This window comes from Bos taurus, chromosome X (assembly GCF_002263795.3).
Source record: "Bos taurus isolate L1 Dominette 01449 registration number 42190680 breed Hereford chromosome X, ARS-UCD2.0, whole genome shotgun sequence".
Classification (NCBI taxonomy): domain Eukaryota; kingdom Metazoa; phylum Chordata; class Mammalia; order Artiodactyla; family Bovidae; genus Bos; species Bos taurus.
The window spans coordinates 64701193-64773281 of NC_037357.1; the positions used below are offsets into that span (position 1 = coordinate 64701193).

General features: G+C 40.8%; 1 long non-coding RNA gene across 1 annotated transcript; it reads left to right on the plus strand.

The window, feature by feature from the left end:
• The first annotated feature begins 20561 nt into the window (after positions 1–20561).
• On the plus strand, positions 20562–42033 carry LOC132344298 (uncharacterized). The gene is made up of 2 exons (XR_009493510.1): positions 20562–29139; positions 39479–42033. It is a non-coding gene; the product is annotated as an uncharacterized lncRNA (long non-coding RNA).
• Positions 42034–72089: the final 30056 nt, after the last annotated feature.

The window sequence follows — 72089 nt, forward strand, 5'->3', positions numbered from 1 at the left end:
GACACGTGGCAGTACATGAAGAACCACTGGTTCATACAAAATATAGAGATTTCCATATTTCTTATAGGAAAATCTCCATTCTGATCTGCAAATGTGAACTATACCAAAGTCCAACTTCCATGAAGGAGCATTAGCACTTAGATTTTGATATATGGACTATAGGGAATTCCATATTTCAAGGTGGAAAATCATTGTATTGATATAGGTATGAGAAATGCAAAGGATTCCATATTTCATGAAGAAACAGTGGTGCCGATATTTTCACTTGTGAAATAGGAGCAACACCAATACCATATTGGATCTCCATATCTTAAGAAAAGCAATGCCTAGATGTTCATGTGTGAAATGTAGAGTATCCCATATTTAATGTAAGAAAATCACTACCCATGTTTTCATATAGGAAGTAGAAAGAATTCCATATTTCATGTGAAAAGCTCCTCATAGATTTTATAAATTGAAATACAAAAAATTCTACATTTCATGTAGTAAAACCAGCAATGAGATTTTCATATGTAACATATAGAGAATTCTATTTTTAATAGAGTAAAAATGTCCCAATGATTTTCATATCTGAAATATACATACTTCCATATTTTATGTAGTAAAATTGGTACATATAATTTGATAGATATCTTAAATATTCAGAATTTCAGATTGCATGCGGGGAAATTGGCACCCAGGTTTTCCTATGTGATACACATAATGTTCAATACTTCCTCTAGGAAAATTTGAGCAGAGATGTTCATATGTGATACATAGAAAATGGATGGCCCTATTTCAAATATGATACATAGAGAATTCCATATTTCATATGGGAATATTGGCACTCATATATTCATATATGAAGCATAAAGATTTCCTTATTTTTGTACAAATATCTGGGCCGAGATTTTCTTATATTAAATGTGAAAAATTTGACCTGACATGTATGAAAATCTGTTCACAGATTTCTATTTGTGAAGTGTAGAGATGTCCTAATTCATGAAGGAAAATCGTTTCCCTGACTCCTATAACATGAAATATAGAAAATTACATACTTATGTTAGAAAATCTCAATTAAGATTTTCATATATGAAATATACAGAATCCCATATGTCAATATAGCAGAAAAGTCTTTGTTCCAATTATCATCTGTAAAATATATGTGATTCCATAATTCATTTAAGAAAATCTGCACACTGATTGACACATGTGAAACATACAGAATTCTGTATTCCACGTTTAAAAATTTATGCCGACAAAAGCCATGCCAATATTTTCATATGGTTTCTAGAGATAATTTAATATTTAATGTAGGAAAATGAATGTCCATATATTCAAAGGTTTATCATGGAGAATTCCATATATTGTGTAGGAAAATGTGATCACAGATATTCATAAGTATAACATAAAGAAGTCAATATTTCCATTAGGAAATCTTTTTCCAGATTTTCATAGAGTGTATTACAGTACAACCTGTGGCTAGATTTTTTTTTATTTAATTTAATTTTATTTTTTAACTTTACAATATTGTATTGGTTTTGTCACATATAAAAATGAATCTGCCACAGGTATACATGTGTTTCCCATCCTGAACCCTCCTCCCTCCTCCCTCCCCATACCATCTCTCTGGGTCGTCCCAGTGCAACAGCCCCAGGCATATAGTACCATGCATTGAACCTGGACTGGTGACTCATATCATATATGATATTATACAAGTTTCAATGTCATTCTCCCAAATCATCCCACCCTCTTCCTCTCCCACAGAGTCCAAAAGACTGTTCTATACATCAGTGTCTCTTTTGCTGTCTCACATACAGGGTTATTGTTACCATATTTCTAAATTCCATACATATGCATTAGTATACTCTATTGGTGTTTTTCTTTCTGGCTTACTTCACTCTGTATAATAGGCTCCAGTTTCATCCAACTGATTAGAACTGATTCAAATGTATTCTTTTTAATGGCAGAGTAATACTCCATTGTGTATATGTACCACAGCTTTCTTATCCATTCATCTGCTGATGGACATTTAGGTTGCTTCCATGTCCTGGCTATTATAAACAGTGCTGTGATGAACATTGGGGTACACGTGTCTTTCAATTCTGGTTTTCTCAGTGTGTATGCCCAGCAGTGGGATTGCTGGATCATAAGGCAGTTCTATTTCTAGTTTTTAAAGGAATCTCCACACTGCTCTCCATAGTGGTTGTACTAGTTTGCATTCCCACCAACAGTGTAAGAGGGTTCCCTTTTCTTCACACCCTCTTCAGCGTTTATTGCTTGTACACTTTTGGATTGCAGCCATTCTGACTGGTGTGAAATGGTACCTCATTGTGGTTTTTATTTGCATTTCTCTGATAATGAATGATGTTGAGCATCTTTTCATGTGTTTGTTAGCCTTCTGTATGTCTTCTTTGGAGAAATGTTTATTTAGTTCTTTGGCCCATTTTTTGATTGGGTCGTTTATTTTTCTGGAGTTGAGCTGTAGGAGTTGCTTGTATATTTTTGAGATTAGTTGTTTGTCAGATGTTTCATTTGCTATTATTTTCTCCCATTCGGAAGACTGTCTTTTCACCTTGCTTATAGTTTCCTTTGTTGTGCAGAAACTTTTAATTTTAATTAGGTCCCATTTGTTTATTTTTGCTTTTATTTCCAATATTCTGGGAGGTGGGTCATACAGGATCCTGCTGTGATGTATGTCAGAGAGTGTTTTGCCTATGTTCTCCTCTAGGAGTTTTATAGTTTCTGGTCTTATGTTTAGATCTTTAATCCATTTTGAGTTTATTTTTGTGTATGGTGTTAGAAAGTGCTCTAGTTTCATTCTTTTACAAGTGATTGACCAGTTTTCCCAGCACCACTTGTTAAAGAGATTGTCTTTAATCCATTGTATATTCTTGCCTCCTTTGTCAAGAAAAGGTGTCCATATGTGTGTGGATTTATCTCTGGGCTTTCTATTTTGTTCCATTGATCTATATTTCTGTCTTTGTGCCAGTACCATACTGTCTTGATGACTGTGGCTTTGTAGTAGAGCCTGAAGTCAGGCAGGTTGATTCCTCCAGTTCCATTTTTCTTTCTCAAGATTGCTTTGGCTATTCGAGGTTTTTTGTATTTCCATATAACCTGTGAAATTATTTGTTCTAGCTCTGTGAAGAATACCGTTGGTAGCTTGATAAGCATTGCATTGAATCTATAGATTGCTTTGGGTAATATACTCATTTTCACTATATTCATTCCTCCAATCCATGAACATGGTCTATTTCTCCATCTATTAGTGTCCTCTTTGATTTCTTTCACCAGTGTTTTATAGTTTTCTATATATAGGCCTTTAGTTTCTTTAGGTAGATATATTCCTAAGTATTTTATTCTTTTCGTTGCAATGGTGAATGGGATTGCTTCCTTAATTTCTCTTTCTATTTTCTCATTATTAGTGTATAGGAATGCAAGGGATTTCTGTGTGTTGATTTTATATCCTGCAACTTTACTATATTCATTGATTAGTTCTAGTAATTTTCTGGTGGAGTCTTTAGGGTTTTCTATGTAGAGGATCATGTCATCTGCAAACAGTGAGAGTTTTATTTCTTCTTTTCCAATTTGGATTCCTTTTATTTCTTTTTTGTGCTCTGATTGCTGTGGCCAAAACTTCAACTATGTTGAATAGTAATGGTAAAATGGGCACCCTTTTCTTCTTCCTGACTTTAGGGGAAATTCTTTCAATTTTTCACCATTGAGGATAATGTTTGCTGTGGTTTTGTCATACATAGCTTTTATTATGTTGAGGTATGTTCCTTCTATTCCTGCTTTTTGGAGAGTTCTTATCATAAATGGATGTTTAATTTTGTCAAAGGCTGTCTCTGCATCTATTGAGATAATCATATGGTTTTTATTTTTCAATTTGTTAATGTGGTGTATTACATTGATTGATTTGCTGATATTGAAGAATCCTTGCATCCCTGGGATAAAGCTCACTTGGTCATGGTGTATGATCTTTTTAATGTGTTCTTGGATTCTGATTGCTAGAATTTTGTTAAGGATTTTTGTATCTATGTTCATCAGTGATATTGGCCTGTAGTTTTCTTTTTTTGTGGCATCTTTGTCAGGTTTTGGTATTAGGATGATGGTGGCCTCATAGAATGAGTTTGGAAGTTTACCATCCTCTGCAAGTCTCTGGAAGAATTTGAGTAGGATAGGTGTTAGCTCTTCTCTAAATTTTTGGTAGAATTCAGCTGTGAAGCCGTCTGGACCCGGGCTTTTGTTTGTTGGAAGATTTCTGATTACAGTTTCAATTACCGTGCTTGTGATGGGTCTGTTAAGATTTTCTATTTCTTCCTGGTCCAGTTTGGGAAAGTTGTACTTTCCTAAGAATTTGTCCATTTCTTCCACGTTGTCCATTTTATTGTCATATAGTTGCTGATATTAGTCTCTTTTGATCCTTTATATTTCTGTGTTGTCTGTTGTGATTTCTCCATTTTCATTTCTAATTTTGTTGATTTGATTTTTCTCCCTTTGTTTCTTAATGAGTCTGGCTAATGGTTTGTCAATTTTATTTATCCTTTCAAAGAACCAACTTTTGGCTTTGTTGATTTTTGCTATGGTCTCTTTTGTTTCTTTTGCATTTATTTCTGCCCTAATTTTTAAGATTTCTTTCTTTCTACTAACCCCGGGGTTCTTCATTTCTTCCTTTTCTAGTTTCTTTAACTGTAGAGTTAGGTTATTTATTTGACTTTTTCCTTGTTTCTTGAGGTATGCCTGTATTGCTATGAACTTTCCCCTTAGGACTGCTTTTACAGTGCCCCACAGGTTTTGGGTTGTTGTGTTTTCATTTTCATTCGTTTCTATGCAAATTTTAATTTCTTTTTTGATTTCTTCTGTGATTTGTTGGTTATTCAGCAGTGTGCTCTTCAGTCTCTGTAGGTTGGAATTTTTAATAGTTTTTCTCCTGTCATTGAAATCTAATCTTACTGCATTGTGGTCAGAAAAGATGCTTGGAATGATTTTAATTTTTTTTTTAATTTGCCAAGGGTAGATTTATGGCCCTGGATGTGATCTATCATGGAGAATGTTCCATGTGCGCTTCAGAAAAAGTTGAAATTCATTATTTTGGGGTGAAATGTCCTAAAGATATCACTTAGGTCTAACTGGTCTATTGTATTGTTTAAAGTTTGTGTTTCCTTGTTCATTTTCTGTTTAGTTGATCTATCCATAGGTGTGAGTGGGGTATTAAGGTCTCCCACGATTATTGTGTTATTGTTAATTTCTCCTTTCATACTTGTTAGCATTTGTCTTACATATTGCAGTGCTCCTATGTTGGGTGTATATATATTTATAATTCTTATAATCTTCTTCTTGGATTGATCCTTTGATAATTATGAAGTGTCCTTCTTTGTCTCTTTTCACAGACTTTGTTTTAAAGTCTATTTTATCTGATATGAGTATTGCTACTCCTGCTTTCTTTTGGTCTCTATTTGTGTGGAATATCTTTTTCCAGCCCTTCACTTTCAGTCTGTATGTTTCCCTTGTTTTGAGGTGGGTCTCTTGTAGACAACATATATAGGGGTCTTGTTTTTGTATCCATTCAGCCAGTCTTTGTCTTTTGGTTGGGGCTTTCAATCCATTCACGTTTAAGGTAATTATTGATAAGTATGATCCCGTTACCATTTACTTTATTGTTTTGGGTTCGAATTTATACACCCTTTTTGTGTTTCCTGTCTAGAGAATATCCTTTAGTATTTGTTGGAGAGCTGGTTTGGTGGTGCTGAATTCTCTCAGCATTTGCTTGTCTGTAAAGCTTTTGATTTCTCCTTCATATTTGAATGAGATCCTTGCTGAGTACAATAATCTGGGCTGTAGGTTATTTTCTTTCATCACTTTAAGTATGTCTTGCCATTCCCTCCTGGCTTGAAGAGTTTCTATTGAAAGATCAGCTGTTATCCTTATGGGAATCCCCTATTTGTTGCTTTTCCCTTGCTGCTTTTAATATTTGTTCTTTGTGTTTGTTCTTTGTTAATTTGATTAATATATGTCTTAGGTGTTTCGCCTTGGGTTTATCCTGTTTGGGACTCTCTGGGTTTCTTGGACTTGAGTGATTATTTCCTTCCCTATTTTAGGGAATTTTCAACTATTATCTCCTTAAGTATTTTCTCACAGTCTTTCTTTTTGTCTTCTTCTTCAGGGACTCCTATGATTCGAAGGTTGTAGCATTTAATATTGTCCTGGACGTCTCTGAGATTGTCCTCATTTCTTTTAATTCGTTTTTCTTTTTTCCTCTCTGATTCATTTATTTATACCCTTCTATCTTCTAATTCACTAATCCTATCTTCTGCCTCTCTTATTCTACTATTTGTTGCCTCCAGAGTGTTTTTGATCTCAGTTATTGCATTATTCATTACATATTGACTCTTTTTTATTTCTTCTAGGTCCTTGTTAAACCTTTCTTGCATCTTCTCAATCCTTGTCTCCTGGCTATTTATCTGTGATTCCATTTTGATTTAAAAATTTTGGATCAATTTCACTATCATTATTCAGAATTCTTTATCAGGTAGATTCCCTATCTCTTCCTCTTTTGTTTGGTTTGGTGGGCATTTATCCTCTTCCTTTACCTGCTGGGTATTCCTCTGTCTCTTCATCTTGTTTATATTGCTGAGTTTGGGGTGTCCTTTCTGTATTCTGGCAGTTTCTGGAGTTCTCTTTATTGTGACATTTCCTCGCTGTGTGTGGGTTTGTACAGGTGGCTTGTCAAGGTTTCTTGATTGAGGAAGCTTGTGTCAGTGTTCTGGTGGGTGGAGCTGGATTTCTTCTCTCTGCAGTGCAATGAAATGTCCAGTAATGAGTTATGAGATGTCGATGGTTTTGTAGTAACTTTGGGCAGCCTGTATATTGGAGCTCAGGGCTGTGTTCCTGTGTTGCTGGAGAATTTGCTTGGTATGTCTTGCCCTGGAACTTGTTGGCCTTTGTGTGGTGTTTGGTTTCAGTGTAGGTATGGAGGAATTTGATGAGCTCCTGTCAATTAATGTTCCCTGAAGTCAGGGTTTGGACTTAAGCCTCCTGCTTCCAGTTATCGGTCTTATTTTTACAGTAGTCTCAAAATTTCTCCTTCTATACAGCACCATTGATAAAACATCTAGGTTAAAGGTGAAAAGTTTCTCCACCATGAGGGTCACCCAGAGAGGTTCACAGAGTTACATGGAGAGGAGAAGAGGGAGGATGGAGTTAGAGGTGACCTGAATGAGATGAGGTGGAATCAATAGAGGAGAGAGCAGGCTAGCCAGTAATCACTTTCTTATGTGCACTCCACAACTGGACTGCTCATAGATGTTCACGGTGTTATACAGAGAAGAGAAGAGGGAGGAAGGAGACAGACATGGCCAGGAGGATAAAAGTGGGGAATGAAAAGGAGAGAGATAGATCCAGCCAGTAATCAGTTCCCTAAGTGTTCTCCACCGTCTGGAACACACAGAAATTCACAGAGTTGGGTAGAGTAGAGAGGGGTTAGGGAGGAGACACAGGCGACCTGGTGGAGAAAAAGGAGAGTCCAAAGGGGGAGAGTGCAGTCAAGCCAGTAATCTTGCTCCCAAGTAAAAAATGGGTACTGAAGTTTGGGTTCTTAAAGGTACAAATTGGTAACAAATGCCTAAAAGCAAAAATTAAAAAATCGTGTAGAGTTTGGAATTTCAAAAATACAATGTTAAAGAAAAGAAGAAGGAAAATAAAGAGAAAAAAAAAGTTACAAGAATTATAAAGAAACTATAGGTACAAAATTGATAGCAAATACCAAAAAGGAAAAGATAAAAATCTAGAGTAGAGTTTAGAATTTCAAAAATACAATATTAAAAAAAAAGGAAGAAAAAGAAAGCAAAGAAAAAAAACAAAAACAAAATCACAAAAATGATAAAGAAAATATAGGTACAAAATTAATAACAAACAAGAAAAAGCAAAAGTTAAAAATCTAGAGTAGAGTTTGGAATTACAAAAATACAATGTTAAAGCAAAGAAGAAGAAAAAGAAAGAGAAGGAAAAAAAACAAAGTCACAAATATTATAAAGAAACTATAGGTACAAAATTGATAACAAATACCAAAAAGCATAAATTAAAAATCTAGAGTGAAGTTTGGAATTTCAGAAATACAATGTTAAAGAAAAGAAGAAGAGAAAGAAAGAAAAAAAATCACGAAAATTATATATATATAAAAAAAAGGTACAAAATTGATAACAAATACCAAAAAGCTAAAATTAATAATCTAGAGTAGAGTTTGGAATTTCAAAAATACAATGTTAAAGAAAAGAAGAAGAAAAAAAAGAAAAAAAAAAGAGGAAAAGAAAAAAAAACAAGGCCACAAAAATTATAAAATATATATATATGAAGTTTGCTTTTAAAAAAAATTAGGGAAGATGGCAGAGGAATAGGACGGGGAGAACACTTTCTCCCCCACAAATTCATCAAAAGAACATTTAAACACTGAGTAAATTCCACAAAACAACTTCTGAATGCCAGCAGAGGACATCAGGCTCCCAGAAAAGCAACGCACTGTCTTCGAAAGGAGGTAGGAAAAAATAGAAAAGACAAAAAAAGAGAGAAAGGGGGAGGGATGGAGCTCCATCCCGGTAAGGGAGTCTTAAAAAGAGAGAAGTTTCCAAACACCAGGAAACATTCTCACTGCCAAGTCTGTGCCAAGCCTTGGAAGCACAGAGGGCAAGATAACAGGGAGGAAATAAATAAGCAATTAAAACCCACAGATTACGAGCCCTACGCTAACTCCCCCAATGGAGAAGCAGCGCAGATGCCTGCATCCGCCATTAGCAAGTGGGGGCTGGGCAGGGAGGCGCGGCAGGGGCTGCATCGCTTAGATTAAGGATCTGGCCTGAATATCCCAAGCACGACCTGAGCGAAATAATTTGGGCTAGCAAACCAGACTGGGATATCTACCACGCGAAAAGCCAGCCCTAATCTAAGACACCGCCAGGCCCACGCACAGAACGAAGGACTGTACAGAGATAGCCGGCTGCAGACCGTCCCCCTCCAGTGACAGGCAGCCAGAGCTGGAAGGGGGCACAATCGCAGCCCCAGAGAGACATTATCTACAAAACTGTAAGCAGGCTTCTTTGCTAACTAAAACTTCTTGGGGTTCTGGACAGTCAAAATCCGCCTGAGAAGGTGTGCTGGTTGTACACACAGATAACTGAGTGACGGGGAGGCGATAAGTCGCAGCAACCACGCTCGCCAAACACATCATCACCTGAGCAGCTCGGACCTGGGAAGGGCACAAAACGCAGGCCCAAATGAGTCTGTGCTTCTGAGTGCCTGAACCTGAGCAGCTTAGACCTGGGAGGTGCAAGCAGCCCAGGGCTGGCCTCAGATGGTTCCCGGCAGAGCAACCTAGAGCCTGAGGAGTGTGGGCAGGGAGGCTACATGCACCATGAGCGGGGGTAGGCCAAGTGCAGCTGAGGCAGTGCGAGCACACGCCAGTGTTATTTGTTTGCAGCGTCCCTCCCTCCCCACAACATGACTGAACAAGTGAGCCTTAAAAAAAAAAAAAGGTGTCCACCATCACCCCCTTTGTATCAGGGCAGAAATCAGACACTGAAGAGACCAGCAAACAGAAAAAGCTATAAAAGAGGGAACCACCTTGGAAGCAACAGGCAATAGATTAAAACCCCGTGGTTAGTACCGACTACATAGGAAGGGGCCTATAGATTTTGAGAAATATAAGCCAGAACAAGGAACTAGCCGAAAATGAACTGAACCCACAATACCCACAAACAACATCAGAGAAAGTCCTATAAATATTTTTACTATTTTTACGATCATTCTTTCTTTTTTTTTTTAAATAAAAAAAAAAATTTGTCCTCTATTACTCCTTTAATTTTTACTTTTATAAGCTACTATTACTTTGCAAAAACAAAAGACCCCTTTTTTAAAAAAAAAATCAAACATCATACATGTATTTTTTATAACTTTTGTAACCTCGTTTTTATTTTTTTTTCCTTTTCTTTAACATTGTATTTTTAAAATTGCAAACTCTGCTCTAGATTTTTAATTTTAGCTTTTTGGTATTTGTTATCAATTTTGTACCTATACTTTCTTTAAAATAATTTTTGTGACTTTTTTTTTTCTCTCTTTCTTTCTCTTCATCTTTTCTTTAACATTGTATTCCTGAAATTCCAAACTCTACTCTAGATTTTTAATTTATGCTTTTTGGTATTTGCTATCAATTTTGTACCTATATCTTCTTTATAATTTTTTTGACTTTGTTTGTTTTTGTTTTTCTCTTTCTTTTTCTTCTTCTTTTCTTTAACATTGTATTTTTGAAATTCCAAACTCTACTCTAGATTTTTAACTTTTGCTTTTTGGTATTTGTTATCAATTTTGTACCTATATTTTATTTATAATTTTTGTGACTTTGTTTTTGTTTTGTTTTGTTTTCATTTTCCTTTTCTCTCTTTCTTTTCCTTCTTCTTTTCTTTAACATTGTATTTTTGAAATTCCAAACTCTACTGTAGATTTTTAATTTTTGCTTTTAGGTATTTGTTACCAATTTTTTACCTTTAAGAACCCAATCTTCAGTACCCATATTTTACTAGGGAGCAAGATTACTGGCTTGACTGCACTCTCCCCCTTTGGACTCTCCTTTTTCTCCACCAGGTCGCCTGTGTCTCCTCCCTAACCCCTCTCTACTCTACCCAACTCTGTGAATTTCTGTGTGTTCCAGACGGTGGAGAACACTTAGGGAACTGATTACTGGCTGGATCTGTCTCTCTCCTTTTCATTCCCCACTTTTATCCTCCTGGCCATGTCTGTCTCCTTCCTCCCTCTTCTCTTCTCTGTATAACTCTGTGAACATCTTTGAGCGGTCCAGTTGTGGAGTGCACATAAGAAAGTGATCACTGGTTAGCCTGCTCTCTCCTCTATTGATTCCACCTCATCTCATTCAGGTCACCTCTAACTCCATCCTCCCTCTTCTCCTCTCCATGTAACTCTGTGAACCTCTCTGGGTGACCCTCATGGTGGAGAAACTTTTCACCTTTAACCTAGATGTTTTATCAATGGTGCTGTATAGAAGGAGAAATTTTGAGACTACTGTAAAAATAAGACCGATAACTGGAAGCAGGAGGCTTAAGTCCAAACCCTGACTTCAGGGAACATTAATTGACAGGAGCTCATCAAATGCCTCCATACCTACACTGAAACCAAGCACCACACAAAGGCCAACAAGTTCCAGGGCAAGACATACCAAGCAAATTCTCCAGCAACACAGGAACACAGCCCTGAGCTCCAATATACAGGCTGCCCAAAGTCACCCCAAAACCATAGACATCTCATACTTCATTACCGGACACTTCATTGCACTGCAGAGAGAAGAAATCCAGCTCCACCCACCAGAACACCGACACAAGCTTCCCTAACCTAGAAACCTTGACAAGCCACCTGTACAAACCCACACACACTGAGGAAATGCCACAATAAAGAGAACTCCAGAAACTGCCAGAATACAGAAAGGACACCCCAAACTCAGCAATATAAACAAGATGAAGAGACAGAGGAATACCCAGCAGGTAAAGGAAGAGGATAAATGCCCACCAAACCAAACAAAAGAGGAAGAGATAGGGAATCTACCTGATAAAGAATTCTGAATAATGATAGTGAAATTGATCCAAAATTTTGAAATCAAAATGGAATCACAGATAAATAGCCAGGAGACAAGGATTGAGAAGATGCAATAAAGGTTTAACAAGGACCTAGAAAAAATAAAGAGTCAATATGTAATGAATAATGCAACAACTGACATCAAAAACACACTGGAGGCAACAAATAGTAGAATAAGAGAGGCAGAAGATAAGATTAGTGAATTAGATGATAGAATGGTAGAAATAAATGAATCAGAGAGGAAAAAAGAAAAACGAATTAAAAGAAATGAGGACAATCTCAGAGACGTCCAGGACAATATTAAACGCTACAACATTCGAATCATAGGGGTCCCAGAAGAAGAAGACAAAAAGAAAGACCGTGAGAAAATACTTGAGGAGATAATAGTTGAAAACTTCCCTGAAATGGGGAAGGAAATAATCACCCAAGTCCAAGAAACCCAGAGAGTCCCAAACAGGATAAACCCAAGGCGAAACACACCAAGACACATATTAATCAAATTAACAAAGATCAAACACAAAGAACAAATATTAAAAGCAGCAAGGGAAAAGCAACAAATAACACACAAGGGGATTCCCATAAGGATAACAGCTGATCTTTCAATAGAAACTCTTCAAGCCAGGAGGGAATGGCAAGACATACTTAAAGTGATGAAAGAAAATAACCTACAGCCCAGATTATTGTACTCAGCAAGGATCTCATTCAAATATGAAGGAGAAATCAAAAGCTTTACAGACAAGCAAATGCTGAGAGAATTCAGCACCACCAAACCAGCTCTCCAACAAATACTAAAGGATATTCTCTAGACAGGAAACACAAAAAGGGTGTATAAATTCGAACCCAAAACAATAAAGTAAATGGTAACGGGATCATACTTATCAATAATTACCTTAAACGTGAATGGATTGAAAGCCCCAACCAAAAGACAAAGACTGGCTGAATGGATCCAAAAACAAGACCCCTATATATGTTGTCTACAAGAGACCCAACTCAAAACAGGGGACACATACAGACTGAAAGTGAAGGGCTGGAAAAAGTTTTTCCATGCAAATAGGGACCAAAAGAAAGCAGGAGTAGCAATACTCATATCAGATAAAATAGACTTTAAAACAAAGGCTATGAAAAGAGACAAAGAAGGTAAATACATGAAGATCAAAGGATCAATCCAAGAAGAATATATAACAATTATAAATATACATGCACCCAACATAGGAGCACCGCAATATGTAAGACAAATACTAACAAATATGAAAGGAGAAATTAACAATAACACAATAATAGTAGGAGACTTTAATACTCCACTCACACCTATGGATAGATCAACTAAACAGAAAATTAACAAGGAAACACAAACTTTAAATGATGCAATAGACCAATTAGACCTAATTGATATCTATAGGACATTTCATCCCAAAACAATGAATTTCACCTTTTTCTCAAGCGTGCACAGAACCTTCTCCAGGATAGATCACATCCTGGGCCATAAATCTAGCCTTGGTAAATTCAAAAAAACTGAAATCATTCCAAGCATCTTTTCTGACCACAATGCAGTAAGATTAGATCTCAGTGACAGGAGAAAAACTATTAAAAATTCCAACCTACAGAGACTGAAGAACACACTGCTGAATAACCAACAAATCACAGAAGAAATAAAAAAAGAAATTAAAATTTGCATAGAAATGAATGAAAATGAAAACACAACAACCCAAAACATGTGGGACATTGTAAAAGCAGTCCTAAGGGGAAAATTCATACAGGCGTACCTCAAGAAACAAGAAAAAGGTCAAATAAGTAATCTAACTCTACACCTAAAGCAACTAGAAAAGGAAGAAATGAAGAACCCCAGGGTTAGGAGAAGGAAAGAAATCTTAAAAATTAGGGCAGAAATAAATGCAAAAGAAACAAAAGATATCATAGGAAAAATCAACAAAGCCAAAAGCAGGTTCTTTGAAAGGATAAATAAAAATGACAAACCATTAGCCAGACTCATTAAGAAACAAAGGGAGAAAAATCAAATCAATAAAATTAGAAGTGAAAATGGAGAGATCACAACAAACAACACAGAAATACAAAGGATCATAAGAAACTACTATTAGCAATCATATGCCAATAAAATAGACAACGTGGAAGAAATGGACAAAGTCTTAGAAAAGTACAACTTTCCCAAACTGGACCAGGAAGAAATAGAAAATCTTAACAGACCCATCACAAGCACAGAAATTGAAACTGTAATCAGAAACGTTCCAGCAAACAAAAGCCCAAGTCCAGACGGCTTCACAGCTGAATTCTACCAAAATTTTAGAGAAGAGCTAACACCTATCCTGCTCAAACTCTTCCAGAAAATTGCAGAGGGAGATAAACTTCCAAACTCATTCTATGAGGCCACCATCACCCTAATACCAAAACCTGAAAAAGATGCTACAAAAAAAGAAAACTACAGGCCATATCACTGATTAACATAGATACAAAAATCCTTAACAAAATTCTAGCAATCAGAATCCAAGAACACATTAAAAAGATCATACACCATGACCAAGTGGGCTTTATCCCAGGGATGCAAGGATTCTTCAATATCAGCAAATCAATCAATGTAATACACCACACTAACAAATTGAAAAATAAAAACCATATGATTATCTCAATAGATGCAGAGAAAGCCTTTGACAAAATTAAACATCCATTTATGATAAGAACTCTCCAAAAAGCAGGAATAGAAGGAACATACCTCAACATAATAAAAGCTATATATGACAAACCCACAACAAACATTATCCTCAATGGTGAAAAATTGAAAGAATTTCCCCTAAAGTCAGGAAGAAGAAAAGGGTGCCCATTTTACCATTACTATTCAACATAGTTCTGGAAGTTTTGGCCATAGCAATCAGAGCACAAAAAGAAATAAAAGGAATCCAAATTGGAAAAGAAGAAATAAAACTCTCACTGTTTGCAGATGACATGATCCTCTACATAGAAAACCCTAAAGACTCCACCAGAAAATTACTAGAACTAATCAATGAATATAGTAAAGTTGCAGGATATAAAATCAACACACAGTAATCCCTTGCATTCCTATACACTAATAATGAGAAAATAGAAAGAGAAATTAAGGAAACAATCCCATTCACCATTGCAACGAAAAGAATAAAATACTTAGGAATATATCTACCTAAAGAAACTAAAGGCCTATATATAGAAAACTATAAAACACTGGTGAAAGAAATCAAAGAGGACACTAATAGATGGAGAAATAGACCATGTTCATGGATTGGAGGAATGAATATAGTGAAAATGACTATACTACCCAAAGCAATCTATAGATTCAATGCAATCCCTATCAAGCTACCAATGGTATTCTTCACAGAGCTAGAACAAATAATTTCACAATTTGTATGGAAATACAAAAAACCTCGAATAGCCAAAGCAATCTTGAGAAAGAAAAATGGAACTGGAGGAATCAACCTGCCTGACTTCAGGCTCTACTACAAAGCCACAGTCATCAAGACAGTATGGTAGTGGCACAAAGACAGAAATATAGATCAATGGAACAAAATAGAAAGCCCAGAGATAAATTCATGCACATATGGACACCTTATCTTTGACAAAGGAGGCAAGAATATACAATGGATTAAAGACAATCTCTTTAACAAGTGGTGCTGGGAAAACTGGTCAATCACTTGTAAAAGAATGAAACTAGAGCACTTTCTAACACCATACACAAAAATAAACTCAAAATGGATTAAAGATCTAAACATAAGACCAGAAACTATAAAACTCCTAGAGGAGAACATAGGCAAAACACTCTCTGACATATATCAGAGCAGGATCTTCTATGACCCACCTCCCAGAATATTGGAAATAAAAGCAAAAATAAACAAATGGGACCTAATTAAACTTAAAAGCTCCTGCACAACAAAGGAAACTATAAGCAAGGTGAAAAGACAGTCTTCAGAATGGGAGAAAATAATAGCAAATGATGCAACAGACAAACAACTAATCTCAAAAATATACAAGCAACACCTACAGCTCAATTCCAGAAAAATAAACGACCCAATTAAAAAATGGGCCAAAGAACTAAAGAGACATTTCTCCAAAGAAGACATACAGATGGCTAACAAGCACATGAAAAGATGCTCAACATCATTCATTATCAGAGAAATGCAAATCAAAACCACTATGAGGTACCATTTCACGCCAATCAGAATGGCTGCAATCCAAAAGTCTACAAGCAATAAGTGCTGGAGAGGGTGTGGAGAAAAGGGAACCCTCTTACACTGTTGGTGGGAATGCAAACTAGTACAGCCACTATGGAGAACAGTGTAGAGATTCCTTAAAAACCTGGAAATAGAACTGCCTTATGATCCAGCAATCCCACTGCTGGGCATACACAGTGAGGAAACCAGAACTGAAAGAGACACGTGTACCCCAATGTTCATTGCAGCACTCTTTATAATTGCCAGGACATGGAAGCAACCTAAATGTCCATCAGCAGATGAATGGATAAGAAAGCAGTGGTACATACACACAATGGAGTATTACTCAGCCATTAAAAGTAATACATTTGAATCAGTTCTAATGAGTTGGATGAAACTGGAGCCTATTATACAGAGTGAAGCAAGCCAGAAAGAAAAACACCAATACAGTATACTAATGCATATGTATGGAATTTAGAAATATGGTAACAATAACCCTGTATGTGAGACAGCAAAAGAGACACTGATGTATAGAACAGTCTTTTGGACTCTGTGGGAGAGGGAGAGGGTGGGATGATTTGGGAGAATGGTATTGAAATATGTATAATATCATATATGAAACGAGTCGCCAGTCCAGGTTCAATGCACAATACTGGATGCTTGGGGCTGGTGCACTGGGACAACCCAGAGGGATGGTATGGGGAGGGAGGAAGGAGGAGGGTTCAGGATGGGGAACATATGTATACCTGTGGCAGATTCATTTTGATAAATGGCAAAACCAATACAATATTGTAAAGTTAAATAAAATTTAAAAAAATAAAATTAGGGTCTTTTTTTTTTTGCAAAGTAATAGGTTATAAAAGTGAAACATTGATGATAATAAAACACAATGGAAATATAGAAATAAGATAACTTTTTAGAGTAGACTGGTGAAATTAGAACAATGAGATACAAACTACAGGCTTATTGGAATGGTCAAGTACAAAAATCTGAAAAACCATTTACCAGCAAAGATGAGGGACAACAGGAACTCTCACTCGTTGTTAGTGGGAATGCAATTTGGAAGCAATATCTTACAGGGCTAAATGTTGTCATACCACATGATTTAACAATTATGCTTCTAGATAGTTCAGCAAATGATTTGATAGCTACTGCCCACACAAAAACATGCACATGAGTTTTATTACAGCTTAATTCATACTATCACTCTCTCCCTCACACACACACACACACACACACACTCACACACACACACATACACACAAATTGGAAGCAACCAAAGTGTCCTTTAATAGACGACTGGATAAACTACAGTACATCAACATAACAGAATATTATTCAAGAATAAAATGAAATGAGCTATTAAATCACAAAAATAAATGTATGAAACCTGAATGAATGTTATTAAGTAAAATAAGCTTGTCTGCAAAAGATTATACACTGCATGCTGCCAATCATATGACAGTCTGGAAAAGGTAAAACTATAGAGCAAATAAAACATATCTCAGGCTTTTTTCTTTTGCTTCAGAATAGTTTTACTAGTTTGGATAAGGTATGTCAACGCTCAACAATTCCTTTCCTACTTTGACTCACAAATCCACTCAGTGGGATTCTTCATTGGCCCTGGGCTCATAGGTCTGCAGGAACCTCCACATTGAGGGGGTTGAGGTTTCCACTGGTTGACGTGGTGAGTTTCAGATTCCGCACACTGGACACAAATTTCACAAGGTACATCTCGAGCAGGGTTAATGTATGGAACATGCAGTCTTCTTCAGAGGAAGACTTTTCCTTTTTCCTTCTGAGAGAGATGAATGAACGGCCCTAACAGGCAGCAGGAGTCTGCACTTACTCTTGCCACTCTCTTTCACCAACTTTACTGTCACGTACAGTAAAGAAAAGTCAGAACAACGAGAGCTCAAGCCAGTCATGGGCATGCTCTTGTAGATTCTGCCAAATTAAAAAGTGCCCTCCACAGAGCATCTTCCCCTGGATTTCTTCCACTTTCTCTTTCAGAGAAGTAAACATTAATGTGTAGACACAGGTAACACTCATGGAAATGCACAGGAATGATTTGAGGGACCACATGGTGAGCTGAGAGGAAATGGATCCTGGTGTGCTGGTCTGCCCTGGCACCTGGAGACTGAGGACCAGCCTGGGCTGGGCCCTTGGTGATGTCAGAGAGGGCCCTGCCCCAGCCAGAACCCATGAGGCCATTGTGATGATTTCAGGGTGGAGGATAAGGAGGCTTGCAGGGGTCAACTGGTACTAGGGCTTAAAGGAAGATGGCAACATTTCCAGCGGGTAGTTGCAAAGGAGTTGGGGGATGACAGAATGGCACCTCCTTGCCAGTGTATTCTTTCTGAACTTGGTGTTCTACCGGGAGGATAGGTCCATCTTTCATTTTTCTTTTTCCATTTGTTAAATCCAGACAATGGGTGAGCAGAGCAGACCCATGGGCATGTGCCCCTGTGGAGCAGAGGGCCAAGTGTGAAAGGATAGTAAAGGAGAGGCCACAAACTAGGAGCCACTGATGCGTTTTGTGTGTCCTTCACTGTTCCTAAAAATGACTATGCTCAGTTGTTAAGTCGTGAGTGACTCATTGAGACCACATGGACTGTAGTCCTTCAGGCTCCTCTGTCCCTGGGATTTCCCAGGCAAGAATACTGGAGTGGGTTGCCATTTTCTTCTCCAGGCATAGAGGATGTTCGAGGGCAGTGAAACTTTTCTGTATGATGTTATGGTAAATAGATGACACTGCATATTTGTCAAAACCCTTAGAGTCTTACAGCACATAAAGTGAATCAATGTATGCATATTAAATTTTTTTTGACATCAAGAATGGAATGCAAAATTTGACTAAACCATCTAGTTATATTATTGCAAATATTTACAACTACCTCAATCAGATTCCTTGATTTAAGTAACTTTGGAAATGAATGGAGTTTGCAAGGCTGAAAGCAAAAGATAAAAGCACTGTAATCTAGTTGATAGTGTTCTTTCTCATAGGGGTACAGGTTAACAATCTTGATACAGTTACACATGTATACGTAAATTAAACTGCTAAATAGATGGCAAATGTGTATAAATACATGCATTTCTTTGTTCTGTGAGCTGAAAGAGTCTAAGAGAAATGATACTCCCCAAATCTAAGGAAACAATGATGTAGAAATAAGCACAGATTTTGGTTCCCGATACTTTTTCCAAGGAAAGGAACCAGGCTTCTAGGAGAAATTGCTGATTATAGGGCTCAGAGAAGAAACATAGAAGAGCAGTCTGGGGGATCTTATCATATCAAAACAGAAGTGGAAAAAAAAAAAAAAAGCCCCACAGTTAGGGGGTTATGTCAAAGAAGACAGGAATGAGCTTCCAGTGGCAAAAACTAGAACAGAATGAGCAATGCAATACATTAAGTAAGTCATCCTTTGGGATTATACCCCACAGTATAAAGCAACTATTCAAAAAGCAATTTGGTGAGGTCTATCAAGACAGACATCCATGATAGGGGGTCATAATACCATAGTGGGCCAGATGAGATGGTAGGGGTGAAGAGGAATCCATGCAGACAAAGTATCCTAGTATGGGGCGTCAGAACTCAAATCGGGTGAAATGATAAGATCCACAAGAACAGGGAAGGGAGGTGTGTAGTATGATATGTGAGAACTTGAACAGGGATAAAACGATATCCATCCCAGGAAGTATCATGGGCAGTCAGTGCCTAAGTGGGATTAAGAGGCCTTCACAGAGCAGAGAAACCTCCCACAAGAGTCAGTTTAGTCCAGAGGATATCAAATAGGAAGCTGGCCAGGCATGCAGAGTAAAAGCCTAAGTCCAGAGAAGTGGAAATTCACATGGAGGAGGCAGATTTGTGTAGAAAGTCAGAGGCCAAGCAAGAGGAGGAGGGCATCCATGCATGGAAGTGGGCAGCCCTGTGTTAGAGGCAGTTAGAGGCTGAGTGGAACAAGGGGAGTATCTGAACATGGGGGTATCCTATTGCAGGGTATCAAAGCCCAAGGAGGAGGGCATCCATGCATGGAAGTGGGCAGCCCTGTGTTAGAGGCAGTTAGAGGCTGAGTGGAACAAGGGGAGTATCTGAACATGGGGGTATCCTATTGCAGGGTATCAAAGCCCAAGCAGGGTAAGGGGGGTATGTTTATAAAATGGTTGCCTGGAGTGTGTGTCAGAGTCTGAATATGTTGAGAAAGGTACATGGGTTGGGGACAATCCAGAATTTTATGATATCAGAGCCAGAATTATGCAGGGAGAATATTCACACAAAGGCATGCACACACACATGTACACTTCCCAGACTCTGTCCAATGAGAGGAACTGGGAAATAATGAGTACATACAAGTCTCATATATTGGATTCTAAATTCCTTTTTCCACTAAAACTTTTTGGTATTTCTGGGAGAAATTGTTAATTTCATGGCAAATTCAGGGAAAGTACAAGATGAGCCTGGAATACCGTGTACCAAAAGCATCAAATTGTTCAAAGAATGATGGGAAGATGTCAAAAGGACAGAGAGCCTGGCTTAAGGAGATTCCCACTGTCCAAGGCTGGAACAATATGGACATCACTATAAATAATGATAGTGACAAGTCATGACTCCCATAGTAAAATAGGAGGCTATTAATCAAATAGATTTAATTAAATTAATGAATCTAAATTTTGGTGAGGAATTATATATATATATATATATATATATATATATATATATATATATATATACTTTAAAACACAAAAGAATGTTTTAATTACAACATAGGGGAGAGTAATTTGACAGTGGAGGAACTTGACAGCAACCACTTTAATCAAGTGATTCAAGTGAATGTCATCAATATTGGGACACACTGAAATCATGAACCACTTGATAAAATGAGATGATATGAACACAGTATCACTTCCATCATTTTCCTGTCAAAGATGCAAAACATGATATTCTTCATGGGCAAACACTGGATGGAGCAAAATTGAGAATTCTACAAAATAACTGGCTTCTATTTTGGCATTCGAGTAATACTGCCTCACAGAATGAGCTGGGAAATGTTCCTTTCAACTTCTATGGATACATCTAGAATGCATGTGTGGAGAATTGGCATGCCTTTTGCTTTATGTATTTGGTAGAATTCAGCAGTGAGTCTATCTGGGTCTAGGTATAATAGGGGGACTTTCATGAGGTGGGTTGGGCAAGAAGTTTAAAAATGAATAATTCTATCTCTTTGCTATTCAGATTTTCAGTTTCTTCTTAAGTCAATTTCAGTCAATTGTGTATTTCTAGAAATTTGTCCATTTCATCTAAAATTTCTAATTAGTGCCATGGTATTCCCTTACAATTATGTTTATTCCTCTAAAGTTGGTAGTAATTTTTCCTTTTCTATTGTTAATTTTAGTGATTTGAGTCTTCTTCTTCCCTTGAACAATATCACGAAAATTGTGTTAACTTACTGACCTTTCTAAACAATGAAATTTTCATTTGTTGAGTACCTCTGTGGTTTTTCTATTCTCTATTTCTTTTATTATGCTGCAATATTTATTGTTTAATATGGCTGCCTATTTGAGTTTGGTTTGCTACATCCCCTACCTTATGTATAATGTGTTTTTGCTTTCACTCTTCTCAAAGTGAAAAAGCAAGAGAGTTCCAGTAGAATATCTACTTCTCATTTATTGATTCTGCCAAAGTCTCTGATTGTGTGGACCACAACAAACTGGAACATTCTTAACGAGATGGGAATACCAGACCACCTGACCTGTCTCTTGAGAAATCTGTATGCAGGTCAGGAAGAAACAGTTAGAACTGGACATGGAACAACAGACTGTTTCTAAATAGGGAAAGGAGTGAGTCAAGGCTGTTATTGTGACCCTGTTTATTTAACTTATATGCAGAGTACATCAAGAGAAATCCTAGGCTGGATGAAGCACAAGCTCGAATCAAGATTTCCAGGAGAAATGTCGATAACCTCAGATATGCAGATGACACCACCCTTATGGCAGAATGTGCAGAAGAACTAAAGAGCCTCTTGATGAAAGTGAAAGAGGAGAGTGAAAAAGTTGACTTCAAACTCAACATTCAGGAAACTAAGTTCATGGAATCTCGTCCCATCACTTCATGGCAAATAGATGGGGAAACAGTGGAAACAGTGACAGACTTTATTTTCCTGGACTCCAAAATCACTGCAGACGGTGACTGCAGCCATGAAATGAAAAGACACTTGTTTCTTGGAAGAAAAGTTATGACCAACATAGACAGCATATTAAAAAGCAGAGACATTAGTTTGCCAACAAAGGTCCATCTAGTTAAGGCTATGGTTTTACCAGTTGTCATGTATGGAAGTGAATGTTGGACTATAGAGAAAGCTGAGCACCACAAGGAGAACTAACCAGTTCATCCTAAAGGAAATCAGTCCCAAATATTCATTGGAAGGACTAATTGTGAAGCTGAAACTTCAATGCTTTGGCCACCTGATATGAAGTACTGATTCATTTAAAAAGACCCTGATGCTGGGAAAGATTGAAGGCAAGAGGAAAAGGGGATGACAGAAGATGAGATGGTTGTATGGCATCACCAACTCAATGGACGTGAGTTTGAGTAAACCCCTGGGGTTGGCAATGGACAGGGAGGCCTGTCATGATGCACTCCATAGGTTCGCAAAGTGTCGGGCATGACTGAGCAACTAACACTTACTTACATTACTCTGTTTTTTTTGTTTTTTTGTTTTTTTTTTCACTATTTCCTTTTTGATACAATAAAATCCACCCAACTACTCTTCTATATTTCCTCTCTGAGCCCTACAATCAGTAATTTCTCCAAGAAGCCTGGCTCCTTTTATTGGAAAAGAGTATTGGGAACCAAGATATGTACTTATTTCTACATCATTGTTTCTTTTGGATTTTGAGAGTTTCATTTCTCTTAGACCCTTTCAGCTAACAAGACAAATAAATATATGTATGTATACTCATGTGCCATCTATTTAACTGTTCAATTCAATTATGCATGTGTAAGATTACTCCTTGGAAGGAAGGTTATGACAAACCTAGATAGCATATTCAAAAGCAGAGACATTACTTTGCCAACAAAGGTCCGTCTAGTCAAGGCTGTGGTTTTTCCTGTGGTCATGTATGGATGTGAGAGTTGGACTGTGAAGAAGGCTGAGCACCAAAGAATTGATGCCTTTGAACTGTGGTGTTGGAGAAGACTCTTAAGAGTCCCTTGGACTGCAAGGAGATCCATCCAGTCCATTCTGAAGGAGATCAGCCCTGGGATTTTTTTGGAAGCAATAATGCTAAATCTGAAACTCCAGTACTTTGGCCACCTCATGTGAAGAGTTGACTCATTGGAAAAGACCCTGATGATGAGAGGGATTGGGGGCAGGAGGAGAAGGGGACGACAGAGGATTAGATGGCTGGATGGCATCCCTGACTCGCTGGATGTGAGTCTGAGTGAACTCCGGGAGTTGGTGATGGACAGGGAGGCCTGGCGTGCTGCAGTTCATGGGGTTGCAAAGAGTCAGACACAACTGAGCGACTGAACTGAAGATTATCACGATGGTTAACATGTAACCCAAGAGAAAAAATACTATCAACTAGATTACAGTGCTTTTATCTTTGTTTCAATCTTGCAAACTACATTCATTTCCAAAATTACTTACGTCAGGGGATCTTAGTAAGGTGGCTTCATAGATTTGTAATATAATTAGATTGGTTAAATTCTGCATTCCATTCTTGATGTCAAAATGTGTTCTTTTTTAAATATGCATACACTGACACTTTTTGTGTTGTAAGGGTCTATTGGTTTTAACAAATATATAGTGCCATGTATTTACCATAACATTATACTGGATAGTTCCACTGCTCTTAAACATTCTCTATGCATGGAGAGGAAATAGCAACCTACTCCAGTATTCTTGCCTGGGAAATCCCAGGGACAGTGGAGCCTGGTGGGCTACAGTGCTTGGGGTCTTATAGAGCCTGACACAAGTTAGTGACTGAGCACAGTCATTTTTAGGAACCATATTGGCCACAGAAAACACATCAGTGGCTCCTAGTTTGTGGCCTCTTGTTTAATAACTTTCTTTCACACTAGGCTCTCTGTTCCATAGAGGCACATGCCCATGCGTCTGCTCTGCTCAACATGTCTGGATTTAACAAATTGAAAAATAAAAAAGATGTACCCACCCTCCCAGTAGAGGACCAGGTTCAGAAAGAATACAGTGGCAAGGAGATGGCATTCTGTCACCCCCATCCCCAACTCTTTTGCAACTGCTGCTGCTGCTACTGCTAAGTTGCTTCAGTCGTGTCCGACTCTGTGCAACCCCATAGATGGCAGCCCACCAGGCCCCGCCATCCCTGGGATTCTGCAGGCAAGAACACTGGAGTGGGTTGCCATTTCCTCCTCCAATGCATGAAAGTGAAAAGTGAAAGTGAAGTCCCTCAGTCGTGTCCGACTCTTAGCGACCCCATGGACTGCAGCCTACCAGGCTCCTCTGTCCATGGGATTTTCCAGGCAAGAGTACTGAAGTGGGGTGCCATTGCCTTCTCTTTTGCAACTATCCACTGGAAATATCGCCATCTTTTTTAAGCCCTACTACCAGTTGACCCTGGCAAGCCTCCTTATCCTCCACCCTGAATTCATCGCAATGGCCACATGGGTTCTGGCTGGGGCAGGGCCCTCTATGATATTAGCTAGGACCCAGCCCTGGCTGGTCCTCAGTCTCTAGGTGCCGGGGCAGTCCAGCACACCAGGAGCCATTTCCTCTCAGCTCACTATGTGGTCCCTCAAATCGTTCCTGTGCTTTTCCATGGCTGTTACCTGTGTCTATGCCTTAATGTTTACTTCTCTGAGAGACAAAGCTGAAGAAATCCAGTGGAAGATGCTCTCTGGAGGGCACATTTTAATTTAGCAGAATCTACAAGAGTATGCATGAGACTGGCTTGAGATCACGTTGCTCTGGCTTTTCTTCATTGTGCTGATGTACGTGACAGTGAAGTTGGCAGGAGAGAGTGGAGAGAGTAAAATTTAGACTCCTGCTGCCCGTCAGGGCTGTTCATTCGGCTGTCTCATTAAAAAAAAAAAAAAAAGGAAAAGTCTTCCTTTGAAGAAGACTACATATTCCATACCTTAACCTTGCTCGAGATGTACCTTGTGAAATTTGTGTCCAGTGTACGAAATCTGAAACTCATCATGTCAACCGGTGGTAACCACAAACCCCTCAATGTCGAGGTTCCTGCAGACTTAGGAGCTCTGGGGCAATGAAGAATCCAACTGAGTAGATTTATGAGTCAAAGTAGGAGAGGAATTGTTGAGTGTTGACATACCTTATGCAAACTAATAAAATAACATTCATTTAGGTTTCATCCATTTATTTTTGCAATTTGATAGCTCATTTCATTTTATTCTTGAATAATATTCTGTTATGTTGATCTTTGCTTATCCAGTCATCTATTAAAGGACACTTTGGTGTGTGTGTCTGTCAGAGAAAGAGAGTGATAGTATGAATTAAGCTGTTATAGAGTTCATGTGCATGTTTTTGTGTGGGCAGTAGCTATCAAATCTTTTTCTGAACTATCTAGGAGCATAATTTTTAAATCATGTGGTATGACAACATTTAGCCCTGTAAGATATTGCTTCCAAATTGCATTCCCACTAACAATGAGTGAGAGTTCCTGTTGTCCCTCATCTTTGCTGGTAAATGGTTTTTCAGATTTTTTACTTGACCATTCCAATAAGCCTGTAGTTTGTATCTCATGTTCTAATTTCACCAGTCTACTCTAAAACGTTATCTTATTTCTATATTTCCATTGTGTTTTATTACCATCAATTCTTCAGGCGTTTCATCTTTAATCTGAGGTTTAAGAAGACTTCTGCTCAGCAAAACTTCTGCCTCTGTTTAAGCCATCAGTGATTACTTTCCTTAATTAGTCCTCTAATAATTTTTTCATGAAAGACTCATAAGTTGAAATCATGTATATTAGAAACAAAAGTAGTTTTAACTGAACAACACTGAGCATATTTTCTTTTCCTGAGTATTTCTTTGTCCACTATTGTTCAGTGCTTCCACACAAAACTTTAAGTTCAGCATGAACTTCTCACCTTTTTCTTTGGTTTGCTTTGATTCTCTTCTATCCTTGCTAGATGTTTACCAAATCTGTTTTCATACCAGTTGCAGTTTTGCATTTATCATGAAGTTTCATTACAAGCATATGTGTATTTTATATGAATCTTCATTTTATTATGTGTGTCCTGCATATTGTTTTGAAAAACTATATGCTCACTATTCCAGTTTTCAACAGTCTGTGCCTCTTCTCCATTGAGATTCAAATGAATCCATTTATATAATGTTTGAAACAGAGAGCAATCATAAAATATGTTGGTATGGTTATTGAAGAAAATATATTTCAAAAAGAACAGTATCTAAACTGTTTGCTACTTGAGAGCAAAGTTTATTTTCTCTCAGTGTATTTTGTAATTATGAAAGTCCAAATGTTCTTGTATATATTCTATAAACAGAGAAGATAAATTAGCAAACACCTCAATAGAACATAGATTTACAGAAAATCTAATGTTCCATTTTAACTAGCTCAATGTAGATCTTGTTATAGTTCAGTTATCCACAGTCTTGTTTTTGTATCAGCAGAGAATGTGTTGGTTCTCTTTGGGGGGGGGAGATATTTTAATCAACATTTTTATATGCTTTGGATTTTCAAGAGAAGCAAAATCTTAAGATACTTGTTTTCAAGTGTCTAGTGAATACTCTGCCTGATGAACACTTTTCTATTTAATAAGTTATCATTAGTAAAATGTACATTCTTTTTACTTCCACCACCGATTTAAAGTTGGATTGGCATCACCGACTCAATGGACATAAATTTCAGCAGGCTCTGTGAGATCGAGGACAGGAAAGCCTGGCATTCATGGGTCACAAAAAATACATTGATCACAAAAAAGTAGACACGACTGAGTGACTGAAATGATCCTATTAAGTACAGTCATTACAAAGTTTTCAAAATAATATGTAGTCCTCAAATAAGACCAGATGACAACATTTGTCACAGTAGTTTTTTCCTAAATTCACCTGGTAATTTGTTGTAGCCATCAGTGTTTGGTAATTTGTTTTCTATGGAAGAATGATAAATTGCACATAATTTAATGACTGAATGTGGTTTTGGAATGAGGCATTCTCTTAGACAGTTACCCTCTACAGAAATGAGTCTTTAGGGGCTAGTGTTAATGAATATCCATGTACCCAATATAGTTAGGCCAAGCAATATCAGAACATTGGAGTGTAAAGCAGAGAGTTTTATTGCAGGGCCATGATCCTGAACTCCCCAAGAGTTTTAAGCAAAACACACTTCTGGAAGAGGTGACGGAGTGGTGTGATTAACTGTTGCAAATGTCTCCCTGTCAGATCCTCTGCTGCTGAAATAAGGTCACGGTGAGGTAACAGTGTTCATGTAAGCCTCTGGTGAAACAACTATTACTACCTTTGCTGAAAGAAAAGCTTCCAAGCGTGGCTTTCGTACTCCAAGGTCCTGTTTAGGAGGAGGGGGACCCTGGGCAGGCTGGTTATCCTGACTGGGAGCATTCATCCAGCACCCAGTCTTGACCCTCCCACCAGTGGCCAGTCCTAGCTGAAGAGGCAGCTCTCAGTCTCTGGGCCCTCCTCTTTAAAGGTCTCCATACCTTGCCCAACCATCTTCAATGAAGGAGCCAGGTGTCCACCATGCAGCTGGCCCTCAGTCTTCTCAGTCTACCCAGTGGGTGGGGGCTGGGTCCTATAGAATGACTCAGGCAGAAGCCACAACCATTCGGTCATGGAAGTGGGGATGGGAGAGCTCGGCTATTGCTCTGAACCTGGGGCCAGGCCAGTGAATGGCTCTAGCAAGCAGCTCTGGGCCACTGCAAGACACAGCCTTTGGCCTGTCCCCAGGGGTTCTGACTTGCTCCCCAACCCAAGGCCAGAGGACCTGGAGGGCCCTGGGCAAAGCCTGCAATATATCTTTAACTAAACTCTTCTAAGAGGCTGACTCTGGTGGAGCTGGATTTTGAACTTCACTAATGGACCTGAGCTCAATGTGCAGCTCCTTATTCCTCCTGCCCTCTTACAGTATCTTCTCTTCTGCGATTATTCAATGTATGACTAAAGTTGGTACCTTGGACCATCATGGTCCATTTCCACTAGCCCTCAACAACCACATTCAACTCTCTGTTTCTATTACTCAGGTATTTTAACTAACAGTATCATGTGATGATAATGTTTTTGTCTTCCTCTAACTGAATATTTTACTTAGTGTAATGTCCCTAAAGACATATACATTGCAAATGTGGGAACCATTTATTTATTCACTGCTGGAGGTATAATGGCAACCCACTCCAGTACTCTTGCCTGGAAGATCTCATGGACAGAGAAACCTTGTAAGCTACAGTCCATGGGGTTGCAAGGTGTCAGATATGACTGAGCGACTTCACTTCACTTTTGACTTTGGAGGTATAGTTGCATTGTAATATTTTTAAATCAATTTTTATTTGAGTGTAGTTATTTTATACTGTTGTAGTAGTTTGTGCTGTACATCAGTGTGAATCAATTATATGCTTACATAGATTCCTTCAAGTTGGATTGTCTTTCCATTTGTGTCACCACAGGGCTTTTTAAAATTTTGTTAGTAATTTAAATTGATTTCTTTATTTTAACTGGAGTATGATTACTATACAACATAGTGATGGTTTCTGCCATACATCAAACTTAGTGAGCCATAGGTACACATGTGTCCAACACATCCTTAAGCCCACCCTTCATCCCTCCTCACCCTTTTCCTCTGGATTCTTCCAGATCACTAGCTTTGGATGCCCTGCTTCATGCATATGTGCACCTGAAGGATGATTTCCCTGTATTAAAAAATTACTTTTCTTCTACTTCACATATTAAAATATGGGTGCAAAGTTTTCCTTCTTCAGAAAGGAGGCAGTGTAGGAAGGAGAGGCACTGGAGGAGGGAGAGGTGTTGGGGATCAGGAAGTGTTCCAGCTGCTGGTGGCAGACAACATTTAGGAGGTAGAAGTGGTGGCGGAGGAGGAGCAGAAGAAGGTGTCTGCAAAAGAGCAGGAGGAGCAGCTGGAGGAGCAGGGCCAGGAACATCCAAGGACAGGAGCCTCGAGTGACCAGCCCCAACTGGAAGCACTGGCGGCATTGGTGGCCCTGCAGGTGGAGCTGAGCTCTGCCAATGAGAAAGACCCCAAAGCCTATCTTCGGATCCAGAAGAAGGACCATCAGAAGAGAAAGCATCCCTTGAATCAGAGAAGTGCCATCATCCAGGGCATCCCTGGCACCTGGGGAAAAGCTGTATCCTTACTGCTGCTTCTTCTAGGTCAGATGCTCAGAGGAGGAGAAGGAACAGGAGCAGGAGGAGGGGTGGGGGTGAGGGCACCAGCCAGCTGAGGGGGGTCGAGGGAATTGGGGGGCAAGGGAATTGGGGACAGGGGGAGTTGTGATCTCCACAGGCACAGTGCCAGCAGAGCCTGGCAGTCTCTCTACCTGTATGTGTCTAAGCAAATGACTATGGGAGGCTCATTTTGGCTCACATCTGCATAGATGCTACACACTTTGGCAGGAATGTATGTCATCAGTGACCAGAGACAGTGTGCCAGATGACTCCAGTACAACCATTTCAGGAAGCATTTAATAGGAGGCTTCCTGCACGCTCTTTTGGATCTGTCAGGAATCCTCTGTGCCTTATTAATTCCTGAATATTCAGGAGTTAATAGTAGAAGCAATCCTCTCCCATGGCTAAGGAATGCAAGCATTTCCTTTGATAGTTTTTCAATACGGTGATAAGTACTCTCTTCCTTCTTATGAACCATACGGTAAAAGTGATTGTTTACAACACTCTCTCTCTTTAATATGGATCACCTATGTTTTGTAAGTCTTAAATTTGAATCTTTATCTTTGCTGAGAATAACTACCTTGTAAGACAGGATATATGTCCACATCATGTTGATTAAAACACCTTTGCTCTATCAGAGCTTTAGTCCCCATGTCTTCTCTCTCCTTCTCTTTCTTTCTCTCTCTCAGGCTAATTCATTCGAGTGCAGAGGCCCTCTGGGTTCACTTTCCTGCCAGGGCTTCTAAGACCCTCTCGAGAAGGCACTCTGCACCTTCACCCCATCGGGAAGGCGCTTGAGGCCTTTGTGAACAGATCAAGCCCCGAGTCAGGGATTTTATTGGTTTTCTGCATAAACTAAGGAATATCAGCCTCTTTCACTCTCCTTTACTTTCTTATCATTGACTCTGGACCACCAGGTTCTGGTCCATTAAAGGACCTCAACAAGTGGCACCCAGAACAGGAGCGTGGTACACATGGCAGGTACAGATGGAGTGACCCCGAGGGCCTATTGAGGCCAGTAAGTACTAAAATATGGGTCAAATGGCTGGAAAGCCCCATCACTTTTCTACTTTACTTCATCACTTATTTAAAGTTCAGGGATTTTCAGTTTTGCCTCAGTGAATACAGGCTTGCCTTCAGACAGTAGTTGAACGTAACCCTTGGTTCCCTGATGAAAATAGTTTTGATTTAGAAATTTGGCACTGGGCTAAAGAGAATGTTGAATGTGCCGCCAGACAGGGAAAAAAAAAATATCCCGATAGATTTCTGGCCCCTATGGGCTCTTATTGAAGTCGTGATTTTGCAATTACAAGGTAATTCTAGCCCTCCTAATATTAGGCAACAGGCAGAACACTTATTACATGAATATGAATTAGATGACAAAACCTTAGGAAAGGCCCAGTTAGAACGACATAAAATATTTCAGAATTTTCTTACAAGCCCTGCCCTGGTTGCTATAAGTGCTCCTCCCCTGCCAGTGGGCACAAATCCCAAAGTCTCTCCCTTGCTAGAACCTAATGATTCTGGCAACGACTCCTTTAAGACACCTTTTGACATTAAAGCCGATAACACCTTTCGGAATAACAATAATCTCCCTACTCACTCTCCTTCACGACAGAGGCTCTCTGAATGGCTGGCTTTGAAAACAATTCTCTGAAGCTGATGGTTTCTCTGCCTTTCCAGTTTTTAGAAATCCTGACAATCAAGGGCACATAATACCTCATTATGAGAGTATTAACATTTTTCACATGCAACACATTAAAAAAAAAAAAAAAAAAGCTATAGCTATGTATGGCCCACATTCACCTTTTACTAAAGCACTTCTAAATTCTGTAACATCTTCTATTGGAGGTTTTATTCCCCATGATTGGCGAACTTTAATAAAAGCCCTTCTTAAACCAGGAGAATAACTTCAATGGATATTGTGGTTTCATGATATAGCCAGAGAACATGCTAACAGAAATGCTCGAGCTGCTGCTCCCCAAAATCAAATAACTTTTGAAATGCTAACTGGCACAGGACAATTTGATGCTCAGATCAGATCAGATCAGTCGCTCAGTCCTGTCTGACTCTTTGCGACCCCATGAATCGCAGCACGCCAGGCCTCCCTGTCCATCACCAACTCCCGGAGATCACTCAGACTAATGTCCGTCGAGTCAGTGATGCCATCCAGCCATTTCATCCTCTGTCGTCCCCTGATCCTCTTGCCCCCAATCCCTCCCAGCATCAGGGTCTTTTCCAATGAGTCAACTCTTCACATGAGGTGGCCAAAGTACTGGAGCTTCAGCTTTAGTATCATTCCTTCCAAAGAAATCCTAGGGCTGATCTCCTTCAGAATGGACTGGTTGGATCTCCTTGCAGTCCAAGGGACTCTCAAGAGTCTTCTCCAGCACCACAGTTCAAAACCATCAATTCTTCGGTGCTCAGCCTTCTTCCCAGTCCAACTCTCACATCCATACATGACCACAGGAAAAACCATAGCCTTGACTAGACGAACCTTTGTTGGCAAAGTAATGTCTCTGCTCTTGAATATGCTATCTAGGTTGGTCATAACTTTCCTTCCAAGGAGTAAGCATCTTTTAATTTCATGGCTGCAGTCACCATCTGTAGTGATTTTGGAGTCGAGAAAAATAAAGTCTGACACTGTTTCCACTGTTTCCCCATCTATTTCCCATGAAGTGATTGGACCAGATGCCATGATCTTCGTTTTCTGAATGTTGAGCTTTAAGCCAACTTTTTCACTCTCCGCTTTCACTTTCATCAAGAGGTTTTTAGTTCCCCTTCACTTTCTGCCATAAGGGTAGTGTCATCTGCATATCTGAAGTTATTGATATTTCTCCTGGCAATCTTGATTCCAGCTTGTGTTTCTTCCAGTCCAGCATTTCTCATGATGTACTTTGCATATAAGTTAAATAAACAGGGTGACAATATACAGCCTTGACAAACTCCTTTTCCTATTTGGAACCAGTCTGTTGTCCCATGTCCAGTTTTAACTACTGCTTCCTGACCTGCATACAAATTTCTCAAGAGGCAGATCAGGTGGTCTGGTATTCCCATCTCTTTCAGAATTTCCACAGTTTATTGTGATACACATAGTCAAAGGCTTTGGCATAGTCAATAAAGCAGAAATAGACGTTTTTCTGGAACTCTCTTGCTTTTTCCATACAGAAGCTCAAATACAGTGCCCTCCCTTGTTACATGAACAATTAAAAACAATAGCCCTTTAAGCTTGGGATCAAATTACTCCTCAAGGGGCACCTACAGGTAGCTATACTAAAATATTACAGGGTCCCAATGAAACATATGCTGATTTTTTTAGCTAGATTACAAAACTGCTATTTCCCATACTGTAATTGGAGAAGAAGCCAAAAGGCAACTAGAGAAATAACTTTCTTATGAAAATGCAAATCAGAAATGTCAAAAATCTATAGCTTCAATTCATTACACAGGGACTATTGTTGATTATTTGAAGGCTTGTCACAATCTAGGGTCAGAAACTCAAAAGATGAAAATCCTAGCTGAAACAATGGTTGCTGCTTTAAGAAAGGGAAATGATGGATGCTTTACATGTAGAGATAAGAACAATTTAAAAAGTGAATGCCCTAAGAAAGTTTATAAAAAACCTCCAAAAATCTGCCCTCACTGCCATAGAGGAATGCATTGGGCCAAAGATTGTAAGCCTAAAGTTGAAACTGAAGGGAGACCAATTCCAGGAAACTCCAATCAGGGGACCCCACAGGTTCCCTTCAACAAAAACCAGTAGCAAATCCCATCTTTTCCCTCAAACCCTCAACATCCAGCAGTGCTGTCGTCGATATACCGGCCTTAAATTACTTTCTCCTTTACCACCAGGCAGTCCCCTCTAGAATACCTACTGGACTTTTTGGACCTCTGACCCCACAAACCTGTGGTCTTTTACTTGGCCAATCTAGTTTGACTTCTAAAGGAATTACTGTTCATCCTGGAGTAATTGATTCTGATTATAAAGGAGAAATTCAAATTATGATGTCATCTCAGATTTTATGGCAATTCAAAAAAGGGGATAAAATAGCTCAATTATTCCTTTTACCTTATATTTCTATTAATTCCTCTAATGATGTACAGATGGGCAGATTTGGCAGTACAGATCAAAAACAGTCGTTTTGGACATCATTAGTATCTAAATTTGCCTGACTGACTATAAATATCAAAATTAATGGTAAAAGATTTTCTGGTCTCCTCGACACTGGATCTGATATTACTATTATTTCCAAATATTTGTGGCCCAAATCCTGACCTGTACAAAAAATTTCTTGCCAAATTGCATGGCTTTCTCAAACCAAAGTACAAGAGATTAATCAGAGTACTCAAATGTATCCATGTGAGGGACCAGAAGGCCAACTTGCAACATTAAAACATTATGTGATAGATGCACCCCTTAATCTAATAGGAAGGGACTTACATATGCAATGGCAAACTCAGATATACATTCCACATTTTTCCTAAGGGCCACTTCTCATTTAACAAACAATACAATTATTAAAATAACTTGGAAGGATGACGAGCCTATTTGGACAGAGCAGTGACTCCTCACGAAAGAGAAATTACAGGCAGCTAAGGAACAAAGGTCCGTCTAGACAAGGCTATGGTTTTTCCAGTGTTCATGTATGGATGTGAGAGTTGGACTGTGAAGAAAGCTGAGTGCTGAAGAATTGATGCTTTTGAACTGTTGTGTTGGAGAAGACTCTTGAGAGACCCTTGGACTGCAAGGACATCCAACAAGTCCATTTGAAGGGAGATCAGCCCTGGGTGTTCTTTGGAAGGAATGATGCTAAAGCTGAAACTCCAGTACTTTGGCCACCTCATGCGAAGAGTTAACTCATTGGAAAAGACTGATGCTGGGAGGGATTGGGGGCAGGAGGAGAAGGGGATGACAGAGGATGAAATGGCTGGATGGCATCACTGACTCGATGGACGTGTGTTTGAGTGAACTCCAGGAGTTTGTGATGGACAGGGAGTCTTGGCATGCTGCGATTCATGGAGTCGCAAAGAGTCAGACATGACTGAGCTACTGAACTGAACTGAACTGAAGGAACTTATAGATATACAACTAGAATTAAAGCATATTGAGGAATCTTATTCTCCTTGGAACTCTCCTATTTTTGTTATAAAAAAGAAATTTAACAAATGGCGTCTCCTAACGGCCGAGGGGAGCTACCCCATGTCCGAGGCCAGGGGTGATGGCCAAGAGTGCCAGGCTGTGACAGTTTAGGAGCGGCCCAGAGGAGCTATCACACTCCCGAGATCAGGGGCAGCGGCCAAGAAGAGCAGCCCCACGTCCAAGGAGCAGTGGATGCACGGGCGCAGGAGGGCCAAGAGGAGCTACTCTACATTCAAGGTCAGGAGGGGTGGTAGTGAGGAGATATGCCCCATCCAAGGTAAAAAGCAGCAGCTGCACTTTGCTGGAGGAGCTGTGAAGAGATACCCCACGTCCAGGAAAGAGAAACTCAAGTAAGACAGTAGGTGTTGCAAGAGGGCATCAGAAGGCAGACACACTGAAACCATAATCACAGAAAACTAGTCAATCTAATCACACTAGGACCACAGCCTTGTCTAACTCAGTGAAACAAATCCATGCCCTTGTGGGGCCACCCAAGATGGGCGGGCATGGTGGAGACGTCTGACAGAATGTGGTCCACTGGAAAAGGGAATGGCAAACCACTTCAGCATTCTTTCCTTGAGAACCCCATGAACAGTATGAAAAGGCAAAATGATAAGATACTGAAAAAGTGACTCCCCAGGTCAGTAGGTGCCCAATATGCTACTGGAGATCAGTGGAAAAATAACTCCAAAAAGAATGAAGGGATACAATACCCAGTTGCAGATGTGACTGGTGATAGAACCATGGTCCGATGCTGTAAAGAGCAATATTGCATAGGAACCTGGAATGTTAGATCCATGAATCAAGCAAATCGGGAGTGGTCAAACAGGAGATGGCAAGATTGAATGTCGACATTCTAGGAATCAGTGAACTAAAATGGACTTGAATGGGTGAATTTAACTCAGATGACCATTATATCTACTACTATGGGCAGGAATCCCTTAGAAGAAATGGAGTAGCCATCATGGTCAAGAAAAGAGTCCGAAATGCAGTTCTTGGATGCAATCTCAAAAATTTCAGAAGGCTCTCTGCTCATTTTCAAGGCAAACCATTTAATATCACAGTAATCCAAGTCTATGCCCCAACCAGTACCACTGAAAAGGCTGAGGTTGAACGGTTCTGTGAAGACCTACAAGACCTTTTAGAACTAGCACCCAAAAAAGATGTCCTTTTCATTATAGGGGACTGGAATGCAAAAGTAGGAAGTGAAGAAACACCTGGAGTAACAGGCAAATTTGCCCTTGGAGTACGGAATGAAGCAGGACAAAGGCTAATAGAGGTTTGCCAAGAGAACGCCCTGATCATATGAAACACCCTCTTCCAACAACACAAGAGAAGACTCTACACATGGACATCACCAGATGGTCAACACTGAAAACAGACTGCTTATGTGCTTTGCAGCCAAAGATGTAGAAGCTGTATACAGTCAGCAAAAAAAGACCATGAGTTGACTGTGGCTCAGATAATAAACTCCTTATTTCCAAATTCAGACTTAAATTGAAAAAAGTAAGGAAAACCACTAGACCATTCAGGTATGACCTAAATCAAATTCCTTATGATTATACAGTGGAAGTGAGAAATAGATTTAAGGGCCTAGATCTGATAGATAGAGTGCCTGATGAACTATGGACGGAGGATCGTGACATTGTACAGGAGACAGGGAACAAGACAATCCCTATGGAAAAGAAATTCAAAGAAGCAAAATGGCAGTCTGCAGAGCCCTTACAAATAGCTGTGAAAAGAAGAGAAGAGAAAAGCAAAGGAGAAAAGTAAAGATATAAGCATCTGAATGCAGAGGTCCAAAGAATAGCAAGAAGAGATAAGAAAGCCTTCCTCAGTGATCAATGCAAAGACATAGAGGAAAACAACAGAATGGGAAAGACTAGAGATCTCTTCAAGAAAATTAGAGATACCAAGGGGACATTTCATGCAAAGATGTGCTTGATAAAGGACAGAAATGGTATGGACCTAACAGAGGCAGAAGATATTAAGAAGAGGTGGCAAGAATACACAAAAGAACTGTACAAAGAAGATCTTCATGACCCAGATAATCACGATGGTATGATCCCTCAGCTAGAGCCAGACATCCTGGAATGTGAAGTCAAGTGGGACTTAGAAAGCATCACTACGAACAAAGCTAGTGGAGGTGATGGAATTCCAGTTGTGCTATTTCAAATCCTGAAAGATGATGCTGTGAAAGTGCTGTACTCAACATGCCAGCAAATTTGGAAAACTCAGCAGTGGCCCCAGGAATGGAAAAGGTCAGTTTTCATTCCAATCCCAAAGAAAGGCAATGCCAAAGAATGCTCAAACTATGGCACAGTTGCACTCATCTCACACCCTAGTCGGAGAAGGCAATGGCACCCCACTCTGGTACTTTTTCCTAGAAAATTACATGGATGGAAGAGCCTGGTAGGCTGCAGTCCATGGGGCCGCTAGAGTCGGACACGACTGAGCAACTTCACTTTGACTTTTCACTTTCATGCACTGGAGAAGGATATGGCAACCCACTCAAGTGTTCTTGCCTGGAGAATCCCAGTGACGGGGAAGCCTGGTGGGCTGCCATCTATGGGACTGCACAGAGTAGGACATGACTGAAGCGTCTTAGCAGCAGCAGCAGCACACGCTAGTAAAGTAATGCTCAAAATTATCCAAGCCAGGCTTCAGCAATACGTGAACTGTGAACTTCCAGATGTTCAAGCTGGTTTTAGAAAAGGCAGAGGAACCAGAGATCAAATTGCCAACATCTGCTGGATCATGGAAAAAGCAAGAGAGTTCCAGAAAAACATCTATTTCTGCTTTATTGACTGTGCCAAAGCCTTGGACTGTGTGGATCACAATAAACTGGAAAATTCTGAAAGAGATGGGAATACTAGACCACCTGACCTGCGTCTTGAGAAACCTATATGCAGGTCAGGAAGCAACAGTTAGAAATGGACATGGAACAGCAAACTGGTTCCAAACAGGAAAGGAGTACGTCAAGGCTGTATGTTGTCACCTTGCTTATTGAACTTATAGGCAGAATACATCATGAGAAACGCTGAGCTTGAAGAAGCACAAGCTAGAATAAAAATTGTCGGGAGAAATATCAATAACCTCATATATGCAGATGACACCACCCTTATGGGAGAAAGTGAAGAAGAACTAAAAACCTCTTGATGTAAGTGAAAGAGGAGAGTGAAAAAGTTGGCTTAAAGCTCAACATTCAGAAAACGAAGATCACGGCATCTGGTCCCATCACTTCATGGGAAATAGATGGGGAAACAGTGTCAGACTTTATTTTTCTGGGCTCCAAAGTCACTGCAGATCGTGATTGCAACCATGAAATTAAAAGACACTTACTCCTTGGAAGGAAATTATGACCAACCTAGATAGCATACTCAAAAGCAGAGACATTAGTCTGCCAACAAAGGTCCATTTAGTCAAGGCTACGGTTTGTCCAGTGGTCATGTATGGATGTGAGAGTTGGACTGTGAAGAAAGCTGAGTGCTGAACAATTGATGGTTTTGAACTGTGGTATTAGGGAAGACTCCTGAGAGTCTCTTGCACTGCAAGGAGTTCCAACCAGTCCATTTAAAGGAGATCAGTCCTGGGTGTTCTTTGGAAGGAATGATACTAAAGCTGAAACTCCAGTACTTTGGCCACCTCATGCAAAGAATTGACTCATTGGAAAAGACTCTGATACTGGGAGCGATTGGGGGCAGGAGGAAAAGGGGACGACAGAGGATGAGAAGGCTGGATGGCATCACCGACTCAATGGTCATGAGTCTGAGTGATCTCTGGGAGTTGGTGATGGACAGGAAGGCCTGGCGTGCTGCAATTCATGGTGTCGCAAAGAATCGGACATAACTGTGCTACTGAACTGACTGACTGAACTGAACATACCTTAGAAAAGTTAATGCATATATGAAACCTATGGTTGCATTAGAACCAGGAATCCCACCATCTACCACTATTCCTCAAAATTGGCATATTATTATTATTGATTTACAAGTTTGCTTTTTTAATATACTTTTACACCCTTTAGACCAAGAGAGATTCACTTTTTCTCTCCCTTATCCTAATCATATTGGACCTCATAAACGGTACCAATGGACTGCACTGCCATAAGGGATGATGAATTCTCCCACCATGTGTCTGTACTATGTAGCCAAAGCCCTTGAGTCTGTGAGAAAGCAATTTCCTAACTTTCTTGTTATTCACTATATGGATGATATATTGTTTTCAGCTCCATCTATCTTAGAAACTCAACACATGTTTGATATAGCTCAACTATGCTTTCAAAAACTCTGGGTTAATCATTGCCCCTGAAAAAACTCAAACCTCTACCTTACCATTACTTGGGGTTTGTTGTTAAGAGACAACATATTACTCCCCAGCTAACTCAGATCTGTACTGATAAATTATCAACCTTAAATGATTTTCAAAATCTCTTAGGTGATATTAACTGGATTAGACCTTCTTTAGGCATTGCTAATTATCAACTGAATAACCTATTTAATACTTTAAAAGGAGAGCCTGATTTAAATAGCCCTCGTTCACTTTCTCAAGAGACATGAGAAGAACTCTATTTGGTGCAAAATAAATTACAAAAACAATTTTTTACTCACATCGAACTAGATTTACCTCTATAATTGTTTATATTCCCCTCTCTTCATTCTCCCACAGAACTTCTTGCCCAACAAGAACACCCAGTAGAATGGATCCATACCTGTTTTAGGTGAATAAAGTCACTTACACCCTACCTTGATTTAATTGTTCTAATCATTATCAATGGAAGAAATAGGACTAAAACTCTAATTGGCTCCGATCCTCATAAAATTATAATACCTATCAATCTCAATTTGAGAATGCATTACAAACTTCTCCAGATTTCCAAATAGCTTTCTGGAATATTTTGGAGAAATTTCATTTCATTATCCTTTTGGTAAGCTGTGGAATTTCTTCAAAAATACTGAATTCATTATTTCTCGCATTATCAGCTCACAGCCTATACCACAGGGTGAGGTTTTTTATATAGATGGGAATAAAAACGCCAAAGCTTCATTCTGGTCTCTTAAGGAATATAAAGTCTTTTATACTAAATTTCATTCTGCTCAACAAATGAATTATATGCTCTTATTCAAGTTATTTGCCTGCATCCTTAACCCATGGCTCAGAAGGTGAAGCGTCTGTCTGCAATGCAGAAGACCTGCATTCGATCCCTGGGTCGGGAAGATCCCCAGGCAAAGGAAATGGCAACCCAGTCCAGTACTATTGCCTGGAAAATCCCATGGATGGAGGAGCCTGGTAGGCTACAGTCTATGGAGTCACAAAAAGTCGGACACGACTGAGTGACTTCACTTTCACTTTACCCCATTAATATAGTCTTTGACTCTATTCTGTTTTTGTATTAAAAAAAATATAGAAACCTCCATCATAAACTCCAATCAACCTATTATTCAACAACTCTTTTTCAAACTACAATCTGTTGTTAGAAACCGCAATTCTCCCATTTATGGTACACATATTCGAGCACATTCTTGTCATCCTGGCCCAATGACTTATGGTAATGAGCAAGCTGATAAACTGGTTTCCTTTGCTAGTCCAGAGGAACAGCATGCTCTGTTGCATAACAATGCTGGCTCCCTTCACCAGCTATGGAAAATCCCATACCACCAGGCTAAAGAAATTATTAGTAATTGTTTACTTGTATACACCTACATCTTTGACCCATCACACAAGGTATTAATCCTCGCTGTTTGCAACCCAATGAACTATGGAAAATGGATGTAACTCATTCCTGAACTCTCTCCATCTTCTTTCTTGCATGTCTGTATCCACACTAATTATTCTTTTATTTGGGCCACACCTCTTCACCGTGAGGCTACACAAAATGTTAAAACTCACTTATTAGCTTGTTTTGTTGTAATGGGAATTCCTAGTTCTATAAAAACAAACAATGGCCCTGCCTGTTAGGAAGCATTTAACAGTAGGCTTCCTGTGTGCTGTTTTGGATCTGTCAAGAATTCTCTGTTCCTTATTAATTCCTGAAGCCTCTCCTGGGGCTGAGGAATCCAAGCATTTCCTTTGTTAGTTTTTCAATATGGTGATGAATACCCTCTTCCTTTTTATGAACCATATTGTAAAGTGATTATTTACAACTCTCTCTCTCTTTAATGTGGATCACCTATGTTTTGTAAGTCTGGAAATTTAATCTTTATCTTTGCTTAGAATAACTACCTTGTAAGACAGTATATATGCCCACACCATGTTGATTAAAACACCTTTGCTCCATCAGAGCTTTGGTCCCCATGTCTTCTCTCTCCCTCTCTTTCGTTCTCTCTCTCAGGCTAATTCCTTGGGGCGCAGAGGCCCTCTGGGTTCACTTTCCTGACCAGGCTACTAAGACCCTCTTGAGAAGGCACTCTGTGCCTTCACCCGATCGAGAGGGTGCCTGAGGCCTCCACAAACAGAACAAGCCCCTTGTTAGGGACTTTATCGGCTTTCTGTGTAAACCAAGGAATATCAGCCTCTTTCTCTCTCCTTTACTTTCTTATTGGTCGACTCTGGACCACCAGATTCTGGTCCATTAAAGGACTTCAACACCTGCCTATATTTCTGGACACTGTAAACAATTTTTGCAATATTTTTCTATTAAACATATTACAGGTATTCCTTATAATCCACGGACACTAGGCATAGTCAAATGAGCACATCACAAACTAAAGTTGCAAATAAAACAATTTAAAAAGGGGGAATACAACACTACTGTCTTCCTTATCTAAAGCGGACTTTACTAGATTCCAACATAAGATATTTTCTAAACCTATCAGTTGAATTCAATTCAGTCACTCAGTTGTGTCCGACTCTTTGTGACCCCATGAATCACAGGCAGCAGGCCTCCCTGTCTATCACCAACTCCCAGAGTTCACTCAAACTCATGTCCATTGAGTCAGTGATGCCATCCAGCCATCTCATTTTCTGTCATCCCCTTCTCCTCCTGCCCCCAATCTCTCCGAGCATCAGGGTCTTTTCCAATGAGTCAACTCTTCGCATCAGGTGGCCAAAGTATTGGAGTTTCAGCTTTAGCATCAGTCCTTCCAATGAACACCCAGGACTGATCTCCTTCAGAATGGACTGGTTGGATCTCCTTGCAGTCCAAGGGACTCTAAGGGTCTTCTCCAACACCACACTTCAAAAGCATCAATTCTTCGGCACTCAGCCTTCTTCATAGTCCAACTCTCACATCCATACACGACCACTGGAAAAACCATAGCCTTGACTAGACAGACCTTTGTTGGCAAAGTAATGTCTCTGCTTTTCAATATGCTATCTAAGTTGGTCATAACTTTCCTTCCAAGAAGTAAACGTCTTTTAATTTCATGGCTGCAATCACCATCTGCAGTGATTTTGGAACCCCAAAAAATAAAGTCTGACACTGTTTCCACTGTTTCCCCATCTATTTCCCATGAAGTGACGGGACCAGATGCCATGATCTTCGTTTTCTGAATGTTGAGCTTTGAGCCAACTTTTTCACTCTTCTCTTTCACTTTCATCAAGAGGCTTTTTAGTTCCTCTTCACTTTCTGCCCTAAGGATGGTGTCATCTGCGTATCTGAGATTGTTGATATTTATCTGGCAATCTTGAATCCAGCTTGTGCTTCTTCCAGCCCAGTGTGTCTCATGATGTACTCTGCATATAACTATTGTTAATAAAACTTTATTTGTTTTAATTTTTTTAAACTTACCACAGGGAGATATCTTAACAAGAGCAGAAAGGCATTTCAAAGAAATGAAAGACACTTTTCTTCCTCTGCCCATTTGGTACCAAGACAGGTTAACAAAACAATGGAAATCTGGGAAACTAATCTTACAGGGAAGGGGGTATGCTTTTATTTCCCCAGATGGATCCAACGAACTCACATGGCTTCCTCTTAGGAAGATTCCACCCAAGGGGGCCCCTGGTCTTCAAAATGGAGATGAGACAACAAGGACTCTAAGAGGAAGAAATTCCAGTATGGGCCATGGCAGCTCTAAAAATCTCCAGGAAGCATTGCCCTTGGCGGCATCACCCTTATGATCTCCCCACTTGGGGACAAATAAAAACCCTTACTAATCGAGCAGAAAATTTGTTCTCTCAACAGCAATTGCCTTGGAGTCCTGAGTACATTCTCCTGGCAATGCTCAGTCTCTTGACCTGTACTTCCCCCCACTTGAGCTAATACCCAACCCCCCTCTATTGCAGGTCGTAGAATGGACAAAAAAAAGACCAATCATATCAAACAATGACTCCACCCATACGATGCCTCCCTGGAATGTGAAAGGGCCCTTCACACCCTGGGGAGGAGGGAAAACTAATTAACATTTCTTTAGGTTATGAAGTCCTTCCCTTGTGCATGCGCTCAGCAGAATTGAGCATAAACATCAGCCATCAAATGGGCTTTTGCCCTGCCTCCCAAAAAGGATTTTTGGACTTTTCTTAGACTATTACTGCCCTTTCTTTGTCTGTGAACCATGTTTATACTACTGAGATTTTAGGGAAAGTGTTAGGGAAAGAACAAAGAACGTTACTTATAAGAACTTCACATATACTCCTGTTCATTGGGACTAATGTCAAGCCAAATCAGGAAAATTAATGTTTGTGGCTAATTATTTAATTGTTGATTGGGGGTCCCATGGCATGTGGTTATTTAACTGCTCAGAAGAGGTTAACAGCATGGTGGGTGACTATGCTTTGCAAAAGGCATGGAAGGTCACTGACACTATGATGGAACATTACCATGAAAAAGGACTTCTTGGGTGGCTTGATGGTGGATTAGCTCCACCCTGTCCTAGGATCATCCTCAATAAACAGAGTGGGCCTGAACAATGGGGCATTTGGAAACTTGCTGCGAGCATCGAGCACTGAAGAATTTGGAACTTGGACCAGACATTTCACAGGGAACAGTCATGGTCATAGTAACTATTTCTTTCACTATAAACAGTCATATTTTATACAAGTCTATGTCCCATTCCTTTTGTTATAGCCATAGGAAATTTACAATTTAATAAGCCTTTACGTTCTGTAACTTGTATTAATTGAGAACTATATACTTGTCTTAACTCTTCTCTCTCTTTAAGAAATGATTCCCTTTTGATTCTTCGATCTCGACATAATTTGTGGTCCAACGACCTGGGAAGAAGGTCCCATGGCTGGACTTGCTTCCAGATTACATCAATTTTGTGTTACTCTTGATTCATTTTAATCATAGTGACTACAACTGTGTACAAATCAAATTTCACTTTACAAATATAATAAAATAGGGGGAATTGTGAGGAAGCATTTAAAAGGAGGCTTCCTGTGTGCTGTTTTGGATCTGTCAGGAATCCTCTGTTCTATATTAATTCCTGAATATTAAGGAATTAGGAGGAGAGGCAAGCCTCTCCAGGGGCTGAGGAATGCAGGCATTCCCTTCGTTAGTTTTTCAATACCGTGATAAGTACCCTCTTCCTTCTTATAAACCATATGGTAAAAGTGATTATTTCTCTTTAATATGTATCACCTATGTTTTGTAAGTCTGAAATTTTAATCTAAATCTTTGCTGAGAAAAACTACCTTGTAAGACAGTATATATGCCCACACCATATTGATTAAAACACCTTTGCTCCATCAGAGCTTTGGCCCCTGGGTTTTCTCTCTCCCTCTCTTTCTTTCTCTCCTCTCTCTCTCAGGCTAATTCCTTGGAGTGCAAAGGCCTTCTGGGTTCACTTTCCTGCCCGGGCTTCTAAGACCCTCTTGAGAACGCACTCTGTGCCTTTACCCCATCGAAAAAGCGCCTGAGGCTTTCAAGAACAGAGTAAGCCCCATGTCAGGGACTTTACTGGTTTTCTGTGTAAACCAAGGAATATCTTATTTTGACTTTCTTATCGTCAACTGTGGATCACCAGGTTCCAGTCCATTAAAGGACCTCAACACATCCGTGCTGCCCCTTGTGAAGACAGGGAGCAGGTAAGAGACCCAGGGCTCTCTTGCTAAACTCAGATGCATGCACTTTCCCATGGAAAAGCATGCTTCAGGGCCTCCAGATCCTGATGTTTTAAGCAATTGACATGCCACTACCCAGGACACACATGCCAGCCATATATCACGAGTGGTCAGAAACAGATCCTCCCTTGTGGGATGCAGACAAGGGTCCCAGAGGACCACAGGGGACCCAGAGGGATGAGTGCATCTGATGGTGTGGCAAGGACTAGGGGTGTCCTTGTGGCAGCCGGGCAAGTGGGAGTACCGAGAGCCTGTGAAGATATCTGTCCCAGTGTCCTTGGTCTGCCCGAGGCTAACGCTGCTACTCGAGATTCTTCCTTGCCCCGCATGTGGCATGACTGGCTCCTTGGTCTAAAGCAGATGATGAACCACCGCCAGATGCCCATCATGGTCAGCGAACAAGATGAAGACTTGCTTAGCTTCATGATGGTTTTGAAGGGCAGGGAGGGAGCCTGAGGACAGGTAGGTGGGGGAGCTGGGCAGGCAAGTGGAGGTGGGGGGATCCTGTGACCCGGATGCGTGTGTCGGTGTAAGCCTTAGGAAAGGAAAAATGGAAGATTTGATGCCTGCCTGGCAGGCAAGCTGAGGACCCTAGAAGCTTGCACCTTCACCTTTTCTGTCCTCCTGGTACTGGTAGGTGCAGGAATTAGGACATCCCCAGTCCTGCTGCAAGCAAGTATTTTCCTTTCAGGACAAACATACTTAAGGAACAAAGAGATTGTTAAGGAGAACCACTTTGGCAGTGCTGGTACGACTTGGCTCCCAGGGCAGTGGGAGTGGGTGGGAGAGGGAGGTTGATGCTTCTGCTACCTGAATCTTCCCTGTCTCCCCTGTCCTCCTTCAGGATATAGGTCATGTACTTCCTCTCCAGTCCACTGGTTCTGTGATGATGAATGGGGATCTCCCAGCCTCAGGCTGGACACCAGTAGCCTGAAATTCATTAACTGGTTGTTGGGCCACAACTGTCCAGGATGGAACAGGATTGCTGAGGTGGGGTCTCTCTGGGCCCCAGAATGGGCAACTGGTGTTGGGGTTCTTGGCTGCCCATGTCAGGGCTCGGGGCCTGATGTGCCCCATGCTGACCTCCCTCGTGCAGCCAGCAGATCCCTGGCGAGGGGCTGTGGGTCAATCCCATGCAGTACTACCCCCAGGAGGAAGGTCCTCCCATGAGATGTAAATGATGAGACACAGAGAATGTGAGGGGATCAGGAGGTTAGGCCTGAAAGCAGATCCGTGGAGAGGCCAGGACCCTCTCCTTTCCCCAGTGGGGAAGAAGCTCAGGCTCATGCAGCCTGGATGTAGAGCCTGGATTCAGGTCATATGGGTAGCAGGTGACAGGCTAAGACTGGAGGCTTGGGGACTTCATTTGCCCAAGTCTCATTCAGAGCAGCTCTGCTTACAACAGGTGAGACCCAGGTGATTCTCCCAGAGGCAGGGTGAATTAATCACCTTTGTCAACATCATCCTTCCCTGGGTCCTGCTGTTCATGGAAACCCTGGGTCTTCTTTGGTGTGAGCCTGAGTATTCAGGGTGCCAGGGCCCTGAGACCTGCTGGTGCACTGGGGCTGTCGGGGATGTCACAGGCAGCAGGTGGCCCACCATGTGAGGAGGCGGCCTTCTTCAGCAGGGAGGCAGTGGAGAAAGGAGTGACCCTGGAGGACAGAGAGTTGGTGGCAAGTGTTCCAGCTGCTGGTGGAAGACATCATTGTGGAGGTGGAAGTGGTGGCAGAGGAGGAGCAGGAGAAGGTGTCCTCACAGAATGGCAGGAGAAGCTGGAGGAACAGGGCTATGATCATCCAAGGACAGGAGCTCTAGTGACCAGCCTCCACTGGAGGTGCTGGAGGCGTTAGCAGCCCTGCAGGTGGAGTTGAGCTCTGCGAATTAGAAAGACCCCAAAGTCACATCCAACACTTGGCCTCTCAGCACCATCACATAGGCAGAGGTGCAAAAGACTTCAGAGGCTTCAGGCACAGGTGGTGGGAACAGACTCAGAGCTACTTTTTAAGTCATGCAGGGCAGGACATTCAGGTGAGTGAAGACCTGAGCGAGTTTCCTATTAAAAACAAAACAAAACAAAACAAAAAAACAGAGTGTCTGGGGAACAGACGGGCTTTGCTGGAGCAGAGCCCAAGGGTGCTGGGAGTCCTGACTCAGAATCCCTTTATGCCTCTCTCCTGTCTCTGCCTCCTAATCCACTTAACCCCCAGTCTGCAGACTGACACCACCTGTCCTGTGCATCTTCACACTCAGACCGTTCATTTAGTGACAGATGTTTGTTTAGTACCTGCCTCTGGCCAGGTCATGTTCCAAGTATGAGACGGCCATGAGGAGACAAACAATAACCCCAGTCCTTGTGGAGCAGAAATTCTACCAGAGGCCAAGTGAACCTCTCCTGTGGCCGTCACCTCTGGCCTCGCCCTCCTCAGCTTACTGCCCACCCTGCTGGAGCTCCAGCCCATGGATGCAGTTCGGTCTGAGCACCTCTCTGGACTCACCACCCATCAGCCTCTGCCACCCCATGCCCTATGTCCTTCTCAGCATGTACCACCATCTAAAATGGCCTCCTTGACAACTGCATCACCTCAGTGTACCTGGGTATGGTACGTCCTCAGTGAAGGAAGGTCCCATCTGCCGTCATGCCCTTTCTGTTGAGTTCCCACCACAGATTTCTGTCACGTCAGCCTGGAGAGACTCTCCAGACGTGTGCAGAGCACACGTTTCAGTGGGGCCTGTGTGGGTGGACCCACTTGGGTCGCTCCAGTGGTCAGGGTAGGTAGGGACCTCCCAGCACCGGCTTGGATATGACTGGCAGGCAGACCAGCTTCCTTCTTCCAGGAACCAAAACCAGGAGAGTCTCATCACTGCTCAGGGTTGTGGCTGCCCAGGAAGGACTCTTAGTTCCACGGTCCTGAGCATCCTGTGGCCTGTTACATGCTTTACCTGTGTGATCTCAACTCGCTCAGGCAGAACACTTTGGGCTACATGCTTGAAAGAATCACCTGGAATGTTTTCAGTTCAATTCAGTCACTCAGTCCAGTCACTCAGTAATGTCCAACTCATTGCGACCCCATGGACATGCACACCAGGCCTCCCTGTCCATCACCAACTTCCTGAATTTACTCAAACTCATGTCCATTGAGTCGGTGATGTCATCAAATCATCTCATTCTCTATCATCCCCTTCTCCTCCTGCCTTTAATCTTGCCCAGCATTAGAGTCTTTTCCAATCACTCAGTTCTTTGCATTAGGTGGCCAAAGTATTGGAGTTTCAGCTTCAGCATCAGTCCTTACAATGAATATTCAGGTCTGATCTCCTTTAGGATGGACTGGTTGGATCTCCTTGCAGTACCAGGGTCTCTCAAGAGTCATCGCCAAGACCACAGTTCAAAAGCATCAATTCGTTGGCACACTGCCATCTTTGTAGTCCAACTCTCACATCCATACATGACCACTGGAAAAACCATAGCCTTGACTAGACGAACCTTTGTTGGCAAAGTAATGTCTCTAGTTTGTAATATGCTGTCTAGGTTAGTCATAACTTTTCTTCCAAGGAGTAAGCGTCTTTTAATTTCATGGCTGCAATCACCATCTGCAGTGATTTTGGAGCCCCTCAAAATAAAGTCTGTCACTGGTTCCACTGTTTCCCCATCTAATTGCCATGAAGTGATGTGACCTTAGTTTTCTGAATGTTGAGTTTGAAGCCAACTTTTTCACTCTCCTCTCTCACTTTCATCAAGAGGCTCTTTAGTTTTTCTTCACTTTCTGCCATAAGGGTAATATCTTCTGCACATCTGAGGTTACTGATATTTCTCCAAGAATTCTTGATTCCAGAGTGCGCTTCATCCAGCCTGGCATTTTCTGTGATGTACTCTGCATATAAGTTGAATAAGCAGGGTGACAATATACAGCCTTAATTACTCCTTTCCCAATTTGGAACCAGTCTCTTGTACCATGTCTGGTTCTAACTGTTGCTTCTTGACCTGCATACAGGCTTCTCAGGAGGTAGGTAAGGTGGTCTGGTATACGAATCTCTAAGAAGTTTTTACTTTGTTGTGATTCTCACAGTCAAAGGCTTTCATGTAGTAAACAAAGCAGACATTTTTCTGGAACTCTCTTGCTTTTTTGATGATCCACCGGATGCTGGCAATTTGACCTCTAGTTCCTCTGCCTTTTCTAATCCCAGCTTAAACATCTGGAAGTTCTCAGTTCACATACTGTTGAAGCCTGGCTTGGAAAAGTTTAAGCACTACTTTGCTAGCATGTGTGACGACTGCAATTGTGCGATAGTTTGAACATTCTTTGGCATAGCCCTTCTTTGAAATTGGAATGAAAACTGACGTTTTCCAATGCTTTGGCTGTTTGCCAAACAGGTGTGTGTGCGCCTCTTTGTGGTCACCTCCAGAAAACACAAGCCCCACCAAATCTCATGGCATTTACATCTCAAACACACACTTTCTGGTTACCTCCAAAGCAGCTGTAATCAATGCGCAATCCTTCAGGCTCAAATTGACCAGGCTCACTATCCAATCATTAGAATATGCAGGTTAGGGAGAAGAAAAAGGACCCCATACCCAGAGCAATACAACCTGTCAGGCCACGTCAGGCCGCCTGTAAACACAGAAGGCCCTTACTTTTATTTGTTGCATAAAATCTGTTCTGTGTACACATCACTGTGGTGTTTAATACAATGATGGGTTTCACCCAGTGTGATCAGCCTTGTCTGTCCCCTCATTTCTGCAGAGCCCTGACCCTATGCTGTCAGTGTGTGGGGTGTTGCACCTTGGGGGTCAAGGGCCAGAGCAGGGGGGTGGGGGTAACTGTGCCACAAGGGGTCACCTCGGGCTGTCAATCCCAACCAAGAGTTCGTCATGCCTGAGGCACCTCCACCAGGTCTGTTCCAGCTTCCAGCAAATCCTGACCAGGAAGGAAAACAAACTGCCCTGGTTGAAGGACCTGGGAGGTGGTGGGGCTCCTCCTGCACTATTAGTGGGCCCACCCAGGTCTTTTCCTACTACCCAGATCTGGCCCCAAGCCCCTTCCCAGATCCTGCCTCTCCTCCCCGTCCATCCTGATCTCCTCCCAGTCTGCACTGTGCCCCTTCCCTTGTCCTGCATCCCCTCCCCTTACAGATGCTCTCCACTGTCCTGATCTCCCTGTCCACGCCCCTTCCCTTGTCCTATGCCCCTCCAGGTCCATCTGCCCGGCACTCCACTGCCACATCCCCGAGCCCTGACCCTCCTACCTCACCCTGATTCCCAGCCCTAGGCTGCAGGGCCACTCCACTTTCACCCCTCCCAGTCCTGATGCCCTCCACTGTCCCGAGGAGTCTCCATGGCCCCACAGGTCTGTGCACCACCATCGCTATGTTGACCCCCTAACTACCACCCAGAACCCTGCTGGCACTCCCTGAGTGGGCACCTTCTGTTCTTCCTGGGGATTCACAGGACATGTGGCCCCTGGCACTTGCCAGGGCAGGGTAGTAAGGTTAGAACAACCCACTTTATTTAAATTTGTAAATAAGTACACTTACTCATAGAGAAAATCTGTTCATGTCAGACATAAAGTGATTACTGCTTGTGGGTGGACATGGAGCTTCTCTCCCTTCTCTGGGATTACCTAAGGACAGTGAAGCAGTGTAGCCTTGGTTCCTGGACACTTTCCTGCTGCACAGCCATCTAGGCCCTGCTCACCCAGGTCCCAGTCAGCCCCCTGAGCACACAGACCCAGGAGACCATGCAGGGACCCCTCTGCAGTGCCCCCTCCTCTCGCCAGGTGCACAGACCTGGATGACTGCTGCCCTGTGCTCCTGAAACCAGGACAGATGAAGGCACTCACTTGCAAGCTGTCCTTTGACACTGAGGGCTACTGGCAGAAGAGGGGCCAGGAGAGCTTCTACCCATACGTGGGCATGAGGGCCAGATGGATGGAGCCCTGAGATGCACTGTGACCCGCAGGGCTTTCCTGCCCACCCCAATCCCAATGGGCAGCTGCTCTGAGCTCCTACCCTTGGCCACATCACACCTGAGCCACCCCACCCCTATGTCAGGCTGACTCAGCTCCTGCGGACATAGGCTCACCCGAGCCCCTCAAGCTACCTGTCCCCTTCACCCAACCTGTTCAGGGTGTCCTAACCCTTGGGAACCTTCAGACCCAGGAGCCCCTCAAACCGAGTGCTTCTGCTGGGGATGCCCGAGACCCACCCATAGTGCCCTAGCTGGTTCTGGGGATCTTGTTCCCCAATTCCAGCCCTGGGATGCTGGGCCCAAGGGAGCACTGGGCCAGGCTGTGTGCACTCTCAGCGCTCTGTCTGCCTGCAGGTCATTTTCACCATCACAAAAGAGACCTACAAGTTCCATGGGCTAACACTGCTGAGCCCGTGGTCTTACACCACATACCAAGGGAGCTAATGGCTGACCGGCAGACAGCCTGTGAGCCTGGACATGGCACCACGGCAGACCAAGCCACCCCCAAGCAGTAGGGGGGGGTGTGTTCTTCATGGGAAGCAGGGTCACACTTTCCCTGGGACATTCTTGTCCCATGTCACATGGGCAGGAGTCACTCAGCATCAATAAAGTTGCTGCTGGCCCCTGCAAGTTAGCTATAGTCACAAGGTAAGCTCGACAGTGGCTGCCCCAGGGGGATGGAGGGGGAAGGTGTGAGCACAGGGATGGGCTAGGGGGACTACTGGGGGTCCTGGGGGCACTTCTCCACACAACCACACAAGGACATGCAGTTCACATGAAAAAAATAAAGTCTTCCATTGTTTCCCCATCTATTTGCCATGAAGTGATGGGACTGGATGCCATGATCTTAGTTTTGTGAACGTTGAGCTTTAAGCCAAGTTTTTCACTCTCCTCTTTCATTTTCATCAAGAGGCTCTTTAGTTCTTCTTCACTTTCTGCCATAAGGGTGGTGTCAAATGCATATTTGAGGTTATTGATACTTCTCCCCGCAGTCTTGATTCCAGATTCTGCTTCATCCAGGCCAGTGTTCCTCAGGATGTACTCTGCATATAAGTTAAATAATCTGGGTGAAAAAATATAGCCCTGATGTACTCCTTTTCCTATTTGGAACCAGAATGCTATTCCATGACCAGTTCTAATTGTTGCTTCCTGACCTGCATGCGGATATCTCAAAAGGCATGTCAGGTGGTCTTGTATTCCAATCTCTTTCAGAATTTTCCACAGTTTATTGTATCCAAATGGTCAAAGGCTTTAGCATAGTCAATAAAGCAGAAATATTTTTTTCTGAGTTTATTGCTTTGTTGATGATCCAGGGGATGTTGGCAATTTTATCTCTGGTTCCTCTGCCTTTTCTAAAATCAGCTTGAACAACTGGAAGTTCATGGTTCTCATAGTAGTGAAGCCTGGACTAGAGAATTTTGAGCATTACTTTGCTAGCGTGTGCAATGAGTGTAATTGTGTAATAGTTTGAGCATTCTTTGACATTGCCTTTCTTTGGGATTGGAATGAAAACTGACCTTTTCCAGTCCTGTGGCCACTGCTGAGTTTTCCAAATTTGCTGGCATATTGAGTGCAGCACTTTCACAGCATCATCTTTCAGGATTTGAAATAGCTCAACTGGAATTCCATCACCCCCACTAGTTTTGTTTGTAGTGATGCTTCCTAAGGCCCAGTTGGCTTCAGATTCCAGGATGTCTGGCTCTAGGTGAGTGATCACACCATTGATTTTCTGGGTCATGAAGACGTTTTTTTGCACAGTATTTCTGTGTATCCTTGCCCCCTATTCTTAATATCTTCTGCTTCTCTTAGGTCCATAACATTTCTGTCCTTTATTGAGCCCATTTTTGCATTAAATGTTCCCTTTGTATCTCTGATTTTCTTGAAGAGGTCCCTAGCCTTTCCCATTCTATTGTCTTCCTCTATTTATTTGCACTGATCACTGAGGAAGGCTTTCTTTTATCTTCTTGCTATTCTTTGGAACTCTGCATTCAAAGGGTATATCTTTTCTTTTCTCCTTAGCTTTTCACTTCTCTTCTTTTCACAGCTATCTGTAAGGCCTCCTCAGACAACCATTTTGCCTTTCTGCATTTCTTCTTCTTGGGGATGGTCTTGGTCATTGCCTCCTGTACAGTGTCACGAACCTCCGCCCATAGTTCATCAGGAACTCTGTCAGATGTAGTCCCTGAAATCTATTTCTCACGTCCACTGTATAATTGTAAGGCATTTGATTTAGGTCATACCTGAATTATCTAATGGTTTTCCCTACTTTCTTCTATTAAAGTCTGAATTTGGCAATAAGGAGTTCATGATCTGAACCACAGTAAGCTCCTGGTCTTGTTTTGCTCACTGTATGGTTGCTTCTCCATGGTCGGCTGCAAGAATATAATCAATTTGATTTCGGTGTTGATCATGTGTAAAGTCTTCTTTTGTTGTTAGAAGAGAGTGTTTGCTATGACCAGTGTGTTCTCTTTGCAAAACACTATTGGCATTTGCCCTGCTTCATTCTGTACTCCAATGCCACATTTGCCTGTTACTCCAGATGTTTCTTGACTTCCTACTTTTGCATCTCAGTCCTTTATAATGAAAAGAACATCTTTTTTGGGTGTCAGTTCTAAAACTTTTTGTAGGTCTTCACAGAACCATTCAACTTCAACTTCTTCAGTATTACTGGTCAGGGCACAGACTTTGATTACTATGATGCTGAATGGTTTGCCTTGGAAACGAACAGAGATCATTCTGTCATTTTTGAGATTGCATCCAGGCACTGCATTTTGGACTCTTGTTGACTATGATGGCTACTCCATTTCTTCAAGGGGACTCTTGCCCACAGTAGTAGATATCATCTGAATTAAATTCACCCATTCCAGTCCATTTTAATTTGCTGATTGCTAAAATGTTGACGTTCACTCTTGCCATCTTCTGTTTGACCACTTCCAATTTGCCTTGACTCATCTACCTAACATTCCAGGTTCCCATGTAATATTGCTCTTTACAGTATTCGACCATGTTTCCATCACGAGTCACATCCACAACTGGGTGTCATTTTGCTTTGGCTCTGTCTCTTCATTCTTTCTGGAGTTCTCCACTAATTTCCAGTAGCATATTGGACACCTACTGATCTGGGGAGTTCATCTTTCAGTGCCCTATCTTTTTGTCTTTCATCCTATTCATGGGGTTCTGAAGACAAGAATACTGAAGTGGCTTGCTGTTCTCTTCTCTAGTGGCCCACGTTTTGTTAGAACTCTCCACCTCGACCTGTCCCTCTGGCGCAGCCCTGCACGGCATGGCTGATAGTTTCATTGAGTTAGACAAGCTGTGGCCCATGTGATTAGACCACTCCTTACCTTGAACATGGGGTATCTCCTCACAACCACCACTCCTGGCCTTGGGTATTTGGTATCTCCTCGTGGCCCCCGCTCCTCATCTTGGACATGGGGTATCTCCTCTCAGCTGCTTGCCTCTCCAGCACCACACAGCCACTGCTCACTGCTGATGCTGTGTGGTGGAAATAAAACTGAAAGTTCTGGGATAAACGTGCCAATTACAGAACACATTTAATCCAGCTTTCTACAAAACACCAGTGACAACAATACTTCACATTTGTTTCACACTTTACTTTATATCATGTTTTTTTTTTTTTTTTTTGTAGTCTTTTCAGTGCTGCTTTCTAATAATCCATTTCACTTGTTTTTCAATAAATCTTCTGGGCTCCTTCTTCAGAAGTTCTGGTCTTGCCTCTGGCCCTGGGACCAACGTAGGTCCCTCAGCTCCTTTGAGCCAGATTAACCCCAGCCTCTTGCTCCCACTTTCCAGGGTTGAAGCGAGTCGTTAAGAGCACACCATCCCTCCCACACACCTGCAAGCAGACAGCTGTGTCTAGAGCTCAGCAAGTACCACAGTCTAGATCCCAGGGCTCCTGGCAAATGTGGGGCAGGACAGACAGAGGGCAGGCAGATGGGTGCTGGGCAGTGTCCATGGACAGGCTTGGGAGCCATGATTCCTGACTAGACCTCGCATAAACTTGAAGCTTTCTGATCCTCATCCTCTCCTCACAGGCCTATTCATCCCTGTGTCCTCAGAGGTCTCTGCCCATGTGCTCTTTTCCCAACCGGGATTTTATTTTTTGGGGCCTGGGAAATCCCATGGACAGAGGGGCCTGTTGGGTCACAGTCCGTAGGTTCGCAAAGAGTCTGACATGACTTAGCCAGTAAACAACAACAAGTAGATGAGAAAGTGAAGGAAGGTTAAAAAAAAAAAAAAAAAAAAAAGGACACAAAGCAATGAAAAATCCTGTCAGTGTCATTAGAAGGTAATTGAGAACCTGCCAGCACCCTAAGAAACTTTCAGATGAACACACAGTTGGAAACTGTCCTGTGTTTCTACATCCTACCATACACATTCCTGCTATAATCACACAGAAAAGACTTGTCAAATAACAATAATTATCATGATAATCAGTCTCTGCTATTCATCAGTATACTATTCATTTTCAACACATATTTGTTTAATATTTAATCAGTGCCAGCAGGCATTCTCTAAGGGCTTCCCTGGGCGTGCAGACAGTAAAGAATCTGCCTGTAATGCAAGGGACCTGGCTTTGATCCTTTGGTGGGGATGATCCCCTGGGGAAGGAAATGGTTGATGGCTAACTACTCCAGGACTTTCGATCACTAGAAAACTCCTGGCCCCATAGAACATTAATAGATGAGTGCCCTCCCAAAAGCCTCCATCTCAACACTAAGACTAAGCCACACCCGAAAGCCAGCAAGCTGTAGTGCCAAACTCCCCTCACCTATCCTTCAGCCAAATAGGGCACAACCCTGAACATCGGCAGATAGGCTGCTCCAAGTCATACTGAACCCATAGACGCCCCAAACCACACTACTGGACCCAGCCACTGCCCTTCAGAAACACAAGATCTAGCTCCACCTACCAGAACACAAACACGAATCCCCCCAACCAGGAAACCTTCACAAGGCATTGGTCAAACCCCACTCAGGAGAGGTAGACTCCATAGGTAACAGGAACTATAGCCTTTCAACCAAGAAAGGGATCAGAAACACAGTAAATTAAACAAAACAAAATGACAGAGAAACATCCAGCAGATGAAGGAACATGGTTAAAACCCAAAGGATTAAACAACAAAAATAAACAAATGAGACCTAAGTAACTTAAAAGCTTTTGTACAACAAAGGAAACTATATGCAAGGTGAAAAGACACCCCTCAGTACAGAAGAAAAGATAGCAAATGAAACAACTGACAAAGAACTGATCTCCAAAATATACAAGCAACACAGCAGCTCAATACCAGAAAAAATAATCAACCCAATCAACAAGTGGACAGAAGACCTAAATAGACACTTCTCCAAAGAAGACATACAGATGGCTAAAAAACACATGAAAAGGTGTTCAACATTGCTCATTATTAGAGGAATGCAAATCAAAACTACAGTGATGTACCGTTCAACAAGGGTCAGAATGGCCATCATCCAAAAGTTCACAAACAGTAAATGCTAGAGAGGGTGTGAAGAAAGGGCAATCCTCTTGCACCCTTGGTGGGAACAGAGGCCAATATAGCCACTATGGATAACAGTATGGAGATTCTGTAAAAAACTAGGAATAAAACTACCATATGACACAGCAATCTTACTACTGTGAATATACCCAGAGGAAACCATAACTGTAAAAGATATATGTACCTCATCGCTCACTGCGGTACTATTCACAATAGTTAGGATATGGAAGCAACTTAGATGTCCATCAACAGATGAATGGATAAAGAAGCTGTGGTACACATATACAGTGGAATACTACTCAGCCATAAAAAGGAACACATTTGAGTCACTGCTAATGAGGTAGAATAACCTAGAGCCTATTATGGAAAGTGAAGTAAATCATAAAGGGAAAGACAAATACTGTATATTAACATACAGATAGGGAATCTAGGAAGATGGCATTGATGAACCTACTTGCAGGGCAGCAATGGAGATGCAGACATAGAGAAAAGACTTGTGGACACAGTGCCAGAAGGAAAGGGTGGGATAAATTGACAGATTAGCATGGAAACATATACATTAACATATGTAAAGTAGATAGCCAGTGAGAATTTGCTGTATGACACAGGGACCCCAATCTGTGACACCTAGAGGGATGGAATGGGAGATTTTTAAGAGGGAGGGGACGTGTACACCTATGGCTGATTTGTGCTGATGTATAGCAGAAACCATCAAAATATTGTAAAGTAATTATCCTGCAAGTAAAAATGAAATAAAACTCTGTAAAGAAAGAAAAAAGGACAGGTACAGAGTTCCTTCCACTTACTGATTTCTGGATCTGTTTCAAACTACATGGCATCAACCCCTATGAGGATAAGAAATCTCAAGAGAACATCTCATAATGGCTTTCCAAATACACATTAGAGTAAACGAACAAACCAATACACACAGTGAAAAGGCTTAAACAGTGGCACTAAATGCAGTGCCAGCATTGAATTCCACAGGCTTTCCCAAGGGGCACTCCAGTCAACCCACAAAGCCTCCCTGAACGAGGAGCAAAGGATGGGGACATGAGTTACGGAGCTTCTTGGGGTTAATGCAAATCACTTCAAAAAAAGTTTTGATGCTCTCAGTTTACGAAAATGAGAGTCAGAGATACCCGCTGCTAATTAATAGTCACTTCACACGCACAGAAATCTGGTCTCTCATTTACAGAGGGCAAGGGGTCAAGCAGCAAAATCAAACCCACCTCCAGGTATATGCCTCCTCCCTGCCTGATCATCAACCAGCTCTCCCATCCATTAGCCAACCACAGATTGACTCTGTTGCTTAGGAACACATATATTGGTCCCACCCCAACTCCATCCATACCAAGTCAGCACACAGAGCACCTCAGCTCCATCCATGCCAGGTCACCACACACACTACCTCAGCTCCATTCATGCCAGTCAGTACACAGACCACCCGACCTCCATCCATGCAAGGTCAGTGCACAGACCAGTCTAGCTCTACCTATGCCAGGTCAGCACACAGACCACCCCGCCTCCATCCATGCCAGGTCAGTGCACAGACGAGTCCAGCTCTACCCATGCAAGGTCAGCACACAGACCACCCCACCTCCATCCATGCCAGGTCAGCACACAACAATCCCAGCTCCATCCATGCCAGGTCAGCACACACACTGTTCATGATGCCTGCCCTGCTCACCCCCTACAGAGCCCATGTTCTGAATTTGTTTTCCATTAATGACATTCCTTTTGTCCACATTTCCTCACAACCTTTCTGTATTGCTCCATCCATCTTCCTCTCTCCTCTGCATCTTAACACTTGCTTTCAGGAAGTTCTCCATCTTTTCCATCACTGAGTACAACCCCCTTTCACATCTTCACATCTTTTCTCATCCTCCACGATCACACCATCATGGTTATGTCGGTCATGAAGATATTTTTTTGTACAGTTCTTATGTGTTTTCTTGCCACCTCTTTTTAATATTTTCTACTACTATTAGATCCATACCATTTCTGTCCTTTATTCTGCCCATCTTTGCATGAAATGTTCCCTTGGTATTACTAATTTTTTTGAAGACATCTCTGGTCTTTCCCATTATATTGTTTTCCTCTATTGTTTCGCATTGATCACTGAGGAATGCTTTCTTATCTCTCCGTGGCTATTCTTTGGAACTCTGATTTCAAACGGTTATATATTTATTTTTCTTCTTTGCCTTTACCTTCTCCTCTTTTCTCAGCTATTTGTAAGGCCTGCTCACACAACTATTTTGCTTTTCTTTTCATTTCCTTTTCTTGGGGATATGCTTAATCACTGCCTCCTATAAAATGTCACGAACCTCTGTCCATAGTTCTTCAGGCATTCTGTCTATAAGATCTAATCCCTTCAATCTATTTGTCACTTCCACTGGATAATCATAAGGGATTTGAGGTAGGTCATACCTGAATGGTCTAGTGGTTTTCCATACTTTCTTAAACTGAAGTCTGAATTTTGCAATACAGACTTCATGATCTGAGCCACAGTCAGCTCCCAATCTTGTTTTGCTGACTGTATAGGGCTTCTCCATCTTCGGCTGCAAATAATATAATCAATCTGATTTTGCTATTGACCACCTGGTGATGTCCATGTGTAGACTCTTCTCTTGCGTTGTTGGAAGAGGGTGTTTGCTATGACCAGTGTGTTCTCTTGGTAAAACTATATTAGCCTTTGTCCTGCTTCATTGTGTACTCCAAGGGCAAATTTGCCCATTACTCCAGGTATTTTTTGACTTCCTGCTTTTGTATCCCAGTCCCCTATAAAGGAAAGGACATCTTTTTTGGATGTTAGTTCTAGAAGGTCTTGTAGGTCTTCATAGAACCCATCAACTTCAGCTTCTTCAGCATTAAAGATTGATTGATCAATTTGATTAGTTTTCTGTGATTGTGGTTTTTATTCTGTCTGCCCTCTGACTGACAAGGATAGAAGGCCTATGGAAGCTTCCTGAATGGAGAGACTGACTGTAGGGAAACTGGGTCTTGTTCTGATGGATGGGGCCATGCTCAGCAAATCTTTAATCAAAAGTGACAAAATGAAGGAGTAGAAGGACATGTGCTTACCTTCTCCTCTGAGAACTCCAAAATAAAACTCACTGCTGAACAACTATCAACAGGAGAATGTTGGATCCCACCAAAAAAAAAAAAAAAAAAGATACCCCACGTCCAAGGGCAAAGGAAAAGCTCCAAAAAGATGGTAGGAGGGGTGAAATCGTGTTTAGGAGCAAACCCCATACCCACCAGAGACACTGAGTTTGGAGGGCTCAAACAAAACCTTGTGTGCACCAGGAGGCCCTACAGAGACTGACCAGACCTGCCTTTGAGTGGAAGCATCATTCAGCAGTGCCTGCCATAAGGGCAGGGGCTTTGGGTGCAGCAGTCCTGGGTGTGGCATAAGCCTTTTTGGAGGAGTTTGCCATTAACCCCACCATAGAGACACTGAGCAGATGACCCACAAACAGTAGAGCTATTATACCAAAGAAACTATCACACTATTAAGAAAGTTCTCAGACCCACAACATATTTCCCAACCTGGGAATCTGGCAAAGGGACTGAGAAGCCCCAGGGAATTAGACTTTGGAGGCCAGTGAGATTTGATTATAAAACTTCCACAGTACTAGGGAAATAGACTCTTGGAGGGCACAAACAAAACTTTGTGCACACCAGGACCCAGGAGAAAGGAGCAGTGACCCCACAAGAGACTGACCCAGACTTGCCCATGAGTGCCCAGGGGTTTCTGTTGGAGGTGTGGGTTGGTGGCGGCCTGCTGCAGGGTCAGGGGCACTGGGTGTGGCAGTGCATTCACGGGAGCTTTTGAAGGAGATCACCATTGTTTTCATTATTTCCACCATAGTTTGTTCTCTGGTAAAAGAACAGGGTGTGCACAGTCCCAGCTATCAACAGAAAGTCATGTTGATGGGCATTTAATATTCACAAGGTCCAAGGGTTTCTAAGTAAAAAAAAACTGATCTCCTGGTGTCTCCAATGAGTGATCACCAAAAAATAGTTCATAACTAGGTAGACCGTCACAAAACCAATTTTAACAGGTACCATTAACTCACATTAAAAAAAAAAAAAAAGTCACATGAAAAGATGTCAAAATTGCTAAATATTAGGGACGGATTTTCGGTATCACCTCACACCAATCAGAATGGTGATTGTCAAGCACTCTACAAAGGTTAAATCTGCCAGATGCCATGAAGAAAAGGGAACCCTCCACCTCTGTTGCTGTAAATGAAAATAAGTGAAAGCCACTATGGATGACAGCATGGACATGTATTAATAATGAAAATGAGAATGAAATTAGAATATCCCTCAAACCATACACAAATATAAACTTCAAAGAAGATAAAAATCTAAATGTCGGACAGACACCACGCAATTTTGATGACAATATGATGGCATGCTGTAACATCAATTCCATGAAGCGTGCCCAGAATAATGAAAAATGAACCAAAACTAAGAAAACAGGACTGAATTTACTTTAAAAGCGTTTGCAGAGCAAAGGAACCCTAAATGAAAGAGAAAGACAGTCCTCAGAATGGGAAAAAATATTTGCAAACAAAGACATCCGCAAGGAATAAAGAAGATGGGGTACATAGATGATGAACAGTCACTCAGCCATAACAAGGAGGAAAGAATGCCATGGGTGGCCTCAGGTAATAAAGTAGAGATGATCATAGCAAGTGAGCTGAGGGAGACAAGGAGGGCTATTAGCATAAGATATCACTTGTAGCTGGGATGTAAAATTGATACAGATGAACTTCTTTACCAAAGAGAAACAGTCTCACAGACTCTGAAAAGAATCAATGGTCCCCAGAAAGAAAAAACAAAAAACAAAAAAAACACAAAAACAAAAAACAAACAAAAAAACACAAAACATGTGGGACATGGAGCAATGAATTGATTCAGTCTAACATATGGAGGCTAATATTATTATTAAAAAAAAAAAAAAAGAATCTACAAGGAACCACTGTGTAAACAGGAATCCTATTCAACACTGTAACATCCTATATCAGAAAAGAACCTGGAAGAGAAGATATACACATCTACTTACAAGTGAATCAAGTTGCTGTCGATCCAAAAACAAAAAACACCCACAACCTTATCATTCAAATACATATGCCAATTCAAATTAGGGAATAAAAGTGTAAAAAAGGAGTCAGAAATGCTGACTCTACTGTCGTCAGGACATGGTGACCTGGATGGTGTCACATCCCTGGAGCCTGAGCTGGTTTTGGTCCCATGACTGGAGGGCCTCAGTGCAGATGGAGTGGGAGCATGTACCAGGAAATGTGACCCCACTATGGACCTGGGGTGTCTCCTTCCCTCTGCATGAGCACCCAACCTCCAGATGCTGGCAGAACCGCCAGTAGGGAAACCAAGCCTACATCACCCAAGAATTGGTGGAGTCTCCAGGCTGGAACATGTTTGCAAGGTCCCCTGACCACTGTATGTCCCCTAGGCTGGGGTTCCTACCTCCAGTCTCCATCCTTAGGGTCACCCCACCTACAGATGACAGTACCCCCTGCAGAGTGGTGTCCACAAAACTGGGATGTGTCCTGGTGAGAGGGTAACAGGCAGGAAGGCCAGGGGTCTCCAAACGGAGGAAATAGGCTTCAAGTGTCAGACATTTTTATCTCTCTTAAGTAGCAGGAGGAAACAAACTAGTGATATTTTTTTCCTTCTCTATACAAATTTAAAAGGAGGTTTCTCTTAAAATACTGTGTTGCTATGATGACACCTGGTTTCACCTGAAGTTAACTAATCTCAAACCTTGAGTTAACCAATGCATTTTTCTTATGGAAATGTTTGTCTTAAGCTATGTTAGTGTACTATGCATTTACCCCAGACTCTGTCTTCAAGTCGGTTCTGCCTAATGGCTCTGAACCTACTTGACAAACCAGTATGTTATACTCAGATATTGTTCCCCTAAACTATGTAAACGAAACTATTTGTATGGTTATCTGCCCTTCTGTAAGATTCAAGTCAATCATTTTACGGCCCAGGATGAATCATCTGGTGCCAAGATTTTCCCAAAATGTATTTTATGGGTGAGGGGCCTGGTGCCATTCTGAGTTTAAGACATTTCTTTCTTTCATTAACAACTGCTAGTGACTATATAACATCCAGCTGAAGACTAGCATGGGGGTGCTCTTTCTGCCCACTTCTGATGCCTATGTCAGAAGCTTTCTCTATCTCCTTTATACCTTAATAAAACTTTATTACACAAAAGCTCTGAGCGATCAAGCCTCGTCTCTGGCCCCGGATTGAATTCTTTTCCTCCAGAGGCCAAGAATCCCGGAGTCTTCTCTTTCAGCAACAACCTTTCACTGGGGATCTTGGGTAAGGGGGAAGGAGAAATGAGACTTAAGCCTTGGCACATTACACTCTAGCTGACAATCCATGAACAGAGTTTTTCATGAGACTCAATGCCTGAGGACCAGAGTTGGGCAGGAAGCAATGCTATTTCCTTAGAACCATCTTCCAGAAAAACAACGTTAAACCTAGAGCTGCTTGTCTCTTCATATTTACAAGGACTGGGGGATTGTAAATGAACCCTCTCTTCCAGTCATGTCCTGGGGTAGATCATCAGATGGGAATTCAAAACAGGGCCACCTTTCAAGAAAACAATGTCAAGAGGTAAACTGTAGTCACTCTGCACAGTATCAAAAAGTACCTGGAAAGTTCGTCCAGCTCACTATATATTCAGTTCAGTTGCTCAGTTGTGTCCTACTCTTTGCAATCCCATGGACTGCAGCATGCCACTATGTATTAAATCCATGCAAATCAAAACTCCCATGAAAAATCCCCTCCCACAGGTCAGAGTGGCCACTGTCTAAAAATCTACAGAGAATATGGGCTGCAGAGGATGGAGGCAAAAGGGAATTCTCCTATACTCTCAGTGGGGGTGTAAATGGGTGCAGGAACTATCAAAACCAGCAAGGAAGTTCTTTATCAACTAAACATCCAGAAACCACAGTCCTGAAAATCCCTTGTCTGGGCTCAGGCGCAGAGAAAATCAGAATTCACAGTGACCCGTGCACCCTTGTTATCAGGGCAGCTCAATTGACAATGGCCAAGAACCAGAATTGTTACTGGCCAAAATCTTGGCTTTCTCTACCCAGTGAAGCCAAATAAAAAATACGGAGACAGAGTTTGATGGAGATAAGAAGGTGGCTTTTATCCCCAATACAGCAGAAAGGGAACACAATAGGGTCATGTCTCAAGGAATGTGCACCCCCCATCCCCCGCCCTGAAGAGTCTAGGGGCTTATATAAGGGAAGGGCTCACAGTCAGGAGTCAGTGATGAGGAACAAAGTGGGTAGGATCTGGATTTCTTCCTCATGTATTTTTTAAAAAACAGTGATAGATTGAAGTCAATAACCCAGTAACTGACTCTGGCAGTTGGGGTGGCTCACAGCCTTCTTTCTGATATGTAAGTACAAGGGGAAGGGTGTTGTAAGGGTAAACACCAGATAGGGGATGCATTTAGCATAGAGTCCAAGGAAAAAATGTTACTTGTAGCTCCTACACAGTTATGGGGCAGAAAAGCAAACTCAGTCGCAGACATTCAGAGTTATGAGCAGTTAAAGTAAAAAAAAAAAAAAAAAAAACAAGAATGTTCAGGCCTGCTCACTGATTTCTTTATCTCTTTTGTTCTCAAAAGGTGAAAGAATAATTAAAAAAAAAAAAAAAACCTCAATCCTCTTTTTTTACTTTGCATGTATTTTCAGTCGCTTCCATTATGTCCAACACTTTGTGACCCCATGGACTGTAGCCCGCCAGGCTCCTCTGTCCATGGGATTCTCCAAGCAATTATACTGGAGTAGGTTTCCATGCCCTTCTCTAGGGGATCTTCCCCACTCAGGGACTGAACCCACGTTTCCTGCATTGGCAGGTGCATTCTCTACTGGCTGAGCCACCAGGGAAGCCCTCCCTGCAACAAATTCAACGAAGTTATTCATCAACAGGAAAATGAAGTCAGAGTGGTGTACCTCTGCACTGGAATTCTACCCAGCCCTGAATCAGAATGGAATAATGCCAGTGACAACAGCGTGGATGGATAGAGTGAATATAATACTAAGTAAAGGAAGGCAGATAGAGAAAGACCAATATCAGAAGGTATCACTGACAGGTATCTTCTTGAAATTAATGGAAATGTCGTATAATCCCTTATATTATACAGTGGAAGTGAGAAATAGATTTATGGGACTAGAACTGATAGATAGAGTGCCTGATGAACTATGGACGGAGGTTCGTGACATTGTACAGGAGACAGGGTTCAAGACCATCCCCATGGAAAAGAAATGCAAAAAAAGCAAAACAGCTGTCTGGGGAGGCCTTACAAATAGCTGTGAAAAGAAGAGAAGCAAAAAGCAAAGGAGAAAAGGAAAGATGTAAGCACCTGAATGCACAGTTCCAAAGAATAGCAAGGAGAGATAAGAAAGCCTTCCTCAGTGATCAATGCAAAAAAATAGAAGAAAACAATAGAATGGGAAAGATTAGAGATCTCTTCAAGAAAATTAGAGATACCAAGGGACTATTTCATGAAAAGATGGGCTCGATAAAGAACAGAAATAGTATGAACCTAAGAGAAGCAGAAAATATTAAGAAGAGGTGGCAAGAATACACAGAAGTGAAGTGAAGTCACTCAGTCGTGTCCGACTCTTAGCGACCCCATGGACTGCAGCCCGCCAGGCTCCTCTGTCCATGGGATTTTCCAGGCAAGAGTACTGGAGTGGGGTGCCATTGCCTTCTCTGAAATAAATCATACATGTATATAATTCAACCATAAGAAAAAAGATAACCCTGCCATATGTAACAATACAGATGAACCTTGAGCTCCTTATAAAAAGTGAGATAAGTCAGAGAAAGAAAATTGCTATTTGATATCACATATATGTGGAATCTGAAAAAGTTGAACTTGCAAATAAAGATAATTTAATGGTGATCACCAGAGGCTAGGGGATTCAGAAATTGGGGATATTTTATTTAAGTGTACAAGCTGGGAACTAATATATAAATAAGTCCTGGAGAGCTAATGCAGAGCATAACAATACTGTATAATAAACTTCAAAGTTTCTAAGAGATTAGATCTTAATTGTTCACCCTTCAAAAATGAAATTATAATTACATGACATAATAGAAGTGTTACTTAAGGCAAGGGTGGTAATCACATTGCAGTATACAAATGTATCAAATCAACACATTATATACACCTTGAAGTTACAAATACTTCAAAAATTTTTTGAGATTCACTGCCCTGTAGAATTTGAAAGCCATATTAAAAGCTTAGACCTTATAATGAAAGCTGTAGTAAATTTCCAGTCTTTTAAGTTAGAAAATGGCTGCAATGACATATTTTAGAAGTTTAAAACTGTGAAAAGAAAAAAGATGGATTGAAAGCAGGTAGGCCTATTTAGAGACATTGGAAATGGGATTAGTAAATGTACAACAGTTGTGGAAATGGAAACATTACATGAGGGTAGATCCTAGAATTACTGAAAATATATTTGACTTGGTTCAAGTTGAGTTTCAGATACCTAGGAATATGTGTGATTTGTCTTGTAGACAATTGTACTGTACATGCCACAGAAATGAAATTCAGGGTTATAGAGTTAGATTTGTAAGTCATCAGTATAGAATCAAAGCAACTGATGAAATTTCTGAGGGACAGTCATAAAATGGTTAAGAAGCTATGATCAAAAATGAAAATTTAAACATTTTTATTTAAGGGGAGACAATGTAAGTTTACAAAGTACACCAAAAAGGAGTCTTTAGAGCAGTAGGATGAGATTTTGAATATTATGCTGTCACAGTCACCAAATAAACTGAGAATTTCCTGTAATTTGCTCTTTTGATGTGATGGTAAATGGGACTGTTACCTTAATATCTCTTATTGCTCTTTCATTGTTGCTTTGTAAACTGCAAAATATTTCTGTGTATTAATTGTGTATCCTGTATCTTTATTAAATCCACCGATGAGCTGTTAGCATTTATAGGACTTTTTATGTATAGAATCATGTCATTGGAAACAATGAGTCTTCTTTTCCAATTTGGATATTTTTAAATTTATTTTTCTTTATAGATTACCATGGCTAGAACTTCCAAAACTATATTTTTTAATATAAATTTATTTATTTTAATTGGAGGCCAATTAATTTACAATATTGTATTGATTTTGCCATACATCAACATGAATGCACCAAGGGTGTACACGTATTCCCCATCCGGAACCACCCTTCCAACTCCCTTCCCATACCATCCCTCTGTGTCATCCCAGTGCACCAGCCCCAAGCAGCTTGTATCATGCATCGAACCAGAACAGCGATTTGTTTCATATATGATATTATACATGTTTCAATGCCATTCTCCCAAATCATCCCACCCTCTCCCTCTCCCACAGAGTCCAAAAGACTGTTCTATACATCTGTGTCTCTTCTGCTGTTTCGCATACAGGGTTATCATTACCATCTTTCTAAATTCCATATATATGTGTTAGTGTACTGTATTGGTGTTTTTCTTTCCGGCTTACTTCACTCTGTATAATAGGCTCCAGTCTCCTCCAACTCATTAGAACTGATTCAAATGTATTCTTTTAATGGCTGAGTAATAATTCATTGTGTATATGTACCACAGCTTTCTTATCCATTTGTCTGCTGATGGTCATCTAGGTTGTTTCCATATCTTGGCTATTATAAACAGTGCTGTGATGAACATTGGGGTACACGTGTCTCTTTTGATTCTGGTTTCGGTGTGTATGCCCAGTAGTGGGCTTGCTGGGTCATAAGGCAGTTTTATTTCCAGTCTTGTAAGAAATCTTCACACTGTTCTCCATAGTGAATGTACTAGTTTGCATTCCCACTAACACTGTAAGAGGCTTCCCTTTTCTCCACATCCTCTCCAGCATTTATTGCTTGTCGACTTTTGGATAGCAGCCATTCTGACTGGCGTGAAATGGTACCTCATTGTGGTTTTCATTTGCATTTCTCTGATAATAAGCGATGTTGAGCATCTTTTTATGTGTTTGTTAGCCATCTGTATGTCTTCTTTGGAGAAATGTCTGTTTAGTTCTTTGGCCAATTTTTTGATTGGGTCGTTTATTTTTCTGTAATGCGCTGCAGGAGTTGCTTATATATTTTTGAGATTAATTCTTTGTCTGTTGCTTCATTTGCTATTATTTTCTCCCATTCTGAAGGCTGTCTTTTCACCTTGCTTATAGTTTCCTTTGTTGTGCAGAAGCTTTTAATTTTAATTAGGTCCCATTTGTTTATTTTTGCTTTTATTTCCAATATTCTGGGAGGTGGGTCATAGAGGATCCTGCTGTGATTTATGTCGGAGAGTGTTTTGCCTATGTTCTCCACTAGGAGTTTTATAGTTTCTGGTCTTACATTTAGATCTTTAATCCATTTTGAGTTTATTTTTGTGTATGGTGTTAGAAAGTGTTCTAGTTTCATTCTTTTACAAGTGGTTGACCAGTTTTCCCAACACCACTTGTTAAAGAGATTGTATTTTCTCCCTTGTATATTCTTGCCTCCTTTGTCAAAGATAAGGTATCCATAGGTGTGTGGATTTATCTCTGGGCTTTCTATTTTGTTCCATTGATCTGTACTTCTGTCTTTGTGCCAGTACCATACTGTCTTGATGACTGTGGCTTTGTAGTAGAGCCTGAAGTCAGGCAGGTTGATTCCTCCAGGTCCATTTTTCTTTCTCAAGATTGCTTTGGCTATTCGAGGTTTTTTGTATTTCCATACAAATTGTGAAATTATTTGTTCTAGCTCTGTGAAGAATACCATTGGTAGCTTGATACAGATTGCATTGAATCTATAGAATGCTTTGGGTAGTATACATATTTTCATTATATTTATTCTTCCAATCCATGAACATGGTATATTTCTCCATCTATTAGTGTCCTCTTTGATTTCTTTCACCAGTGTTTTATAGTTTTCTATGTATAGGTCTTTAGTTTCTTTAGGTAGATATATTCCTAAGTATTTTATTCTTTTTGTTGCAATGGTGAATGGGATTGTTTCCTTAATTTCTCTTTCTATTTTCTAATTATTGGTGTATAGGAATGCAAGGGATTTCTGTGTGTTGATTTTATATCCTGCAACTTTACTATAATCACTGATTAGTTCTAGTAATTTTCTGGTGAAGTCTTTAGGGTTTTCTATGTAGAGGATCACGTCATCTGCAAACAGTGAGAGTTTTACTTCTTCTTTTCCAATTTGGATTCTTTTTATTTATTTTTCTGCTCTGATTGTTGTGGCCAAAACTTACAAAACTATGTTCAATAGTAGTCATGAAAGTGGGCTTCTTGTCTTGTTCCTTACTTTAGGCAGAATGCTTTCAATTTTTCACCATTGAGGATAATTTTTGTTGTGGGTTTGTCATATATAACTTTTATTATGTTGACGTATGTTCCTTCTACTCCTGGTTTCTGGAGTTTTTATCATAAATGGATGTTGAATTTTGTCAAAGGCTTTCTCTGCATCTATTAAGATAATCATATGGCTTTTATTTTTTTCAATTTCTTAATGTGGTGTATTACATGGATGGATTTTTGAATATTGAAGAATCCTTGTATCCCTGGGATAAAGCTCACTTGGTCATGATGTATGATCTTTTTAATGTGTTATTGGATTCTGGTTGCTACAGTTTTGTTAAGGATTTTCGCATCTATGTTCATCAGTGATATTGTCCTGTAGTTTTCTTTTTTTGTGACATCTTTGTCAGGTTTTGGTATTAGGGTAATGGTGGGTTCATAGAATGAGTTTGGAAGTTTACCTTCCTCTGCAATTTTCTGGAAAAGTTTGAGTAAGATAATTGTTAGCTCTTCTCTCAAGTTTTGGTAGAATTCAGCTGTGAAGCCGTCTGGACCTGGACTTTCTTTGCTGGAAGATTTCTGATTACAGTTTCAATTTCTGTGCTTATGATGGGTCTGTTAAGATTTTCGATTTCTTCCTTGTTCAGTTTTGGAAAGTTGTACTTTTCTAAGAATTTGTACATTTCCTCCAAGTTGCCCATTATATTGGCATATAATTGCTGATAGTAGTCTCTTATGATCTTTTCTATTTCTATATTCTCTGTTGTGATCTCTCCATTTTCATTTCTAATTTTATTGATTTGATTTTTCTCCCTTTGTTTCTTGATGAGTCTGGCTAATGGTTTGTCAGTTTTATTTATCCTTTCAAAGAACCAGCTTTTGGCTTTGTTGATTTTTGCTATTGTCTCTTTTGTTTCTTTTGCATTTTGCCCTAATTTTAAGATTTCTTTCCTTCTACTAACCCTTGGGTTATTCATTTCATCCTTTTCTAGTTGCTTTAGGGGTAGAGTTAGGTTATTTATTTCTTTTTTCTTGTTTCTTGAGGTATGCCTGTGTTGCTATGGACCTTCCCCTTAGCACTGCTTTTACAGTGTCCCACAAGTTTTAGGTTGTTGTGTTTTCATTTTCATTAGTTTGTATGCATATTTTGATTTTTTTTTTAATTTCTTTTGTGATTTGTTGGTTATTCAGCAGCGTGTTGTTCGGCCTCCATATGTTGGAATTCTTAATAGTTTTTCTCCTGTAATTGAGATCTAATCTTACTGCATATTGGTCAGAAAAGATGCTTGGAATTATTTATATTTTTTTGTATTTATCAAGGCTAGATTTATGGCCCATAATGTGATCTATCCTGGAGAAGGTTCCGTGTGTGCTTGAGAAAAAGGTGAAATTCATTTTTTTGGGGTTAAATATCCTATAGATACCAATTAGGTCTAACTAGTCTATTGTATCATTTAAAGTTTGTGTTACCTTGTTAATTTTCTGTTTAGTTGATTTATCCATAGGTGTGAGTGGGGTATTAAAGTCTCCCACTATTATTGTGTTATTGTTAATTTCCCCTTTCAGACATGTTAGCATTTGTCTTACATATTGTGATGCTATGTTGGGTGCATATATATTTATAATTGTTATGTCTTCATCTTGGATTGATCCTTTGATCATTATGTAGTGTCCTTCTCTGTCTCTTTTCACAGCCTTTGTTTTAAAGCCTATTTTATCTGATATGAGTATTGCTACTCCTGCTTTCTTTTGGTCTCTGTTTGCGTGGATTATCTTTTTCCAGCCCTTTGCTTTCAGTCTGTATGTGTCCCCTGTTTTGAGGTGGGTCTCTTGTAGACAACATATATAGGGGTCTTATTTTTGTATCCATTCAGCCAGTCTTTTTCTTTTGGTTGGGACATTCAACCCATTTATTTTTAAGGTATTGATAAGTATGATCCCGTTGCCATTTACTTTATTGTTTAGGGTTCGAGTTTATACACACTTTTTGTGTTTTCTGTCTAGAGAAGATCCTTTAGCATTTGTTGGAGAGCTGGTTTGGTGGTGCTGAATTCTCTCAGCTTTTGCTTGTCTGTAAAACTTTTGATTTCTCCTTCATATTTGAATGAGATCCTTGCTGGGTACAGTAATCTGGGCTGTAGGATATTTTCTTTCATCACTTTAAGTATGTCCTGGCATTCTGTCCTGGCCTGAAGAGTTTCTATTGAATGATTAGCTGTTTTCCTTATTGGAATCCCCTTGTGTGTTACTTTTTGTTTTTCCCTTGCTGCTTTTAATATTTGTCCTTTGTGTTTGACCTTTGTTAATTTCATTAATATGTGTCTTGTGGTGTTTTGCCTTGGGTTTATCCTGTTTGGGACTCTCTGGGTTTCTTGGACTTGGGTGATTATTTTCTTCCCCATTTTATTTCTTCTAGGTCCTTGTTAAACCTTTCTTGCATCATCTCAATCTTTGTCTCCAGGCTCTTTATCTGTGATTCCATTTTTATTTTAAGATTTTGGATAATTTTCACTATCATTATCTAGAATTCTTTGTCAAGTAGATTCCCTATCTCTTCCTCTTCTCTTTAGTTTGGTGGACATTTATCCTGTTCCTTTACCTGCTGAGTATTCCTCTGTCTCGTCATCCTGTTTATATTGCTGTGTTTGGGGTGGCCTTTCTATATTCTGGCTGTTTGTGGAGTTCTCTTTATTGTGGTTTCCTCACTGTGGGTGGGATTGTATGGGTGTCTTGTCAAAGTTTCCTGGTTAGGGAAGCTTGTGTCGGTGTTCTGGTGGGTTAAGATGGATTTCTTCTCTCTTGAGTGCAATGAAGTGTCCAGTAATGAGTTATGAGATGTCAGTGGGTTTGGAGTAACTTTGGGCAGACTGTATATTGAAGCTCAGGGCTGTGTTCCTGTGTTGCTGGAGAATTTGCATGGTATGTCTTTCTCTGGAACTTGTTGGCCCTTGGGTGGTGCTTGGTTTCAGTGTAAGTATGGAGGCATTTGATGAGCTCCTGTTGATTAATGTTCCCTGGAGTCAGGAGTTCTGTGGTGTTCTCAGGTTTTGGACTTAAGCCTCATGCTTCTGGTTTTCAGTCTTATTTTTACAGTAGCCTCAAGACTTCTCCATCTATACAGCACTGTTGATAGAACACCTAGGTTAAAGATGAACATTTTCTCCACAGTGAGGGACACCCAGAGAGGTTCACAGAGTTACATGAAGAAGAGAAGAGGGAGGAGGGAGTTAGAGGTGCCCCGAATGAGATGAGGTGGAATCAAAAGAGGAGAGAGCAAGCTAGCTAGTAATCACTTTCTTATGTGCACTCCGCAGTCTGGACTGCTCAGAGACATTCACAGAGTTACACAAAGAAGAGAAGAGGGAAGAAGGAGCAGATGTGGTCAGGAGGATAAAGGGGGGAATCAAAAGAAGAGATACAGATCCAGCCAGTAATCAGTTCCCTGAATGTTCTCCACCATCTGGAATACACAAAGAGATTCACAGAGTTGGGTAGAGAAGAGAAGGGGAAGGGAGGAGATAGAAGCAATGTGGTGAAGAAAAAGGAGAGTTCAAAGGTGGAGAGAGCAGTCAATCCAGTAATCTCACTTCCAAGTAAAAATGGGTACTGAAGATTGGGTTCTTAAAGGTACAAAATTGATAACAAATACCCAAAAGCAAAGATTAAAAATCTAGAGTAGAGGTTGGATTTTCAGAAATACAATATTAAAGAAAAGAAAAAAAAGTCGCAATAATAATATATATATATATATATATATATATATATAAATATATAAAGTTTGCTTTAAAAATAAGGTCTCTTTTTTTTTGCAAAGTAATAGCAGGTTATAAAAATGAAAATTAAAGGAGTAATAGAGGACTCAACAATTAAAAAAAATTAAAAAAATAGTGATAGTAAAAATATATCTAGGACTTTCTCTGGTGGTGTTGTGGGCAGTGTGGC